This window comes from Siniperca chuatsi, linkage group LG1 (genome assembly GCF_020085105.1).
Source record: "Siniperca chuatsi isolate FFG_IHB_CAS linkage group LG1, ASM2008510v1, whole genome shotgun sequence".
Lineage (NCBI taxonomy): Eukaryota > Metazoa > Chordata > Actinopteri > Centrarchiformes > Sinipercidae > Siniperca > Siniperca chuatsi.
Window position 1 is genome coordinate 1576662 of NC_058042.1, and position 72089 is coordinate 1648750.

The 72089-nt window shown below is 41.6% G+C and overlaps 2 protein-coding genes across 9 annotated transcripts; both read left to right on the forward strand.

The window, feature by feature from the left end:
* The first annotated feature begins 3078 nt into the window (after window positions 1-3078).
* LOC122879264 (C-type lectin BpLec-like) lies at window positions 3079-8586 on the forward strand. 2 transcript variants are annotated; one of them, XM_044203192.1, is made up of 6 exons: window positions 3079-3177; window positions 5154-5289; window positions 5386-5534; window positions 7168-7314; window positions 7600-7726; window positions 8408-8586. In XM_044203192.1, exons 2-6 carry the CDS (start codon window positions 5220-5222, stop codon window positions 8476-8478), a joined length of 564 nt encoding a protein of 187 aa, XP_044059127.1. In that variant the 5' UTR covers window positions 3079-3177; window positions 5154-5219; the 3' UTR covers window positions 8479-8586. The 2 variants fall into 2 exon arrangements, with proteins under 2 accessions (XP_044059127.1, XP_044059118.1); XM_044203183.1 differs by having other exon boundaries at window positions 3082-3177; window positions 5172-5289.
* A 13997-nt stretch (window positions 8587-22583) lies between these two features.
* LOC122879275 (C-type lectin BpLec-like) lies at window positions 22584-29115 on the forward strand. Of its 7 annotated transcripts, none has more exons than XR_006378671.1 (6): window positions 23349-23528; window positions 25517-25634; window positions 25731-26133; window positions 27532-27678; window positions 28343-28469; window positions 28935-29115. XR_006378671.1 is itself a non-coding variant. In XM_044203213.1 (6 exons), the coding sequence occupies exons 2-6, from the start codon at window positions 25565-25567 to the stop codon at window positions 29003-29005; spliced, it is 522 nt and encodes a 173-aa protein (XP_044059148.1). In that variant the 5' UTR covers window positions 23351-23528; window positions 25499-25564; the 3' UTR covers window positions 29006-29115. The 7 variants fall into 7 exon arrangements, 4 of the variants coding, with proteins under 4 accessions (XP_044059168.1, XP_044059148.1, XP_044059139.1 ...); XM_044203213.1 differs by having other exon boundaries at window positions 23351-23528; window positions 25499-25634; window positions 25731-25837; XR_006378672.1 differs by having other exon boundaries at window positions 23361-23528; window positions 25731-25910.
* Window positions 29116-72089: the final 42974 nt, after the last annotated feature.

A 72089-nucleotide genomic window follows, 5' to 3' on the forward strand; every position in this document is an offset into this window, starting at 1 on the left:
CTTTGGCCACGAAACTCGTGAAAAACGCGTAAGGCCCTATACAGAACCAGTGTTTAGTTTGTCCGTTCTGGGCTACTGTAGAAACATGGCGCCGCAACATGGCGACCTCCGTGGAAGGGGACCCGCTCCCTCTGTAGATAAAAACTGTTTATTCTAAGGTAACGAAAACACAACGATTCTTATTTTCTGGTTATTATACACAAATGAAAACATACATACAACAAATATCATATTCCATTACATACATACAACAAATATCATATTCCATTTCTGCTATATAAAAATGCACAACGTTTTTTGTTGGTTTTGACACTACGTTTTTCTCTCACCATTCTGTGTTTGCTCATTAAAATCATAGCACATAAATCTGTTTTATTATGTGACAACACTTTGGTCCAAGTCTGGTTCGATTTTGACACAAACTCAACTTGGTTACGGTCAAGGAAACATCGTAGTTATGTTAAAATTGGGTTAAAACTAACAATAATTTCCATTATCAATTAATCCTCAAATTATTTTGTCGATTCATTGATAAACTGTTTGGTTTATAAAATGCCTGTTTTATCTGACCAACAAAAACCTGGCTCATGGCAGGTGATATGAACCAGACAACTGTTATACTTTTCCTCCCTGAATTGTTATTCTGTCACAAAAGTTAATATTGGTATTTTTTCAGGCGATAAATTAAATGAATCCATTTAGTTTTTGAATATGTGGTTGATTTATCAAAAATAATGTCTGCTAATGTTTTGGTGAATTACTGGTGGCTCTGATGTCTCTGTAGCATTTTGAACATAAGATATAAGTCCTTTTAGAAGATAAACGTTGGAGTTGTAAAAAAATGTTTCTTGTTGCCAAACTGGTTTGATTGAAGGTGAAGTTAAGGTTTGTGTTTTTATTGGTGTTGAGCTAAATCTCAGGAGTAGGTCTAAAAGAACTACACTTCCCAGAGTGCACCAGCAGCAGCAAACTGGCTGCTTATGACCAGATCAGTCATTGTCACTGATTGAAAGCACCTGTAAAAACATGGAGGTTATCATTCATTTAAACAAAGAAACTTCAGAGAGAAGACACTCCAAGTTCACTCTATGGTTCAATCCCAAGACGCCAATGGTCGGTGAAATGTGGTGGGTACGCAAGTTGGAAAAAAAGTTCAACCATTGGCAAATGATGTGGGCTTTGTAGATAATTGGCGGACTTTCTGGGGAAGACTTGGTCTGATAGGGTGCCCTTCCAGTGGACAAAATGTAATAAAGCGCACTCTAGGGTGCCCTTCCAGTGGAGAAATCATTATCCAGTGCACTAACAGGTGCCCTTCCAGTGGACAAAATGCAATACAGAAATAACATGGAACTCACGAAAAAGATGCTGGAAAATTAGTTGGCCTCCACATGCGCCTACGTGCAGGACAATGTGCCCTCATGATGCCTCTATAGCTGAAAATGCCCCAGTTGTATTTTTTTTTGCTTTGCATGTGTTTTTGTTAGTGCCCTTTTTAAAAAACTTTTCTTCACCCCTGCCCCTCAAACAGCACAAGTCAACATGTCTGTAAATGTCTGTGCTGTGATGGGCAGTGGGCGTAAGGGTGTCAGCTTCACATCACATGGAGTACTTTCTCCTGTGTGCACTGACGTAAAGGCAAGCTACTGTAACAAAGAGTTTCCCTACGGGAATCAATAAAGTATTTCTGATTCAGATTTCTGATTCTGATTCTGATGGTGTGCTGACACTCAAACTCTTTTCACATCGCTCTTTGGCAGTAAAACCGTTTGCTGAGAGGTACAGAGAGCCAAAACAGCATTACTTTCACCTCGTTTCCCACAACTTATTAGAATAGACTGATGATCTTTCTGCTGACTGTCATTAAGAAATTAGTTTTTTGTTGGTACAGGTATCCTCCTCACCCTGAAGTGCTTTCACAGCAAACAGACATTTACAGAGTAAATATTGAACAGCTGCTCTGAATCATTCTTAGAAGAAGAAATGAATAATAATGTATTTAAATGCTGTTCAACCGTCACTCTGTTTCTCTTATGACTTTTACCTTTTCTGTCTTTTTCCTTTTGAGTTGATTGAAACAAACCTACAGCTCATGTGTGGTCTCCCCTTTCAGTCCAACCGTGAGCTGTGACTGGGAGAAAGTGATATATTTTGAATTAAATTGTACTAAAAGTACATGAATTGGATTAGAACTCACTGGTCCAGAGTGTCAGTAATTTGTATTGTATCCACCCTGCTACAGCCACTTCCTAATGAATGTAGGGCGGCATGTTAAGGTACGGCCGCATCACACTTCCCTCCTGCAAATATTTATGCCGTCATTTGGTCCATTCACCTCTATGCCCACCTCTACCGCGCACGTGTCAGTTCAAAGTTCACCTACGTCATTTTTCTATTGTGTTTCATCACCATGTTTAGTAGCTAATGTTACACTACCACACTGCAAACTGTAGTGCTGCTCTCTCAGTTTGTCATCGCGCTGATCAATATTCATTTATTACCCACATCAGAACTGTGACATCATGTCCTTTTTTGGGGCTGAATGAACGGTTAATGTGACCGTAGTGGTTCAGCTGCTGGATAAGAGCTCAGGCTTTTACTGTGGCCTCCAAAATCCCCGTTTATAGTGTACAAGAGAAAAATGACATGATTCTTGTCTGTTCTGAACGTTACCTCTTTGTAATTTAAACTATCAAAAAGTGATAATCAGCTACATTTTCAGAGGCATAATCTTGGTAAAAATGTAAGTTGTAAGTTATCTCCCACTTTTATCTTTTGTCTTTTTTATTTGACTTTTCTCTGCTGCTCTGTATATTCTCCTGTTACCACATGAGAAACTTGTCGCAGTGATACTGGGATCTTAAAATGATTCACACAAACATATAGACAACATATAGTTTGTCAAGCTTGAGCGATAACTCAACCAGGTGCCATCCACTGCTGCTGCTTGTTAAGGGGGTTCTCTGGGCTGCAGCACACAGGCCATGTGTGTCAGTGTCATGTGTCTCGTTATATAAGAATGACATTTTTCGTTGGTTTTGACACTACATTTTTCTCTCACCATTCTGTGTTTGCTCATTAAAATCACAGGTATTCAGGGCATCAGCTTTCATATTTAACCGCGTCAAAGATCAGACTGACATCCAGACGGACGAGGAACGAGACGACACACCTGAGGTGAGTCCTGTTACTGTGTCTGTTTCAGGAGAACAGGAACGGACATTTCCAATCAATCGCTTTGTTTGTAGCACCTTTCATATTTTTAGTTAAAAGTTCTTCTGGTTGGATGATTATTAAAACCTTGACTTGTGTTTTAGGAGGGGAAGCTTTTTTGTGGCAATTTTTTTGTTGAGTTTGGAACAGAAAACAAAGTTCCTTGTTTGCCATGTAACGTTATATGCTATATGTAAGAAGTTCTGTTCATGTCGTGTATGTACACGACACAATAACTAACTGACATGCGGGTTAGTGGAATTCAAAGTGATTTACAAGTTAACAATGAGACAAATATAAACCATAAAACAAGTGGAGACTAAAATGCACGAAAAATAGTAATGATAAAAGTGAAGAAATGAAAACTATAAAATAGATCAATAAAAAGATGATAATAAAGTTGATTAAGGACAATAAAAAGAACAAGAAAGAAAAATCTAAAATACCAACTAATTTCCATAAAGCATTCTAATCAAAAGCCAGCCAAAAGAGTTTTAAATTTCAGTTTAAAGATGTCAACACTTTGAGCTGCTCTCAGATCCTCGTCAGGCATTAACACTAAAAGACTCCAGAGGACCTGAGGGGGGAGTCCTGGTTCAAACATGTCACACAAACTGCTGCTGCAAGACCATGAAGTACCATGAAGAATTTTAAAATCAATACAAAAACTGACAGATAACCAATACCGATTGAAGTGGAAAGTAAATTAGATTTTCTTTTGTGTTGAACAAATTATGCTGATTTAAGAGAGTCGATGTTCCATGAAATGTCTCGACAAACCTTGCAATATTCTGGTGTACAGATGAGCAGACACTGTTTGTTAACATTATCTCAAAAGCCTGGAAAAGAAGGCAGGATGGATTATATAATTAGTACTTATTCAGATGTTTCCAGTACTACACTGTAAATGTTTTCGTCAGCACTTTATGAACTTTGTTGTACTCAGTGATGGTCTGAAGATTTGACCTTGAAAAACGCTTTAGCTGTTTTTCTGTTTTTGGAAATGTAAACGCTGCACTCTGGTCCTGGCTGGTATGATTTTATGGTGTCTTGTAAACCCATTCGAGCTGGGCAGAGTTATATGCATGACACAATAATAAAAATGTCATTCATTCATTTATTGTAAAGACTTTAACATAGGTGTAATGTGCTCTCTCCTTCTGGTCCTAGTCAGAAGTCAGCAGCAGAGTTCTGAATCAACTGTAACCGATTCATGACTTTTTGGGGAAGAACAGATATAACAGAGCATTGCACTGGCCAACCTTCTTTTGAAAATATGATAGTCAGTAACTGTAGTCCAAAGAAAAACTCAACAAATCATTTTCTGACATACATACACATCTTCATCATCAGAGAGGGTTTGGGATATATATTTTTCTACTTTTTAATTAAACATGTCTGATTTATTATGCTCTAGGACTGTAAATCAGAAGCATGTTTGTATAATGTCAAAATGTTAAAACAGATACAAACTTAAATAACGAAAAACAAGTCAAGGCTAGTAGATATCTAAGTGTGTATTATTCTCTCTGTGTTGCTCTGAGAGAAAAATTGTTGCAGTTTAGCTTTTTTTACATATATAAAAAGAAGATTTGAGATCCTTAAAGAGGAACTACACCCTCCATTATTAATTAGTTACACTCTGTAATCACAGAGATTCTTGTCGGCATATGGTGTTAATACAGGTGATTTTTCCAACAATACACACATTGTGTAAGAACTAGCAGAATCTGAGGGTGTAGTTACCCTTTAAAGTTTAAATCTGAGTCAGAGGTGTCTTTCTTGCCTGTTGGTTCGGGGTAAGTCCTGGAGAATTTAATTTAGTGGCCAGTTTCTCTGTCTGAGCCTTAGAAGCTTTAACCAACACTTGAGCTGTAACTTTTAAAAAAAATATACATGTTTATTTATATATGTAAAATGCGTCTTTAAAAAAGCATCAGTTGGTCCTGTGTCATTAGGTGATTTTCCAGTTGTTGAGTGCTGTGAGAGTCAGACAGTCCTGAGCCATGTGTCCTGTTGTGGGAACTGCCACCCTTCTTCTGCTGGTCCTGATGTTCATGTCGGCTTCTGCAGCATGTAAGAACCAAACAGTAACAACATAATGTTCAACACAGACAACAGGAACACAATACGGACAACACTTCATTTCCCTTCACTCTTTCTTTGTCACAGGGGATCCTAAGAAGACGTGTGAAACAAAATATCCGGCCATACCATGTAGACACAAGATCAATAATGAAGACTGGTTCCAGATGGGTGACAACCGCTGTGTGAAGGCGGTCAACAATGTGGCTGAGCGCTTGAGCTTTTATGATGCAGAGGTGAAGAAAACAAACACACACATCAGACTTCCAGACAGTAAATGTGACCTCCTCCTGTTCAGACAGTCATGGGGTGAATCTCAGTTCCCTTTATTGCGATGTCAGTGTCTTTACACAGAGGCACGGCTATGGAGGGTCATGTTACCCAGAATTGAAATTAAAAGGAAAAAATTTAATAAATTGTGAATAAATTATCATTGTAATACTCAGGATAATCAGAATTAAATGTTGAAAAGAAAAAGGAAAAAAAATGGAAAATGGTTATTGAAATTCAATTCAGTTCAATTTTATTTATATAGCACATGGAAATTGAAAAGTTTAAATGTTTAAAGGAAGTTTTTCCTTGCCATTGTCGCCAAGTGCTTGCACATGGTGGGATTTGTTGGGTCTTTCTAAATAATATTATCAAGAGTGTGGTCTAGACCTGCTCTATAGGAAAAGTGCAATGAGATCACTTCTGTTATAAATTGGCGCTATATAAATAAAGTTGAACTGAAATGTAAATGTGTAACGGAAGAGGATTCCATTTATATAGTGCTTTATCTTGAATACTCAAAGTGGAGCGGGGAAAGTCACCTCAAACCACCACCAATGTCTAGTGCAAAATATCTGACACAACACAACAAACTATCAAAGGAGTAATTCAAGCTTTGGTTTAGTCTCACCTGGATTATTGCTCAGCAGTTTGGTCCAATACATCGTGAGGTAATATATGAAAATTGCAGCTGGTGCAGAATAAAGCGGCACGAGTAGCTCTATATTGTGGGTTGAGAACAAAAGTTACTAAAATGCATGAAGGTCTCTCTTGGTTTGATGTGAAAAATAGACTGCTGTATTCATTGATGGTTTTCATTAGGAATGTCATGACAAGACAGACTCCATCTATTTTTTAAGAAAAACTATCCTTTAGTACAGATACACACAATTATTCAACGAGGCATGCTGCTGGAGGTTGTTTTACATTGCCAAAATCCAAAACATCAGTTCAACGTACAGTAATATACAGAGCAATGCAAAAATGGAATTCACTCCCAAATCATATTACACAACAACATAATATATATGGTTTTAAAAAAACACCACAAGAGCATTACTTAAAAAGAAAGGTTTGTCATTAATAAGTATTCTTTGGTGTGTAAGGGTTTCATGGGCTTTCTATGTTAAATGATGAGATTTATCTGTCAGATCATGATTTTTGTGTTCATGTTATTTAAAGTGTCAATTGTTATTTTTTTATTTACAGTAGACGTGCATTACAATGTGTTAGGTTAGTGTATTGTGATGAGTAGTGTGAATGTAAATGTATTTGTTTGTATTGTCACCATGTAAATTGTGTGGACTCCAGAAAGAATAGCTCCTGTGATGCAGAAGCTAATGGGGTATTAAAAAACGTCTAGCACCCACCTGGGCTGGGACTGGTGGTCGAACAGAAAAACAGCTTCTGTGTTGGACTTAGAGATTGTTTCTAACGATGGTCTCCTCAGAGCAGAGATAAGGGAATTTGAACGGCCTTCATGATGGTGGACCAGATCAATCCCCGGGTCGAGCGAGGAAAGATCAAACCAGGGAATTGGGATGCACCCATGGTGAAGTGTCGGTGAAGACTAATTCTTCTTATTTCTGTTGATTTCAGGAAACCTGTAACAGCTACAGACATCGCAACTTTATGGGTCATCTGGTGTCAATCCACAATGATCTGGAGCTGCACCAAGCGGCGTGCACCATGTATAGAGTTAACCCTAGAAAAGATCATTACTGGATCGGACTCAAACTGCTGGAGGTAAGCAGTAAATGTTTCTATTCAATCATTAATATGCGCCCAGTCTGTGCCTCTAATGGGTTTACAATTGAGCCACAGAGGTAAGCATGTGTTTCTCAGAAAAATAAACAGTTATCTTTGGAAAACCCGAAAGGTGGTTTGACAACACTTACCACAGTTCTGAAGGTATTTCCAAGACCCTCAAAGATTCTTTTAATCATCATTTTTCATCTGAAAAACATACCTTGTGAATGACATGAAAGTAGTCACCCTCTGATATTTATTTATTCTTATTTTTATTCGTAGATGACCACTCGTGGTCGTTTTCAATATGTTTGGACCGATGGAACTGATAATAAATTCACTAGATGGGGCTTTGGCCAGCCAGACTTCAATTTGCTCAAAGAAGAATGCATTGAGATGAACCACAAGGGTAAGTAAACAAAAGGCTGAGGAGGAGAGGTTATCATTTAATAGAAAGGAATTGAAGATAAGAGATGATGTTTAAAAGTGACATATGTTTATAATGCAAGTTTTATTGAACACAATAATAATAATATGTCTGTGATGCAGCAGATGGTTTCTCACTGAGTATGTAGGCAATGCATGGATTATGTAAGGGAGGAGTAGACAGCACATCATTATAATCAGAGTCCTGGGTTTCCTCAATATGACAAGAGACACAGGTTCAAGGGAAGGACAAAGCCAGCCCAGTCGCCAGAATAAAATGTAGCCACTGTACGTTTCTGCAAACCACAAATACGTTGAATCTCTACGTTTTAATGCATCTAATACGTATCATATCAACATTTCAACAATATGCAGCATTGAAACGTAGAGATTCAATGTTTCAAACGTAGAAATTCAACATTTGAAAACTAGAGATTCAACGTATCCGTGGTTTCCATAAACGTATAGTGGCTAGGGAGAACCTGGGAGTACATCATGTTTATCGTGTATTTTTACAGTGTGGTATTACTACTTTTACTTAAGGTCTGAGTACTTCATCCACCGCTGATTTTCCTCCACACACCTGAGAAAAATCAGAAGGGGGACATTACCATTAACCCTTAAAACCCCACTCACACTGAACCACGTTTTTCCTTTTTTCCAGAGTGGACACTGTGGAACGACGAGCGGTGTGGTCAGCAGAGGTCCTACATGTGTGCAGTGAGGATCGCTTAGTTCAGAGTGAACACGAAGAGCTGCTGCAGTTGGACCAGTCAGCTTCACTGTAACCACTGCAAACACAAGCTTTGACATTTACTGCAATAAATGTTCATCATCAGCAAACATGTTGTTTTATTTCTGTTTGTAGCCATCGTAGATCCATCTGTCCTAATAGTCTACTTGCCAGCAATGTGAACCTGGAAATGTTTGAGTATCCCAAAGTTTTATGTTTGAAATGTACAGTATTCATCCCCAGCATTTAGAAACAGCTGGAGGCAAGCTTGCATATGTTGGGTAATTAGCATAATTAGCATTGATTAGCATAATCACCTATATGGATAAAAGTTCAGCAACTTCTTGGAAGATTTGGACAATATTGTAGTGGTTTTGGGGGGTTATTGAGGATCTTGAATCCATTTTTGACATTTTCAAAATGTCAATTTAAACTAGAAGTGGCCATGTTTCAACTCCCAGTGGGCCGATTTTTATGAAGTTTCAGTCAATTTAGAAGTTTTAGTGGACGCTGAATCGATTGGATCGGACAGATAACTTATGTATTTCAAATCATTGAAATATCTTCAGCTCGGTTATAAATTGTAGGATATTTATGAACACAAATATCCAAACGATGCAGAAAATGTACATTTTAATTCACAAGGAAACACAGGCAAGTACTATACCAAACTAGAATAATATGACTATGGCTGAACAATATCCTCAAAAAAGAGAGAAGGAAGTATAATACAGATAAAAAATGTCATGACATCAACACAAAACATAGAGATTCATAATATGAGAAACCAGAGGAAACACACACTGATGAAACAGAACACAATGAAGCAGGAATAATAATGGAAAATATACAGAAAATACAGTTTGTAATACAGTAGTCTCGTTTCTATTTAGTAATGATAACCTTGGCTAACAACAAAACTAAGTTGAGATTCTCATCTGCAGGACTGAATTCACTGCATCCATATTTAACAGTTCGGAAATAAAGTGAATAAACAGAAGTCATTGATTTACAAAAACCTTGGTAAAAAAGGACAAAACTGAAAAAAATAAATACAGGCTCATACAGGATTCTGTCAATATTCTCTTCAGATTTCTTCAGGAAGTGTTTCACAGAGTATAATCTTTTATGATTACTTCATGTAAATGCTGTACATTTGATTAATTTCCAGTTAAGTGAACTAAAATTTTCTAGTTAAAATTTTGAGACAAAAACTCACTGCAGATGCCATGAATCAGTTCTTTATTTCATGCTGTGCGGGACGAATACACCTCAGAGATGAAGTGCAGTTTCTCTCCAAGGCTAAGAAGGAGTTTTCGTACAGAGAGAAAAACAAGTCCAAGGACAGGCAGGTGGTTTACAGGAAACAACTCCCTCATGAAGCACGATATCTCTTTCTCTAGTGACAGAACCTCCTTTCTTCCACAGAATTACACAGAATATGTTCTGTAGATAAGAACTCTCCCATGAGACGAACCAGACTTAGTTCACTCAGAGGACTCCTCTTCCTCTCAGTATACATCACACAGCATATAGACAATTCAGCCTAATATTTTCTCTAAAGAATGCTTACTTACCGAGCCGGAGTGAAACAGCCATGATTAATCAAACAAGATGGCATAATCTGCTAAGAGATGAAGCATAATAGTGCATGACATGAAACATTTTTGAGGTTATGAGATTAGAATTGGCAGTATACTAAGAATAAATATTGTATTTATTTATGTTTTACTTTTTAGCAATTTATAGCTTTGGCCAGCAATGGCTAGAGGGCGAAATGCCCTGCATGCGATGTATAGCTATGCTGGCAATGGCAAATGGATAGCAGTGATGTTAATGGGCATAGAAAACAGAAATTCATTAATGAATAGATTTGGCCAGAGGGGTCAGCAGTAACCTGAGAATTAGTAATTAGGAGTGCAGCCGAATAAAAGGTGAGACAACACAAACCACCAACCACCAGTTATATGCAATAGCTTACCATTGCTGTTAAGGCCTTAGGGATCTTTGAGCTTTGATGATTGCAGTGGCATCAGGGCGCACGTAAGAAGCATAAGCAGAGGATGTCCAGTGGCCCGGTTGTTGAAGGGAAGCTGTTGATAGACCTCGCATGGCAGCAGAGGTTGCGGCAACTATTCTAAATGAATGACCTGAATAATGCTTTGGGGGTATGTTACATCTCCAAGTGCCTGCTCTAAATGATGCGCACTAACCTTTTAGTGCGCCAGCCCGCATGCTGCCTGTTGCCGTAGCTCCGTCTCGTCGTCCTACTTTTTCCAACTTTTAACTTTCCCTTTTTCTTCCAAACTTGAGTAACTTGTGTGTAAGTGTAGTTTAAACTACGCTCTTTACGAAAATGAGAGTAGAAAGTGTTTTTGTACTTTTTTTCGCCGTGGAACTTCTTCTGCTGCTACTCGGTCAGGCCGCCGCTGCAGATCAGCTGTTTGGCCGCATTGTTTACACCAGGGAACAGCTGATCGCGCTGAACCCGAGCGGCATGGCGCCCAGGACAACCTATGTCCCCACTGAGATCTGGAGGAGGACACACCGAGGATGCAGAGGTGGAACGAAGCGGCGAGGGAAGAGAGAGGGGTGCAGACAAAAGAGACTTAAGAACAAGAGATTTAAGCCATGTCTGCCTTCTCTCGTCATGGGCAACGTGAGATCGCTGGCGAATAAAATGGACAAGCTAACAGCGTTAGCCCGGAGTCAAACGGAGTTTTGTGAGTGTAGTTTGATGTGCTTCTCAGAGACATGGCTACACCAGGATATCCCGGACCATAACGTTTCCATCAACGGCTTTCAGATTGTTCGGGCCGACAGGGATCACACCGAGAGTGGTAAGTGGAAAGGCGGTGGGTTGCTGTTGTGGTCAACAACAGATGGCGTAACCCTGGTCACGTTACTATCAAGCAGAGTATCTGTAGCCCGGACATTGAACTGTTAGCAGTGGGACTCCGGCCATATTATCTGCCACGTGAATTCTCACATGCCATTGTTGTGGCTGTTTACATCCCCTCCTCTGCTAACCCGGCATCGGCGTGCAATGCCATTCACACCACCATAGCACATCTACAGACTCAACACCCGCGTGCTCTCATATTAATCTCGGGTGACTTCAACCATGTCAGCGTTTCAACAACTTCAACTTAATTGCACCCAGTATGTGAGTTGTCCTACTAGAGAGGAGAGGACACTGGACCTGCTGTATGCTAACGTTAAGGATGCATACAGCTCTTCTCCCCTCCCCCCTCTGGGTAGGTCAGACCACAACCTGGTTTACCTTAAACCCTGCTGTAGAAAAGGTTTCAGTCGTAGTCATCTGGAAACTGTTTTCAGAATCAAGACGTTTCGGCTCCCATCCGGAAGTCATTCTCAATTGTGAAAAAATTGTCCAAATTTCCAGTTCCCGTCCAATTTTTTCACAATTGAGAATGACTTCCGGATGGGAGCCGAAACGTCTTGATTCTGAAAACAGTGTCCAGATGACTACGACTGAAACCTTTTCTACGATAGAACACTCCTGGACAAATGAGGGACTACACCGTCTTAAACCCTGCTGTGTGCCTCTGGTTAAAAGGCAGCCCGCGACCACAAGAACAGTGAGGAGATGGTCAGGGGAGGCCTATGAGACACTGCAGGAATGCTTTGAGGTGACAAACTGGGATGCACTCTGTGAGCCTCATGGAGAGGACATTGACGGGCTCACTGAGTGCATCACTGGCTACATTAACTTCTGTGTGGACTGCAATGTCCCAACCAAGATGGTCCATTGTTATCCAAATAACAAACCGTGGGTAACAAAGGACATCAAGGACATTCTGAATGCCAAGAGGAGGGCCTTTACTGATGGCAATAGGGAGGAGGTGAGGGCTATCCAGGCTGACCTGAATGTGAAAATCACGGAAACCAAGGAGAAGTACAGGAGGAAGCTGGAGCGGAAACTCCAGCAGAACAACATGAGGGAGGTCTGGAGCGACATGAAGACCATCACTGGCTTCAGACCGACTGGCAGCAGAGAAGTTGAAGGCAGCTTGGACAGGGCCAACGAACTTAATCTGTTCTTTAACAGATTCGACACACCGGCTCCTGCTCATCCCCCCTCTAACTCAGCTGCTGCTGGCCCTCAAGCTCCTCTGAGTACTCTGCTCCCCCCTCCCCATCAGGCTAACTGTGGTAGTTTTGGTGTTATCACTTCCTGTTTTATTTTGGTAGTATTCTTCTTCCCTTGTGTGTCTTGTGTTTTTACTTCCTGTCTGTGTTTTCCCTCCAGTTTTGATTGTTGGCACCTGTGTCTCGTTATCTCACCTCCCCTAGGGTATTTAGTCTTGGTCTTTTCTTTGTTCTGTGTTGGATCATTGTTGTACACATGGTGTTGTTCCTGCCAAGCGTATCTAGTTAGTTTGTATTGGATTCTTTGTTCTCCTGTGGACCTTGTTTGGATTCTGGATTCTGGATTCTTGGATTTTGGATTTTTGGATTTTGCCTGCTCCCCTGTGAACTGTGTTCCCACCTTGGACTCACTCCCCTGCTTTCACCTCTGCTAGCCGGTAACTTATCTGCCTTTTGTCTGCCTGTACTTGCCTGCATACCACCCCACAATAAACACGGAAGTTCCGGCTACTTCACCTTGAGACTGCTTCCTCGTCATCTGCTTTTGGGTCCACATACCTCCATACAGCACCCCGCTACGACACTAACGGCCCTCTCCAGACCGACTACTCCCCCCCTCCCCCACCTGTAACTTCTGCTGTGTGCCTGACTGCTGACCAGGTGAGAGGAGAGCTGATGAAGCTCCACTCAAACAAGGCTGCAGGTGCTAAAAGCCTGTGCCCCCCAGCTATGTGGTGTCCTTCAACATGTCTTCAACCTGAGCCTGAGTCTTCAAAGGGTCCCCATTCTGTGGAAGACATCTTGCCTCGTTCCTGTGCCGAAGACGCCTCGTCCCAGTGGCTCCAAGGACTACAGACCGGTGGCACTCACCTCCCACATAATGAAGACCCTGGAGGCTAGTGCTGGAACAGCTGCGGCCCATGGTCAGACCGCTCCTGGACCCCCTTCAGTTCGCCTACCAGCCCCGGCTGGGAGTGGAGGACGCCATAATCTTCCTTCTTAACCGCATCCACATCCACCTGGACAAGCCGGCAAGCACGGTGAGGATCATGTTTTTTGACTTCTCCAGTGCTTTCAACACCATCCGGCCAGCCCTGTTGCGTGAGAAGCTGGCAGCAATGCAGGTGGAGGCCCCCCCTGGATTGTGGACTACCTGACTGGCAGACCACAGCACGTGCAGCACTGTGTATCGGACAGCGTGGTCAGCAACACTGGGGCCCCTCAGGGGACTGATCTACACCACGGACTTCAGCTACCACACAGAGTCCTGCCACCTTCAGAAGTTTTCTGATGACTCTGCTGTGGTGGGATGTATCAGCGGTGGTGATGAGACGGAGTACAGGGCTGTGGTGGGTAACTTTGTTTCATGGTGTGAGCAGAACCATCTGCAGCTCAATGCGACAAAGTCTAAGGAGCTGATTGTGGATCTACGGAGGGCCAAGACACCAGCGACCCCGGTTTCCATCCAGGGGGTCAGTGTGGACATTGTGGAGGACTACAAGTACCTGGGAGTACACTTAGATAACAAACTGGACTGGACCAAGAACACTCATTCTGTTTACAGGAAGGGCCAGAGCCGTCTCTATTTTCTGAGGAGGCTGAGGTCCTTCAACATCTGCCGGACAATGCTGAAGATGTTTTATGAGTCAGACTCAATAAACTGACCCGTAATGCCAGTGACATTGTGGGGGTGGAGCTGGACTCTCTGGCGGTGGTGTCAGAGAGGAGGATGCTGGCCAAACTACACGCCATCTTGGACAGCGTCTCCCACCCGCTCCATGACGTGCTGGTCAAGCAAAGGAGCACCTTCAGCGGAAGACTCATCCCACCAAAAAGCACCACAGAGCGCCACAGGACGTCATTCCTGCCTGTAGCCATCAAACTATTTAACTCCTCCCTCTAAGGGTTAGTCTGTATGACCCTAGGTCACTAAACTGGACATTGATCATTACATCTCCACCATAATTGAATAATTGTGCAATATTCTGTGTACTACTCCCATGCAATATTAGTTTTCCCATGTTAGTTTTTCATATTATTCCTATTATTATTATTATTGATATTATATACCTCTATTACTCTTGACAGTACATGCACCTCTGCTTATTACTTATTACTTATTTGGTTACATTGTATAATTATACTGTACTATCATCATCAACCGGTAAACCCACTTGGTACTCGACACTTAGTTTATCTCATACTTATACCGACCTGATACTTAATTTATTTTCTGACCTGTTTTTTATAGTGTATCATATTGTTTGCTAGTACTTTCTCCTGTGTGCACTGACGTTAAGGCAAGCTACTGTAACAAAGAGTTTCCCTACGGGGATCAAAGTATTTCTGATTCTGAAACCAAGATTTTTGACAAGGGATTATTGTCCGGGGTTAGAAAGAGGGGGGCATAACGGTCGGAGACAGATCTGTTTTTTAAATATTTACACATGGATTTAAAAGGACAGAGAGATGAGAATCAGTGCGAGCAATGATAACAGCGCAAGCACCTCCAGCTTAAGTGTGTTTGAGGAAAAGACTAAAGAAATCTGGGTGAAAATTTAAATCCGAAAAGGAAAAGTCTTTAGCTGGATCGAATGAAGTAAAAACCCATAATAGGTTAATAGGCTGGAACTATCTAAGAGTGAGTCAACGTAGGGAGAAAAACAACCATGTCTCAAGACTGAAAGAATTTTATGCAAGATAGAGAGTGTATTGTATTATCAATGTTAGAGGGGGAAACTTTATAAATACCTTTAAATAACAATTTAATGGCTGGATGGAAAATAGGCTGGGGGAAAGAAGGACCAAAACATCTAGCACTGAACTGGATACCCGCAAGCAGGCCTCTTCTATACTGTGGCTTGTAGTGCCGCACATCCATGCAATGACAAATAAATGCGCAAACAGCACTGATTGTAACAGGTTTTTAGAGGCAAATTTCAGAAAAACACAGAACAAGGCAAAAGTTTTTCAAGCAAAATCATAGAATTTTAGGGTAGATGCGGCTAGACCCTTTCTCATTTAAAACCTGGCAGATTCTAGATATAACTGCAGGGGAAGCTGATTTAATGCAAGGCTAATGATTCTGGAGGGGGAACTGCTGTAGGCATTGGGCTGGCTTCTGGGCAAAGGCTCTTAAATACCTAGAAGTTGAAATGGGATAAAAAATCAGCAATGATGTTAGCATTACCTGGCACTTGACAGGTTATGATTATGAAATTGTGCGTGATGCATCTCATGAAAGGCATGATTCATTCTTCATTGTCGCACTGCACTGAGATGCGTTTGAGTTGCCAGAACTTTCCCCACAAGTAACATGCTACTGCGATGGGATAGATTTCATGAAGTGCAGAAGAGGACTCGAGCTTGGGAAAGGGATAAGGCTGGCATTTGCTGGCGAACCACTGCCCTTGAAAGTACCCTCCAAAACCCAAAGAGGGCACTGCATCTGTGAAAAACTTTAGAGAATCGGAGGAATGAACTAGATCATCATAGAAGAAAGTTACGGCATTCCACTAACTTCACCTAATGTAATGACGTCATGCAGACTGGGCGCGAACAAAGCCATGTCCAGCAGTCTGAAGATGAATGAGCGTCCCTTGGGAACAACGTGCATCGCGAAATTTAGATGACCGAGAAGAGAAAGCATTTGCTGTTTTGTCGCTTCTGTTGATTCACTGAAAGACTGGGTGAATTCGTGAATACACTCCAATTTCTCAACTGGGAGAGAAGCTTTCATCTCTACTGTGTCTAGTGTAATGGCCAGGAACTCGAGGCAGATAGCCAGACCATTAGTTGTTTTCGTCAGAGTGAGGGACGCCTAAATGATTGAACAGGTGTTTCAATTTGGACAGTGAGGAGCCAGATTTGTCATGTGAAGGGTCAATCAGAAGAAAGTCGTCGAGAAGGTGGAGAAGAGAGGGAACTCAGGCTTTCAGAAACTTGATTAAAAATGGAAGGACAGCCTAATGTGAGGCGGACTGCAAAATACAGTTTGGATTCCAATTTTAAGCCGAAGAGATGCCACTCCAAAGGATGTATTGGAAGTATTTTGAAGGCATCTGTGATATCACCTTTGGAGAGCCATGCGCCCTTGTCAGCTAGCTTAATGAGCTTGATAGCATTGTCAACGGTGGAATTATGGAGAGAAAAAGGCTCCGGTGAAACAAGACTGTTAACGCTGAGAATTGGCCCGGAGTTTTCTGAGATTTTCTGACTAGTTGAATGGGCCAATTAAATACCCTTTATCAAGCTGCTTTTTCAGAAGCTGAGACACTATGACTGGTTCTTTGAGAGTGGATTGCAGGTTTTTTGACACGTACGAGGAGGACAGGGACGAGACAACCCCTACCCAAAACCCTTGGGAAAAACCAGTGAGCAAATGATCAACAAATACGGAATCAAGATGAGAAGACAGTTCTGATGCGAGAGCTGGGACATGTATTGGAGTAAAGAGGTGCATTTTCAATAAGTCAAGTGGATGTTTGATGTAAAGAGCTGCTTTGCTGGAGAAACCTTTGTGGTATTGGTAAAAAACGTTTTTCCCAATTCCACAAGTTAAGGTCACCGATCAGAGCCAAATATGTATCCAGTTCTTGTCCAACACATTGCAATAAATGCCAAAAGCAACTTCAAATTCACCTATTGCCATGTCTCTTGACAATCTGGGATCGGCAGATTTAATCACCGGTGGAAATTTTGTTTTCACACTTTCGGGATGGGAGGATTAGGCCGATGAGGTTAATATCTTTTCCTTTTTTGACCTTAAGCTAGGAGAGATGTTAGCTCCAGAAGGAACAAATGGCCTACCTAGCATTGGAGCAGAGACAGCAGTAGCCAGGGAATGTTGTGGCACGGCTAGGGCGCTTGTGGTGGAAGTAGATGGTTGAGGTACTGCTGCTGGGGCTGGTACATGAATTGGAGCTATCTAGCAGAGTTTCAGGAGCAGGACCACACCTCAGCCACTGGACTTCCATAAATACCTACCTAACCCATCTCCTCTTCTTCGCTCTCTTATTCTTCACCAGAACCAACACCACGCAACATCGCCTCGAGCACACTCAGAAAAGTGAGCTAACATTACTAACGACACTCCACCTCTCATCAGTTTTTTCTACACCAGCAACAGCAGCCTACATCATCCAGGGCAATTTACACTGGGTTGTCAGTTCCTCCTGTCATCCAACTCCAGCAATCACATAAGACAGCCTTAGCAGGGGAACCTGGCATTGGGAAGCCAGCGTCCCCTGCCGCCTACTCCCAGCAACCGCAGCAGCTCCCTCGAGGTGGGGCTCCTGGCACCGGGATGCCAGAACTATCTGGGAAATCGTCATTGGAATCATCACCATCTATCTTGGGCAAACTCCAACTAATCAGATCAACGAACCATAAGGTAGACAAACCGGGAGAGGAGCAAAAACAGCTTTCCATCAAGAATAGCTTCAGTGCCGCTCTTCCTTCAAAGAAGAAATACTCTCCACCTCTGATATAACTGATGGTAGCAGCATATACGCTAACCTCTTTAGCTTTCTGGTTTTCAACAGTCACTCCTCACATTTATTGTCACGCTCACCTAGCGTTAGGGCACTTCCGTAGGTCATGCCGTAGCTGCCAGTACTTCCTCATAGGACGCTGATCGGTGCAAACCAACTGTGGCGCATAGTGCATAGCTTGAAGCCCGGCAAGAGGGATTATCATGATTTCATGATCTCGCAAGTCCAGCTGCCTAGCAAGGTTAAGCAACCACGGCAGCTTGCTCTAACTGGGGCTCCTGGCACTGGGATGCCATCACAGCCCAGCTGTGCACTTCCAACAACCACAGCAGCGGACTTCAGTAGGGCCTTCGGCACTGGGATGTCAGTATCTTCCATCTCCCACTCTCACTCTTCACTAGTCCCAGCAGCTCATGTCAGCAAGAGCCTTCAGCACCAGGATGCCAGCACCCCCCACCACCTACTTCCAGCAACCACAGCAGTTCGCTCTAGCAGGGCCTCCAGAGCTTGAAGTGAAAGCCAGCTCACTTCCTCTGCTCTCTTCGAAATGTACCCCATAGCAGCTTCAGCCATTCTGTGGGGCCACGAATGGTCTCGCAAGTCCATCCTCATGTACCTCACAGCCATCAACATAATAAACAAAGCTCGCTCCAACACCCCATCCATCATGCCGTTCATGCGCTGCTTAACCTGGCACTCCGTTACTCACCAATACGTTCTTTGCAGAGCACATGTTCTCGGTCATTCCAACGCCATCGCTGACTCTCTCTCTCGTTTCTCATTCCAGAAGTTCAGAAGCTTGGCCCCCCAATGCAGATACACATCACAACACCGGTTCCTCCACATTCGACCCTGACGTTCAACATTTAAATCCTACCCTTGTACACCTGATCATCAATTCCCAGATCTCAGTCATCAACAGCTTAGCACCCTTTACCCTCTCAATTTACTGGTCAGCTTGGAAGATTTTCTGCCACTTTCACAACCAGAACAATACAACCTTCCCGTTGTTTGATCTTGTCACCTTGTCCTGTGATGGCTATCAAAACACACAACATCAAAGTTTACCGTAGCACTATCAGCTTCTTCTCCAAACCTCTAACTGGCAGCCCTGGCCCGACCTCTAACCATCCTCAGATAACCTTACTTCTCAGAGGACTTCAACGTCAAGAGCCAGCTCAAATTCTGCGCCGCCTTACAGCCGATTTGCTGTCAGTCTGCATCCACACCATCCGCTCCGGACACAGCATCCCTCATGCTGCTCGAACCTTAGAAGCCATGTTTCTGCTGGCTTTCTTTGGTTTCCTCAGATGCTCCGAATTCACCTCCTCTACCCTTCACTTCGACCCATGCTGTCACGCCTGGGTCTGACATCATGAGAAAAGGTGACAGCCCAAGGAATAGCAGCAAAGCAATACATAGACTCACCATAAAGGACTTGCATGGTGACAGATGCGCACAATTGTTGTATGAACGTACTGAAGGCAGAGAGAGAATCATATTTAAACTGACGGTAGTAAGATGATAGGTTTGACAATGCTGGTGTGTCACAGTGCTATTGGATAGATGAGACCAGCTGATGGAACAGCTGATACCCCAATTTGACAGCCCCGAATGATGACAGCAGGAAATATGAGTGAGCAATGCGTGAAAGGAGTGAATGGCAGGAAGGTATAAGAATTAAATTAGCCTAAGCATGCAGAGTATAGTCTTCCTGACAGAACGTTCACTAGAGCTTCATTAATTGGAAAGTTTTGTTGTTACTAAAAGACAAGATTTTGTGGATACTTGATATAGCCAAATTTCTCTCTATTTTCTATTATCTTGTATTCTATTACTCTATTTTTAACAACAGTAAAATTTAGAAGAAAATCCCACCAACAGAACTGTATTCACTGCAGCCGTTTATTTTATTTCTGAAAAATGTGTTGAAAATGTGTTTATATAAATAAAACTGCAAATATCCAACAAAATGGCAACACTTTACTTTCAGTCCCCCAGTTAGCATTCATAAACAGTACATAAACATTTAGTGGTTTATAACACACTGTAATATAAGCAGATTTTAGGGTTTATTAATGTATTTGTCAACAACTATAACTCCTCCTGTGGACACTCATAAATGGAGGCTGCAGTATGAACAGATAATGAATGACAATATAATAAAACACAGTTGTAATAATAATAAAATATGTCTTCATAGGAGAAGTTAGAAGTGTTGACAAATACTGTACATAATACAATAATAAAAAGAACACTTATATCTGCTTAAATAAACAATGTATTAAATGTTTATATGCTTAGAAATAATACATAGGCGGTTTGTAAGGGAAGTTACACATACTACACAAATAATCATGTTTAAAAACTTTTATTTCACATGAAAACATGTTAATTTTCATTTTGTTTGATCATTCTGAATCTTGTACATAGTAAGCTTTGGCTGAGTGAGCCTTAGCCTGATAGCTTAACTAAGGTACTGTTGATGTAACAGAAAGTTGTATGGAAAGTGTTTGACCACCACTGCAAGAAAGTATAACAACCAGTCAGGTAGTGAAACTTGGAGGGAGACAGGTGCTCTTGATAGAAGTGGTGTCGTCCCAGAGGAATGTTACCAAATGTGTTAACTGTTCTGAGGGCCAAGGCTGATGGCGTGTAGGAGGGCAGCCACAGCAGCCGACACGGGAACAAACCAGATAAGAATGTTTACTGGAAGAAGCAATCTTGACCAGACCGAAGACCATTCCAAGGTATAAAGGGAGTGAACGGCTTCTCATCTGGGTCCACTAACCTTTTGTCTTGTGTACCATGCTCTGAGCATTAATAAAGTGTGACAGTACTGTATAGTAGTTTCAAGTCCTGCATACAGTGACTTTACAACCTGCTGCTCTCTGCTGGCTCCAGAGCCAAACATCCACAGAGTCGCACAGTGGAAATGTTTTTTCTTCCAAAAATGATCAAATGAATGATCAAATGCTTCTTGATAGGTGCATAAACCTCTGTGTTTTGGTCTCTGACCTTCAAACTCATGGATCTGTTAATCAAACTGGACTTCCTGTCGCTCATTTGAGCTGCGACTTGCAACATGACATCACTTCCTCTCACACATTTCACTAATCAGAACAAACAGTTGGGACCCAGACATTAGCATGCAACGGTCTGTACAAGTTGATAGTTTATCTGTAATTTACAGAAGACAATCGATTCAATTCAATTTTATTCATATTGCACCAATTCATAACAGAAGTTCTCTCATTGCCCTTTTTCTATAGAACAGGTCTAGACTATACTCTTTATAATATTATTTACAGAGACCCAACAATTCACACCATGAGCAAGCACTTGGTGACAGTGGCAAGAAAAAACTTTCTTTATGAGGCAGAAACCTTGAGCAGAACCTATAGGCTCAGGGAGCAGGGGGGAAAGAGAACATACAGTTGAACAATGCAAATTCTAAATCGAATTTTAAAATAATAGTAATGTTAGGTAGCGGTAATAATATTAATATTAAAGTTCCAGTGTGGAGAATGTAGAGGCATCTAGTGGTGAAATTGCAGTTTGCAACCATTCGAATACGGCTCGCCTTTGGCCCGCTCGAAACTCGTGAAAAACGCGTAAGGCCCTATATAGAACCAGTGTTTGGTTTGTCTGTTCTGGGCTACTGTAGAAACATCGCGGCACAACATGGCGACCTCCGTGGAAGGGGACCCGCTCCCTCTGTAGATAAAAACTGCTTATTCTAAGGTAACAAAAACACATGCGCCTACGTGCAGGACAATGTGCCCTCATGATGCCTCTATAGCTGAAAATGCCCCAGTTGTATTTTTTTTTGCTTTGCATCTGTTTTTGCAGATAGCTGGTGCCCTTTTTAAAAAACTTTTCTTCACCCCTGCCCCTCAAACAGCACAAGTCAACATGTCTCTAAATGTCTGTGCTATGATGGGCAGTGGGTGTAAGGGTGTCAGCTTCACATCACATGGATGGTGTGCTGACACTCAAACACTTTTCACATCGCTCTTTGGCAGTAAAACTGTTTGCTGAGAGGTACAGAGAGCCAAAACAGCATTACTTTCACCTCGTTTCCCAGAACTTATTAGAAAAGACTGATTATCTTTCTGCTGACTGTCATTAAGAAATTAGTTTTTTGTTGGTACAGGTATCCTCCTCACCCTGAAGTGCTTTCACAGCAAACAGACATTTACAGAGTAAATATTGAACAGCTGCTCTGAATCATTCTTAGAAGAAGAAATGAATAATAATGTATTTAAATGCTGTTCAACCGTCACTCTGTTTCTCTTATGACTTTTACCTTTTCTGTCTTTTTCCTTTTGAGTTGATTGAAACAAACCTACAGCTCATGTGCGGTCTCCCCTTTCAGTCCAACCATGAGCTGTGACTGGGAGAAAGTGATATATTTTGAATTAAATTGTACTAGAAGTACATGAATTGGATTAGAACTCACTGGTCCAGAGTGTCAGTAATTTGTATTTTATCCACCCTGCTACAGCCACTTCCTAATGAATGTAGGGCGGCATGTTAAGGTACGGCCGCATCACACTTCCCTCCTGCAAATATTTATGCCGTCATTTGGTCCATTCACCTCTATGCCCACCTCTACCGCGCACGTGTCAGTTCAAAGTTGTCCTACGTTCAGTCATTTTTCTATTGTGTTTCATCACCATGTTTAGTAGCTAATGTTACACTACCACACTGCAAACTGTAGTGCTGCTCTCTCAGTTTGTCATCGCGCTGATCAATATTCATTTATTACCCACATCAGAACTGTGACATCATGTCCTTTTTTGGGGCTGAATGAACGGTTAATGTGACCGTAGTGGTTCAGCTGCTGGATAAGAGCTCAGGCTTTTACTGTGGCCTCCAAAATCCCCGTTTATAGTGTACAAGAGAAAAATGACATGATTCTTGTCTGTTCTGAACGTTACCTCTTTGTAATTTAAACTATCAAAAAGTGATAATCAGCTACATTTTCAGAGGCATAATCTTGGTAAAAATGTAAGTTGTAAGTTATCTCCCACTTTTATCTTTTGTCTTTTTTATTTGACTTGTCTTTGCTGCTCTGTATATTCTCCTGTTACCACATGAGAAACTTGTCGCAGTGATACTGGGATCTTAAAATGATTCACACAAACATATAGACAACATATAGTTTGTCAAGCTTGAGCGATAACTCAACCAGGTGCCATCCACTGCTGCTGCTTGTTAAGGGGGTTCTCTGGGCTGCAGCACACAGGCCATGTGTGTCAGTGTCATGTGTCTCGTTATATAAGAATGACATTTTTCGTTGGTTTTGACACTACATTTTTCTCTCACCATTCTGTGTTTGCTCATTAAAATCACAGGTATTCAGGGCATCAGCTTTCATATTTAACCGCGTCAAAGATCAGACTGACATCCAGACGGACGAGGAACGAGACGACACACCTGAGGTGAGTCCTGTTACTGTGTCTGTTTCAGGAGAACAGGAACGGACATTTCCAATCAATCGCTTTGTTTGTAGCACCTTTCATATTTTTAGTTAAAAGTTCTTCTGGTTGGATGATTATTAAAACCTTGACTTGTGTTTTAGGAGGGGAAGCTTTTTTGTGGCAATTTTTTTGTTGAGTTTGGAACAGAAAACAAAGTTCCTTGTTTGCCATGTAACGTTATATGCTATATGTAAGAAGTTCTGTTCATGTCGTGTATGTACACGACACAATAACTAACTGACATGCGGGTTAGTGGAATTCAAAGTGATTTACATGTTAACAATGAGACAGTAAAAACAGGTGGAGACTAAAATGCACGAAAAAAGTAATGATAAAAGTGAAGAAATGAAAACTATAAAATAGATCAATAAAAAGATGATAATAAAGTTGATGAAGGACAATAAAAAGAACAAGAAAGAAAAATCTAAAATACCAACTAATTTCCATAAAGCATTCTAATCAAAAGCCAGCCAAAAGAGTTTTAAATTTCAGTTTAAAGATGTCAACACTTTGAGCCGCTCTCAGATCCTCGTCAGGCATTAACACTAAAAGACTCCAGAGGACCTGAGGGGGGAGTCCTGGTTCAAACATGTCACACAAACTGCTGCTGCAAGACCATGAAGTACGTGATTTTTACATTTTAAAATCAATACAAAAACTGACAGATAACCAATGCCGATTGAAGTGGAAAGTAAGTTCCATTTTCTTTTGTGTTGAACAAATTATGCTGATTTAAGAGAGTCGATGTTCCATGAAATGTCTCAACAAACCTTGCAATATTCTGGTGTACAGATGAGCAGACACTGTTTGTTAACATTGTCTCAAAAGCCTGGAAAAGAAGGCAGGATGGATTATTTAATTAGTACTTATTCAGATGTTTCCAGTACTACATTGTAAATGTTTTCATCAGCACTTTATGAACTTTGTTGTACTCAGTGATGGTCTGAAGATTTGACCTTGAAAAACGCTTTAGCTGTTTTTCTGTTTTTGGAAATGTAAACGCTGCACTCTGGTCCTGGCTGGTATGATTTTATGGTGTCTTGTAAACCCATTCGAGCTGGGCAGAGTTATATGCATGACACAATAATAAAAATGTCATTCATTCATTTATTGTAAAGACTTTAAAATAGGTGTAATGTGCTCTCTCCTTCTGGTCCAAGTCAGAAGTCAGCAGCAGAGTTCTGAATCAACTGTAACCGATTCATGACTTTTTGGGGAAGAACAGATATAACAGAGCATTGCACTGGCCAACCTTCTTTTGAAAATATGATAGTCGGTAACTGTAGTCCAAAGAAAAACTCAACAAATCATTTTCTGACATACATTAATGGAGCAACATCTTCATCATCAGAGAGGGTTTGGGATATATATTTTTCTACTTTTTAATTAAACATGTCTGATTTATTATGCTCTAGGACTGTAAATCAAAAGCATGTTTGTATAATGTCAAAATGTTAAAAATGATACAAACTAAAATGACGAAAAACCAAAGTCAAGGCTAGCAGATATCTAAGTGTGTATTATTCTCTCTGTGTTGCTCTGAGAGAAACATTGTTGCAGTTTAGCTTTTTTTAAAAAGCAGATTTGAGATCCTTAAAGAGGAACTACACCCTCCATTATTATTTAGTTGCGCTCTGTAATCACAGAGATTCTTGTCGCCATATGGTGTTAATACAGGTGATTTTTCCAACAATACACACATTGTGTAAGAACTAGCAGAATCTGAGGGTGTAGTTACCCTTTAAAGTTCAAATCTGAGTCAGAGGTGTCTTTCTTGCCTGTTGGTTCGGGGTAAGTCCTGGAGAATTTAATTTAGTGGCCAGTTTCTCTCTCTGAGCCTTAGAAGCTTTAACCAACACTTGAGCTGTAATTTTCTAAAAAATATACATGTTTATTTATATATGTAAAATACATCTTTAAAAAAGCATCAGTTGGTGCTGTGTCATTAGGTGATTTTCCAGTTGTTGAGTGCTGCGAGAGTCAGAGAGTCCTGAGCCATGCGTCCTGTTGTGGGAACTGCCACCCTTCTTCTGCTGGTCCTGATGTTCATGTCGGCTTCTGCAACATGTAAGAACCAAACAGTCACAACATAATGTTCAACACAGACAACAGGAACACAATACGGACAACACTTCATTTCCCTTCACTCTTTCTTTGTCACAGGGGATCCTAAGCAGACGTGTGAAACAAAATATCCGGCCATACCATGTAGACACAAGATCAATAATGAAAACTGGTTCCAGATGGGTGACAACCGCTGTGTGAAGGCGGTCAGCAATGAGCGCTTGAACTTTGATGATGCAGAGCTGAAGAAAACAAACACACACATCAGACTTACAGACAGTAAATGTGACCTCCTTCTGTTCAGACAGTCATGGGGTGAATCTCAGTTCCTTTATTGCATCTACGCACGAGGAAAGAGGATTTGATGAACACATTTTTAGTGGAATGAGACGTCCTTTCTCAAGAATAATCTGAGGCGACGTCAGTTTCTTTACACAGACGCACGGCTATGGAGGGTCATGTTACCCAGAATTGAAATTAAAAGGAAAAAATTAAATAAATGGTGAATAAATTATCATTATAATACTCAGGATAATCAGAATTAAATGTTGAAAAGAAAAAGGAAAAAAAACGGAAAATGGTTATTGAAATTCAATTCAGTTCAATTTTATTTATATAGCACATGGAAATTGAAAAGTTTAAATGTTTAAAAGGAAGTTTTTCCTTGCCACTGTCGCCAAGTGCTTGCACATGGTGGGATTTGTTGGGTCTCTGTAAATAATATTATAAAGAGTTCGGTCTAGACCTGCTCTATAGAAAAAGTGCAATGAGATAACTTCTGTTATGAATTGGCACTATATAAATAAAGTTGAACTGAAATGTAAATGTGTAACGGAAGAGGATTCCATGTATATAGTGCTTTATCTTGAATACTTAAAGTGCTGACAGTGGAGCGGGGAAAGTCACCTCAAACCACCACCAATGTCTAGTGCAAAATATCAGACCCAACAAACTATCAAAGGAGTAATTCAAGCTTTGGTTTAGTCTCACCTGGATTATTGCTCAGCAGTTTGGTCCAATACATCATGAGGTAATATATGAAAATTGCAGCTGGTGCAGAATAAAGCGGCACGAGTAGCTCTATATTGTGGGTTGAGAACAAAAGTTACTAAAATGCATGAAGGTCTTTCTTGGTTTGATGTGATAAATAGACTGCTGTATTCATTGATGGTTTTCATTAGGAATGTCGTAACAAGAAAGACTCCATCTGTTTTTTAATAAAAACTATCCTTTAGTACAGAATCCAAAACATCAGTTCAACGTACAGTAATATACAGAGCAATGCAAAAATGGAATTCACTCCCAAATCATATTACACAACAACATAATATTTATGGTTTTAAAAAAACACCACAAGAGTATTACTTAAAAAGAAACGTTAGTCATTAATAAGTATTCTTTGGTGTGTAAGGGTTTCATGGGCTTTCTGAGTTAAATGATGAGTTTTATCTGTTCATAATTTTTTTGATCGTGTTATTTAAATTGCGTCAATTGTTATTTTTTTATTTACAGTAGACGTGCATTACAATGTGTTATGTTGGTGTATTGTGATGAGTAGTGTGAATGTAAATGTTTGTTTGTATTGTCACCATGTAAATTGCGTGGACCCCAGCAAGAATAGCTCCTGTGATGCAGAAGCTAATGGGGTATTAAAAAACGTCTAGCACCCACCTGGACTGGGACTGGTGGTCGAACAGAAAAACAGCTTCTGTGTTGGACTTAGAGATTGTTTCTAACGATGGTCTCTTCAGAGCAGAGATAAGGGAATTTGAACGGCCTTCATGATGGTGGACCAGATCAATCCCCGGGTCGAGCGAGGAAAGATCAAACCAGGGAATTGGGATGCACCCATGGTGAAGTGTCAGTGAAGACTAATTCTTCTTATTTCTGTTGATTTCAGAAAACCTGTAACAAGTACAGCCATGGCAACTATAAGGGTCATCTGGTGTCAATCCACAACAATGTGGAGCTGCACCAAGCGGTGTGCACCATGTATAGAGATCACCCTGGAAAAGATCATTACTGGATCGGACTCCACATGAAGATTGTAAGCATTGAATGTTTCTGTTCAATCATTAATATGCGCCCAGTCTGTGCCTCTAATGGGTTTACAATTGAGCCACAGAGGTAAGCATGCGTTTCTCTGAAAAATAAACACACAGTGATCTTTGAAAAACCCGAAAGGTGGTTTGACAACACTTACCACAGTTCTGAAGGTATTTCCAAGACCCTCAAAGATTCTTTTAACCATGTGATGAAAAAATATTCCATCTGCTGCACAATTAAATAGATTTTAAACCAGTTTTTCCAAGTTGCAACTTTCCTGATCCAAACAAAGATAGTAGCCAGAAATGACATATGTCTTCTCTTAATGCACCCAACACAGGGCAAATATCTGTTTACGAATGGATAGAGCATCAGTGTAGAAACATGTTGATGACACATTGCCAAAAGATTTATTGATAGTAATGAAAAAAGGGTAATAATAATGGGTTTTGTAGCACCTATAATTATTCTTTTTCTTACTTCTAGTTGGGGGATAATTATGCTCTATGTTTTGGAACTATAACTTTGCCTCACATCTCATCCTACTCTTCGAGGGCCTAACTGGGGCTATCGTAATCATAATTTTTCATCTGAATAACATGCCTTGTGAATGACAGCAAAGTAGTCACCCTCTGATATATGTTTATTCTTATTTTTATTCGTAGGAACACATTTTTTATGGTTATGCATATGTTTGGACCGATGGAACTGATAATTCATTCACCAGCTGGGCTTATCGCCAGCCAGACAGGTTTTTGAGCAGAGAAGAATGCGTTGAGATGAACTACTGGGGTAAGTAAACAAAAGGCTGAGGAGGAGAGGTTATCATTTAATAGAAAGGAATTGAAGATAAGAGATGATGTTTAAAAGTGATCTGTGTTTATAATGTAAGTTTTATTGAACAAAATAATAATAATGTCTGTGATGCAGCAGACGGTTTCTCACTGAGTATGTAGGCAATGCATGGATTACATAAGGAGGACTAGGCAGTACATCATTATAATCAGAGTCCTGGGTTTCCTCAATATGACAAGAGACACAGGTTCAAGGGAAGGACAAAGCCAGCCCAGTCGCCAGAATAAAATGTAGCCACTGTACGTTACAGCGTGGTATTGCTACTTTTACTTATGTAAAAGGTCTGAGTACTTCATCCACTGCTGATTTTCCTCCATACACCTGAGAAACATCAGAAGGGGGACATTACCATTAACCCTTAAAACCCCACTGACACTGAACCACGTTTTTCCTGTTTTCCAGACTGGACTCTGTGGAACGACGAGCGGTGTGGTCAGCAGAGGTCCTACATGTGTGCAGTGTGGATCGGTTAGTTCAGAGTGAACACGAAGAGCTGCTGCAGTTGGACCAGTCAGCTTCACTGTAACCACTGCAAACACAAGCTTTGACATTTACTGCAATAAATGTTCATCATCAGCAAAAATGTTGTTATATTTCTGTTTGTAGCCATCGTAGATCCATCTGTCCTTATAATCTACTTGCCAGCAATGTGAACCTGGAAATGTTTGAGTATCCCAAAGTTTTATGTTTGAAATGTACAGTATTCATCCCCAGCATTTAGAAACAGCTGGAGGCAAACTTGCATATGTTGGGTAATTAGCATAATTAGCATTGATTAGCATAATCACCTATATGGATAAAAGTTCAGCAACTTCTTGGAAGATTTGGACAATATTGTAGTGGTTTTGGGGGGTTATTGAGGATCTTGAATCCATTTTTGACATTTTCAAAATGTCAATTCATACTAGAAGTGGCCATGTTTCAACTCCCAGTGGGCTGATTTTTATGAAGTTTCAGTCAATTTAGAAGTTTTAGTGGACGCTGAATTGATTGGATCGGACAGATAATTTATGTATTTCAAATCATTGAAATATCTTCAGCTCGGTTATAAATTGTAGGATATTTATGAACACAAATATCCAAACGATGCAGAAAATGTGCATTTTAATTCACAGACCATTACACTCTGAGGTGACTCACAAAGGAAACACAGGCATGTACAATTAAATTAAATTCAATTCAATTTTATTTATATAGCTCCAAGTACTATACCAAAATAGAATAATATGACTATGGCTGAAAAATATCCTCAAAAAAAGAGAGAAGGGAGTATAATACAGATATAAAATGTCATGACATCAATACAAAACATAGAGCTTCATAATATGAGAAACCAGAGGAAACACACACTGATGAAACAGAACACAATGAAGCAGGAATAATAATGAAAAATATACAGAGAATACAGTTTGTAATACAGTAGTCTCGTTTCTATTTAGTAATGATAACCTTGGCTAACAACAAAACTAAGTTGAGATTCTCATCTGCAGGACTGAATTCACTGCATCCATATTTAACAGTTCGGAAATAAAGTGAATAAACAGAAGTCATTAATTTACAAAAACCTTGATTAAAAAAGGACAAGACTGAAAAAGTAAATACAGGCTCATTCAGGATTCTGTCAATATTCTCTTCAGATTTCTTCAGGAAGTGTTTTACTGAGTATAATCTTTTATGATTACTTCATGTAAATGCTGTACATTTGATTAATTTCCAGTTAAGTGAACTCAAATTTTCTAGTTTAAATTTTGAGACAAAAACTCACTGCAGATGCCATGAATCTGTTCTTTATTTCACGCTGTGCGGGAGGAACACACCTCAGAGATGAAGTGCAGTTTCTCTCCAAGGCTAAGAAAGAGTTTTCGTACAGAGAGAAAAACAAGTCCAAGGACAGGCAGGTGGTTTACAGGAAACAACTCCCTCATGAAGCACGATATCTCTTTCTCTAGTGACAGAAAGTCCTTTCTTCCACAGAATTACGCAGAATATGTTCTGTAGATCTGAACTCTCACATGAGACGAACCAGACTTAGTTCACTCAGAAGACTCCTCTTCCTCTCAGTATACATCACACAGCATATAGTCAATTCAGCCTAATATTGCGGCTAGACCCTTTCTGATTTAAAACCTGGCAGATTCTAGATATAACTGCAGGGGAAGCTGATTTAATGCAAGGCTAATGATTCTGGAGGGGGAACTGCTGTAGGTGTTGGGCTGGCTTCTGGGCAAAGGCTCTTAAATACCTAGAAGTTGAAACGGGATAAAGAATCAGCAATGACGTTAGCATGACCTGGCACTTGACAGGCTGTGATTATGAAATTGTGCGCGATGCATCTCATGAAAGGCATGATTCATTCTTCATTGTCGCACTGCACTGAGATGCGTTTGAGTTGCCAGAACTTTCCCCACAAGTAACATGCTACTGCGATAGGATAGATTTCATGAAATGCAGAGGAGGACTCGAGCTTGGGAAAGGGATAAGGCCATTTGCTGGTGAACCACTGCCCTTGAAAGTACCCTCCAAAACCCAAAGAGGGCACTGCATCTGTGAAAAACTTTAGAGAATCGGAGGAATGAACTAGATCATCATAGAAGAAAGTTATGGCATTCCACTGGTTCAACAAACGAGACTAACTTCATATAATGTAATGACGTCATGCAGACTGGGCGCGAACAAAGCCATGTCCAGCAGTCTGGAGATGAACGAGCGACCCTGGGGAACAACGTGCATCGCAAAATTTAGATGACCGAGAAGAGAAAGCATTTGTTGTTTTGTCACTTCTGTTGATTCAGTAAAAGACTGGGTGAATTTGCGAATGCACTCCAATTTCTCAACTGGGAGAGAAGCTTTTATCTCTACTGTGTCTAGTGTAATGGCCAGGAACTCAAGGCAGGTAGCCAGACCAGTAGTTGTTTTCGTCAGAGTGAAGGACGTCTAAATGATTGAACAGGTGTTTCAATTTGGACAGTGAGGAGCCAGATTTGTCATGTGAAGGGTCAATCAGAAGAAAGTCGTTGAGAAGGTGGAGAAGAGAGGGAACTCGGGCTTTCAGAAACTTGATTAAAAATGGAAGGACAGCCTAATGTGAGGCGGACTGCAAATTACAGTTTGGATTCCAATTTTAAGCTGAAGAGATGCCACTCCAAAGGATGTATTGGAACTATTTTGAAGGCATCTGTGATATCACCTTTGGAGAGCCATGCGCCCTTGTCAGCTAGCTTAATGAGCTTGATAGCATTGTCAACGGTGGAATAATGGAGAGAAAAAGGCTCCGGTGAAACAAGACTGTTAACGCTAGGATTTGGCCTGAGAGAGAGATAAACAATACTTTCTGCCACTTTTTAATTGAAGGATGATGGATGGTGACCTTTGACCTTTGATTAACCCCCCCCCCCCGGATGTCTCTCCCACCCCCCGGAAGTGCGTCACCCAGGAAGTGCGTCACGTCGGAAGTGCGTCATGCCGGAAGTGCGTCATGCCGGAAGTGCGTGGCCTTATGCGTGGACCAATGAGCGTGAGGCAGGCGTGGTTAGCAGGAGCCAATGAGCGTGAAGCATGCGTGGTGAGCAGGAGCGAAAGGGAGTAAAGTAGGCGTGGGAATGAAAAACCCTGTAAATTAAATAATATGATTAAATCATTCAATCATTTAAGTGAAATCAATAGTATAAAAATAATTGACAAATTTACCATCTGTAAAATCTAATCTTTCAGGAGCAAAAGACACGTCCTTCTCTGTTGTCTGTCCGGTGCAGAGTGAGGTGTGAATGAATTGGAAAGATGTGGGAGGGTAGGCGGAGTTTGCGTGAACCAAAGGGAGGGTTAGCCAATGGGAAAATAGGTTAGGAGGAGCTTGCGTGAGGCGATGATTCTGTGAAAATGTGAAATAAAAAAGAAATGATTAAAGTTTTGAAGCTGAATAAATGTCCAGATATCCGTTGATGAATGTCTACATGCAGCATCTCTTGCAACTCCTGTGCAGATTGTGTGAAGATCAAGGAATGAGGGTGTCAGATCTTCCTTTGTAATACTATCGCCCTAAAGACAGTTTGAAATCGGCTTGTGAATCTCCTCACACACACAGAGAATGAAAAAAACCACACAGCTGCCTAAGGCAATTATCAATCATCTATACACCCTGTATCCCTAAAAGGATCAATCTTCCCTGCTCTTTCTGACGACACAGCTGCCTAAGGCAATTCTCAATCATCTATACATCCTGTGTCCCTAAAAGGATCAATGTTTCCTGCTCTTTCTGAAGGCCCTTTGTATGAAGACAGATCAAGAAATGTCTCTTTTATGGTCTTAAGGTATATTTAAAAAAGATTATACTTTAAAGTTTCACAATATCATAATAGGAAATTACAATAAGTGGCTCTTTCTGACCATACAGCAGTCTAAGGCATTTCTCAAACATCTATACATCCTGTGTCCCTAAAAGGATCAATGTTTCCTGCTCTTTCTGAAGGCCCTTTGTATGAAGACAGATCAAGAAATGTCTCTTTTATGGTCTTAAGACATATTTAAAAAAGATTATACTTTAAAGTTTCACAATATCATAATAGGAAATTACAATAAGTGTCTTTAACACTGAGCCTGATGTCAAATGTCAAAGTACATTTGTATGTTTCTGTGTGAAGCCCCGTGTTGGAGCTCTGGATAATAAACATCTCAAATGACAAGAAAGTAAATTAAATGTTAAATCTCAGAGGCTAATCTCTGCATCAAACACACACACACACACACACACACACACACACACGGGAATCAGAGAAGATCATCTTGCTAACCTTGAACAGTTAGAGAATGAATCATCACCAAATGAAACAATCAGAATAAATAATGTCCAACTCGAACAAAGTCCCACTTTATCAGACCCTCAGACGCCTCCAAACTACATCGATCTCAGCATACCCAGTCCTCCCGTGCAGCAAGGAGGTGCTCATATTTCCCACAACCACGCGCGTTGTGCGGCGAAACCGATTTGCAAATTATCAAATCAGACAGTTGTTAAACTTTCCACCCCTCTTAACGCAGATGGAATAGTGGATTACAGCATTTTTACAATACAGCTCTCACGGCATGCCGATGCGTTACTACAAAATGCATTAGCATACGTGACTCCTCGGGGCGCGTACAGTTAGAGCTGCGTGGGGAAAATCTCCCTAGTAACGTCTCGGTCGTCTTATCTAATGACGAGCTCCCCAGCCTAGCCGACTTTGAAAGGCTCTTACTCCGTGTTGTGCAGTCTAACTGGGCCGTTATGGCCGATGGTCAGCTAGAACTTGTTGTAGAAGTGATCCAGAACCCTAGGGGTGGGGGGAAACGAGTTCTTGGGAAAATGCTAGACAGTGAAATCATTAAAAAAAAAAAGACGTTTTCTGTACATTGTCCACAACAGAGAGAATCAACTATGTTTTGCCATCTGTCTGGCTCATCTGTTAGATCCTGATATCAGCGATAGAGAAGCCCTCGAACGCGGTAGACAGATTCAAATTGATGTAGGGTTAGACGAGCAGACAGCTGTATCCTTTAGCGACATCCCAAAATTTGAAACCGCGTTGGACTGTACAATTGTAGTGTTTTACAGAACCGAGGAAGACAGAGCTCTCCGCAAATTCTTGACAAATAGCCCAAGACGGAGTAAAACCCTGATTTTGTTTCTCTTCCAAAATCACTACTATGCAGTTAAAAATCTCAAAGCCTTTCTAGGTTCGCCTTATGTTTGTGAGCACTGCTTTACAGGTTTTAACACCGTGTTAGGCCATACTTGCGAAGCTCGTTGCACCGTATGCTTTGACCCCGGTTGTACACAGAGGCCGTGTCAACCTGTTGTGTGTGACCAATGCAACAGAACGTGTCGCTCGCCTTTCTGTTTGGCCAAACACAAAGAACCTACAGAGAGATCGAGAAGTCAAACATATGCCAGCGCTTGTGCTTTGTACAAAAAATGTACCAAATGTGCAAGGCTGTACTACTGTGCTATAAACGGCAACGGTAAACAACACAAATGTCAGACTGCGAAATGTAAAATTTGCGACGAGAAATTGAACTCTGACTCTGAGACTGAGGTTCATCAGTGCTACATCCAACCGATACCCCCTGAAACAAAACACAATGAAAAAGTGGTGTTTTATGATTTTGAAACATACGTTGACAAGAACGGCGTTCACGTTCCGTTTTTAGTGTGTACACGAACCTTAGATGGTAAAACATGGAGCTCTCAGGGTGCAGATTGTGCCAAAGAGTTTCTACTGCATTTCAGACGGCCTTTGTACAAAAACGCAGTGTTTATAGCACACAATGCCAAAGGGTTTGACAGCTACCTCCTTATCAAAGCCATGGTCGAACAGGAATTAAAGCCCTCTTTGATTATGCAAGGATCAAAAGTAATTTGTATCACCGATAACGATTACAAACAAAGATACATCGACTCTCTATCCTTTTTAACCATGCGTTTAGCTAATTTCCCGAAAGCGCTCGGTTTCAATGATAAAGTAAAGGGGCACTTTCCTCATGGTTTCAGCTCAGAGACCCATTTGAGTTATACAGGCGAGTACCCTCCCCCTCAGGCTTACGGTATTGAAACCATGACAACGGAGCAACTAACAAACTTTTACAGCTGGTATGCGACGGTACCCCCCCTCTCCGGACGACTACAGGCGTCAGTTCAAGACATTTTCAAACGCCGGTATCCAGTGGTTAGAGTGGTTGTCACACACCACCGGCATCCCTATCCAACATGCTTTAAATAAGGGGGAAAAACAGCTGGGGCTCTTTTTTGTAGACGGGTATGCTGAGATCGCTGGGGTGAAATATGCCTATGAGTTTCTAGGATGTTTCTATCACGGCTGTTCAATTTGCTATCAAGCGCACGACACCTGTCCTCCGACGGGTCGCCCCTTCGGAGAGTTGCACACGCGCTGCGAGGAGAAATTACGTGAGTTAGAAGCCACGCACAAGGTAAAACTCATCATCATGCGTGAGCACACGTGGACGATGCTGAAAAAATCTCATCACGGGCTGAAGGAGTTTCTCAAACAATATAAGGCTCCACAGCCGTTGTCACCCCGCGAAGCTTTGTACGGAGGGCGTACCTCTGCTATAAAGTTGAGACACACCGCTGCATCGAACGAGACAATCTCTTATGTAGATGTGACATCTCTCTATCCGTACTGAACTTCCCTATCCTCTCGGGCACCCTGAAATAATCTATAAAGATTTCCAAGAACCTCAAAGCTACTTTGGGCTAATCAGGGCAAGGGTCTACCCGCCGAGAGAGCTGTACTTTCCAGTCCTGCCCTATAGAACGACGGTGGGTAAGCTTGTGTTTACCCTTTGCCGAGCATGCGCCGAGCTCAATTTGCAGGAGGGTCCGTGTCGGCATAGCGATGATGACAGGGCGTTGACAGGTGTCTGGGTCACTCCTGAATTTAACAAGGCTTTGGAGATGGGCTATCGGATAGCTGAAATAACTGAGGTATGGCACTTTGATAGACGCAGTGATTCTATTTTTGTTGACTATATGCACACATTTCTGAAAGGTAAACAGGAAGCTTCGGGTTACCCTTCCGACGCTGTAGATCAGGAAAGCAGAGAAAAGTACATCAGCGACTATCATGCAAACCAGGGGATTTTGCTGGAGGCGGATAAAATCAGACCAAACCCTGCTAAAAGACAAGTGTCTAAATTATGTCTGAACTCCTTTTGGGGTAAGTTTGCGCAGAGAAGCAACCAAACACAAACCAAACTAGTCACAGACCCGGAAGAATTCTTTAACCTCATGTTTTCTGAAAAATATAAAGTCAACTACTTCTCCTTCGTCAGTGACAAAGTGGCTTTGGTTCAGTGGTCTTACGGAGACCGCTGTATCCCGCTACCAAACAAGGTAGATAATGTTTTTATAGCCGCTTTCACCACAGCCTACGGACGTCTGACTTTGTACAGATATTTGGAACAGCTGCAAGACAGAGTCCTTTACTGCGACACAGACAGCCTCATCTATGTCACAAAAGAGGGAGAGACACTGCTCAAGCTGGGTAATTACCTGGGAGATTTGACGGATGAGTTAGGGGGAGATAGCATCAAAGAATTTGTGGCGGCGGGTCCAAAAAGTTATGCTTTCCAAACTCAAAACAACAAGGTTGTTTTACGCATAAAAGGCATTACGCAGACGCACCAATGCTGTGAAATTGTCAACTTTGATAGCGTCAAAGACCTGGTTCAGGATTATGTGCAAAACTCTGATGAGAGGGGAGTCCTTGAAATCCCTCAACACAATATTGTGCGAGATAAGAAAGGCTTCCTTCTAAAAAACACGTCATTCCAAAAAAAGTTCAGAGTTGTGTATGATAAAAGACGGCTGCTGAGTCTAGGACATACACTGCCTTTTGGTTATTGAGGAGAAAATGTTTTCATCCGAAGAAATTGATTTTGACCCCAGACTGAAAGTGCCTTTTTCTTGTCTGGTCACAGGACCGAGTGGCTGTGGCAAGACTTATTTTGTAAAGTCTGTTTTGGAAAACTGTAATCATGTGATGGATATACTGCCTGATTACATTGTATGGATTTTTACATCATTTCAACCGTTGTATGCTGAACTGCAAAAGAAGAATAAAAAGATTAAATTTGTTGAAGGCCTGCCTCATTCTTTTGATGATGAAAAACTGTTTCCCTCTGACCAAAATCATTTGAAAAATTTGGACGACGTCATTTTTCAGGCCTCTGACCATCCCGATGTAGTCAAAATTTTTACACAATACCGACATCACAAGAACATGTCCGTCATGATGCTGACTCAAAATCTTTTCCATCAAGGTAAGCACAACCGCACCATCAGTTTAAACAGTAATTATCTGGTACTGTTTAAAAACCCTCGAGACAGATTACAGCTGAATATATTGGCTCAACAAATGTTTCCCGGACGAAAAGCCTTTTCATTAGAAAGTTTTGAAGATGCTACCAAAGATCCTCACGGGTATTTAATCATCGATCTCACACCCGGCTGCCCAGAACAATACAGACTAAGGACGGGAATACTCCCCCATCAGTGGCCCGTCGTCTATCTATCTAAATCCAAGTCCTGATCCAGTATGTCAGCGCGCTTAAAAAGAAATGCGCCTTTGCTACGCGCTTTATGTCACGCCACGCCTCGGAAACGTAAAGATATTCTCAACCATTGTTCATCTGACTTTCTGCAGTCTCTGTGCGAGCTCTCCTTAAACCTCTTAAAAGGAAACATTCCCCTGACATCGGCTCAATATAAAAAACTCAGAAAACAAAAGAAAATTATCAAGTTGCTGGCCAATAAAAAAAACAGTCTAAAAACCAAACACCAGGCTCTGAGAAAACAGTCTGGCGGTTTTTTCTTACCTTTACTGTCAGCGGTGGTGCCGATATTTGGAGAGTTGCTGGGAGGGCTTATTAGAAGATAAATAATGAGTCAAAAGATGTTTTTGATTTCACTGCAACAGTTAAACCGTCTGAGTCAGTTGGTAGCTTCTGCTCCCGGCGCCGGGGAAACGATGAGACGTACGGCAGAAAATGATTTGGATGTAAAAATGAGGGATGTGTTAAATGAAAAGGGTTTGAACGCTCATGATAAAATTAAAAAATACAACGCTCTGCTGCAAAGATACCTGACATTACTCAAACAAGATGAGAAAGATGACCGTCGTATCACTTTGACTCTAACCCAAGAATCGGGGGAACAAGAAAATCAGCGAGAAGACAAGCAAGTAACGCTGGATGAAACTGCTAGCGAGGTGCTGCAAAACCTACCTGTTCGCTACCGTAACAATGCAGAGTACATTATGAAGAAATTAACCAAGAGCGGATGGGCTCCTTCAGGAGAGTTTGTCCATAAAGGAGAGATTGTGAAAGGCTCACACCTGCTAGACCTGATTAAAAATCTCTCCGTCACGCATAAAAAATCCAGAGAACCCAAGGGATGGATGGGGTTTCTAAATACTTTAAGGAAGTTCAACATCCCTTCATCCTTGATGAGTAACCCCCGTGCTCGCGAGCAATATCATAAACTTCAGAAGGGAGGACCGCTTTGGGACGACGACGATGAGGGGTCACCCCTAGCGTTGAAGAAGGGAAAGAAAAAAAAAAAAGACGCCCTTAGCACCACGCTGGGACTATGAGATGGAAACATCACCTCCGCAGTTAAGATCAGGAAAACGAAAGAAACATATACCTTTATCACCTAGCTGGCTTTATTTGAATAAAAAATGATTCAAACGAATTTAACAGTCTCCAGATCCATCTTTATTTATATAAAGTTGTAACAATCTTTAAACATTTGTAAAGAACAGACGGTGTGGTGAAAAGATCTGGCTCTTTGCCAAAGTCATACAACTTTGATACAACTTTGATATTTTTTCACAAACTTTGATACCATAACATCATTCTTCATCACATCATCTTGATACAAAGACAGCACATTTTCAAAAGATAAACCGCAGGCTCTGTGGCATAAATAATAAACACAATGCTGACCGCACACTGTAGAACGTGTTGAAGCTGACTGTTGTGGTATAAAATAGATTCGCAATGGTTTTCTAAAAATTGCAAGATGCTTTTAGGATAATGTGAAAAATCTGGGGAGAATCCGAAAGAATAAAAAAAACTGCCTTTTTTGCCTTCCTCAAGAGTGAGGGCCAACCAGTGCTCTCCTGGTTCGTGTGCAGGGTGCGTGTTGACTATAAAAAAGGCTGGAAATCTAAAGGACTGACGCAGTAAAGGTAACTGATCAGCGGCCCACACTCCGCAAAAAGCATCTCCTAGTAAATGACGTAGTAATCCGTCCAATTGGTGATTGTTCATATTGTCTCAGTAATAGTCCACAAGCACCTGTCGTTTGGAATTAATCTCCAAAATAGACTCGTAACAAGCATAAACGATGAGAGTGGTAGTATGGGGCAGCGGCTCTCTGAATCTCATTTCCAGTCTTAAACTTCCGTTGGAAACGCACGACAATGCATCAGCATCTTCGCAGGCGTTGAGATTAAAAACAAACAAAGAGTAGCCCTGCTGAAATTCCTCCCGGTCAATGCTTAAAGGTAAATCTTTCAAGTGTCTCCCCGTAGCGGTAAACATATTATAAAACTCTCTGACAGATAACCCCTGATTAAATTGAGGTTGGAAAGCTTTGTGCACCTGTCTCCCATCCTGACACAGAGCCATGTATTCAACGTTGTTGTGAATGAAATTGAAGGGTGACAGATCTCTTTTTCCTGTGAAGGCTTCATGGTTCACCATGGCTATCACTAGATATTTAGGCATCGTCCCCAGGAAGAGGTTTTCCTGGTTACATATTCTGGAATTCTCTGGGATGGAGTAGGTTTTTACGTTCACGCGTGATAATGGGTAAAGAGCATTGCCCCTCATTAAAGCTGACGCGTGGCCTAAACGCACGGCGGGGGAAACGGTGACTTTCTTGATAAACAACGAGGCCCCCGGTATTTTTAAACGGAAAGTGCTGGCGGCGTTGCCCATGAGACAGAAGGCGTCATTAGCTCTGGTCAGCTGAATTCTCAAATCCACAGAGTTCAAGAGAAGCCTCTCGCAGAAAAATATGTCTGCGTGAAGAGGACCTAGTAGGTGAAGTTCTTTAGATTCTGAGGTAAACCGGGCTCTCTGATTTAATCCCCTATTTGGCCCGTTATTAGGTACTATAGAGTCCATAGCACCGGCCGTGTCTTTGTAAAATAGCCCTGCAGTGAACTGACTTTTTAACGTATCGTCTGAATAGTTGAGGAGGGTCTCTATCATCGCTCTGTAAGGGTGAGTTGCGCTGGATTGTGAAATTAACCTATCCCCCAGAATAACGTCACATTGGTTAAAAATTGTGTTCAGAGGATAATTGATGAGGCCTACCGCGGCATCGGCGGGTAGGTTTGAGCCGTCAGCGTTGGTAATTTTCACACGAAGATGAATCAAAGTATCATTCAGATCCATGTATTTTTCCCCATCTCCGGGGATAAAAAATTCAATAGGACCTCCGTCGGTAATGGATGCCAAAGGCAGGACTTCTGTGTAGAGCTTTTCATCGATAGACAGTTGCGTCATAGGTGCTGAAAATAAATCCAGCTCACCCATAGTGCATTCGGCTGATTTGTGATGTAAAAGCGCCATATTTGTTTTCTAAAATATATCTCCGGAGCTCGCAACAGCGTGCTTTCCTTTGGACTTACTTCTCCCTACTGATTTTCTCTTTTTTGACCTACGCACTTTTACTCGCTGCCCCGGAGGTCTCTTCCTCAGTCGTCTGGCTAAAACCATCATACCGCCGGATCCTTCTTGAGCCCCGTTGTCCGATCGACCCCCTATTCTACTAACAGCGTGGCTTATCACCTCCGAGGCAATGCTTTTTGCGGCTGATTTAAGATGAGGCTTAGCAATGGCAAATCCTTTTTTCATCAACGGCGATACAAAACGAAATATTTTAGAAAAAATCAAACCGATTCCTCTCCCGTACATAACAGGCGCCCCATAAAAACCGGGGAGAGCGCCCCCTACTTGATTCTCATAATAACTCACAAAACGGTGAGGATCGTGTCTCTGATGCATCATTTTGTTTTTGTCACAGATTTTTTTTGGAAGGTCTAAAATGGAGTTTCACGATAGTCTTCCCAAAGGTAAAATTTATAGGTTTATTTTGATCCGTCTTTATCTCAATGTGGATGTTTTCGATGTGCTGCTTGACCACCGGTAGGTAGCAGGGTGGATTAAAATACTGCGTGATGACGTCCCCGTACGTTCCTTCTATAGCGATCGTTCTCAAGAGCGGAGCGTAAGCGTCACCAACCAGCTGATGTCGTACCACAAATAAAATCCTCCCTTTATATCAGCCGGATATGGAGACATCCTTTCATTGAAAATAACCCATTCTCCCGGGTTAACCCCCATGATGTAAGCCCGGTAAAATCGTAAATGATATTGACCTCCTGCCTGAAATTCAAATCTCTTTTGAATGGAGCTAAACCTTAAATAAATATCAGAGTTAATTTTTCTAAGAAAGGCGTTCAGCTCTGTCTTGAGCTGTTCCAGATCGTGAAAATAACCAGCCCTAAAACCCTGACGGGTGAACACCTCGCTCTTTGAAGCATCATCATCATCATCTTTTGGTTTATTCCTCCATTCAAAATAAGCATCCTCCCTAGAAATGTTAAACCAGGTGTGGGGGTATGAAATCTCTGTCAGAGCTACCTCCCACGGGCCTTCTAAATCAATATGCTGCGCTAAATCGACGTGGTAGCTGGAGCTCGTGTTATTTTTAAATACATTGCGACTGGCGTTGGAGGGTAGGACAACGTAGAACCCTTCTCCTGTGATTTGGTCCATGTTTTAATGATTCAGATTCGACGTACCTATTTGATTTTATACATTTTTCAGGTCGCTTGCCTTGACCCAGCTGTTGAATTTCTCAGGCCAGTTTTTCCAACGCACCAGCATTTGTTTTTTACCCCTGACAACACGCTCGTCCAGAATTTCTTCAACTTGAAACGCTTTGTCTTTACCGACCTTGACTTTTTGCAACTCTGCTTCGTAAAACGAGCCTTGGATAGGTTCTCCGTCATAATCTTTGTTTGTACACAGGGGGTTGGCGAGGTATACTTTCGGTTACTGTGAACAATTCATCGGTAAAACTCTGTTGATATTTTTTATCAAACACTCCTCTCAGTTTGGATATTCTCACCAAATCCCCATCCTTAAAATTCATCTTTAATTTGTTTTTGTCGCGTATGGGAAATGTTCCGTACAGGTTTTCAAACACTCGAGAGACGTTTTCTGACGTCACCTGCATAGGCGTCATTTTTATACTTTTATGATAACTGTTATTGTAGCTGTCAAGCAATTCCTGTAAGACGTCCACGTACCTACGGCTGTTTGAAGCTGTAAAATACCTCCACATTCGTGTTTTCAACGTGCGGTTAAATCTTTCAATAACAGACACTTTCAGTTCACTGGCTGTTGCAAAATGATTAATTCCTCGTTTCTTCATCAACCCCTCAAAGCTTTTGTAAAAGAACTCTTTGCCCGCGTCCGTTTGTTACTTTTCAGGGATCCGACTTTCTCTTAAGATAGAGTCAAAGGCCTTAGAGACCTCAGCCCCTGTTTTTGTCTTCAAAGCTCTGGCATAAGCCCGTTTTGAAAATACATCGATGACCGTGAGTAAATAATTGTACCCGTCATTGTGTTCAGTTAAGGCCTGCATATCACAAAGGTCTGCCTGGAACTGATTTAGAGGTCGCGGTACAAACACTCTGACAAAATGTATCCTGGCCGGTTTATGCAGAGTATACGAGTCCTGTTCCGATAAAAAATCTTTGACCCGTTCTACGTTGACTTTTTTCCCCAATTCATCCTGCACGGCACTGCGTAGTCGTTCCACTCCCCCAAAAGTACCAGGATGTGAGGGCTTATAATACACTTTTTTCATGACACGTTTTTCAGTCATGTTTCTGGTTGCCCTCTCTAGGGTTTTTGAAAACAAACAATGAGATACAAGCTTCTTTAAATCGTTTTTTATTGATTATAAACACACACAGCATTTCTCAAAGTACAGAAGGTTAACTTCAACACATTGATTCCATACATTTGGTAAATATCATCGTGTAATGTTCTCAATTCATTCCAGGTATTCAGATACATGTTGTTTTGTACACAATAACTCATAACGTCTACAAATAAAGTGTAAAGAGTAAACAGATGAGACATTTTCATGCAAGAATCTTTAGTCATCTCTTTTATAATTTTACAAAAGGTATCAGATACAGAGCATTTGTTTACCGTTAGCAATGTGTCACTTACTAACTGTTCCCAATTTTCAACATTTCGAACATCCAAAATCTTTTCTAGTCTTGCGACTTCGTCTCTAAAGTAAAAAACATTGTCATCCGCAACATGGGTGACTCTGTTTTTAATCACCTGATCTAAAACAATGATTAACTGGTTAACGATTACACGTTCCTCTACATAATTTTGAAATTTTCTGCAAAAGTTACCCATTTTTTATTTATTTATTTTTTTTAATTACTCAATCCCCTTCCAAACGTCCGCCACATTGTTCATCAGTTCAATCTTTTTCTCGTCTTGACCGATCAGAGCGTCGTACATCTTCTCCAATTTCTCTCTGATGCGTCTTGTCTTTTTGAGGTTATGAAGAAAGGCCTCGGAAGCGCCATGGACTCTGTATGCAGACACGTGGATATGGCATGCCTGAAGCGCCCGTTGAATGGCTTTGATGAAACGATCCGTCCAAAGCCGCTTCGTCAACTCGTTATAGTGCTGATGGAAGAAATATTCTGGCATCTCAAACAGACATTCGTGCTGTAGCTGGCTCGGGTGATCAATTTGACAGCCGTTAAAGATTTCAGATCTGTACACGGTCAGAACCTTGCTCAACAGGCGAACCACCACGGCTCTCACCGTGTTCAGAAATAGGTCAGAGAGCACCCCGTCAGGTTTGTCCTCTTCCTTGGGAGAGGGGGGTGGTGAGGCGCTTGGAGTTGAGGATACCGAAGAAGAAGAATAGGGCCAGTCAGGGGAGGGAGATGGTGATGGAGGAGGCAGAATCCAGTCAGGGGTCCCCTGCAGTGAAGGTGGGGGTGTCGTATCAAGGGTAGGGCTCCCAACACGCGGTGGTGCTGCTACTTCAGGAGCTGTATCAAACTCCTGCGACGCTGTTGCAGGGTTCTCCTCTGGGATCTCATCCATGGGACTCCGCGGGGTAGACTGACGGCGAGGTGGTGAAGGGGTCGTCGCATTCCCACCCTCCTCCTCCTTTTCTGCTTTTTCAATCATCATTTTCATCCACACCTTGAGGGGCAGACGTAATGACGTCTGGAACACACCGCATTCGGTATTGAAATATTCCAAGACAAATTCGTCCGAGTGTTCATCTCCTTCGACCACCTGACGGCTTGTGCGGTAGAACCATCTGCCAGAACCCGAGCTTTTCGTCTCCCAAATGCTGCAGGTTACAATTTTTTTCTGGGCGAGTGCCGGTGGAAATTCCTGTTTAACCCGCACAAACGTTTGCGTCTGTTTGTTTTTTGTCGCAGGTTCCTTTCCTTCATTTGCTCTGAGGTTGTTTGACACCACCAGATTCAGCACAGACCAGTCCACTAACGTAAGCGTTGCTTTTGGAGTGAGGGGTCCAAACGTTTCTCCTTTCTCCAGCTGGTAAAAACAAAGTTCGTTGACTTCATAATTGAACGCATATCCCCACACGCCTCCATTTTCTAAATCCCATTCCTCCTGAAGCGTGCTGGGGGGAGCTGTCTGGATCCGAGCCAAATACAACACCTGTTTCTTGGGTGCGCCCCCTAGTGTCGCATTTTGATAATGCGTCACAGGCGTCTGGCTGATCATCTTCAACTGTGTCATCTTGTTTGATGGTTCAGACCGGAAATATTCATTTTATTTTTTCGCCGCAAGCTCCTCCTAACCTATTTTCCCATTGGCTAACCCTCCCTTTGGTTCACGCAAACTCCGCCTACCCTCCCACATCTTTCCAATTCATTCACACCTCACTCTGCACCGGACAGACAACAGAGAAGGACGTGTCTTTTGCTCCTGAAAGATTAGATTTTACAGATGGTAAATTTGTCAATTATTTTTATACTTTTGATACTATTGATTTCACTTAAATGATTGAATGATTTAATCATATTATTTAATTTACAGGGTTTTTCATTCCCACGCCTACTTTACTCCCATTCGCTCCTGCTCACCACGCATGCTTCACGCTCATTGGCTCCTGCTAACCACGCCTGCCTCACGCTCATTGGTCCACGCAAAGGCCACGCACTTCCGGCATGACGCACTTCCGACGTGACGCACTTCCTGGGTGACGCACTTCCGGGGTGGGAGAGACATCCGGGGGTTAATCAAAGGTCAAAGGTCACCATCCATCATCCTTCAATTAAAAAGTGGCAGAAAGTATTGTTTATCTCTCTCTGGCCTGGATTGAGGAGCAAAAAGATTAAATATGATTCTTTTCTTTCCGGAGGATTTTCTTGTTGCTTCTCCCATGGGACTGGAGCAAAACACGGGGAATGGCAAAGAGTTGAATGGGCCAATTGAATACCCTTTATCAAGCTGCTTTTTCAGAAGCTGAGACACTATGACTCTCTTCGTTCTTTGAGAGTGGATTGCAGGTTTTTTGACACGTACGAGGAGGACAGGGACGAGGCAACCCCTACCCGAAACCCTTGAGAAAGACCAGTGAGTAAATGATCAACAAATACGGAATCAGGATGAGAAGACAGTTCTGATGCGAGAGCTGGGACATGTATTGGAGTAAAGGGGTGGATCTTCAATAAGTCAAGTGGATGTTTGATGTAAAGTGCTGCTTTGCTGGAGAAACCTTTGTGGTATATGTAAAAAATGTTTTTCCCATACCTCAAGTTAAGGTCACCGATCAGAACCAAATATGTATCCAGCTCTTGTCTATCACATTAATAAATGCCAAAATCAACTTCAAATTCACCTATTGCCATGTCTCTTGACAATCTGGGATCAGCAGATTTAATCACGGCTGTGACATTTTCACCGATGGAAAGTTTGTTTTCACACTTTCCTGATGGGAGGATTAGGCTGATGAGGTTAATATCTTTTCCTTTTTTGCCCTGAAGCTAGGAGAAATGTTATCTCTAGAAGGAACATTTGGCCTACCTAGCATGGGAGCTGAGACAGCAGAAGCCAGGGAATGTTGTGGCACGGCTAGGGCGCTTGTGGTGGAAGTAGATGGTTGAGGTAATGGTGCCGGGGCTGGTACATGAACTGGAGCTATCTAGCAGAGTTTCAGGAGCAGGACCACACCTCAACCACTGCACTTCCATAAATAACTACCTAACCCATCTCCTCTTCTTCGCTCTTGTATTCTGCACCAGAACCAACACCACGCAACATCGCCTCGAGCACACTCAGAAACGTGAGCTAACATTACTAACGACACTCCACCTCTCATCAGTTTTTTCTACACCAGCAACAGCAGCCTACATCATCCAGGGCAATTTACACTGGGTTGTCAGTTCCTCCTGTCATCCAACTCCAGCAATCACATAAGCCAGTCTTAGCAGGGGAACCTGGCATTGGGATGCCAGCGTCCCCTGCCGCCCACTCCCAGCAACCGCAGCAGCTTCCTCGAGGTGGGGCCAGAACTATCTGGGAAATCGTCATTGGAATCATCACCATCTATCTCGGGCAAACTCCAACTGATCAGATCAACGAACCATAAGGTAGACAAACCGGGAGAGGAGCAAAAACAGCTTTCCATCAAGAAAAGCTTCAGTGCCGTTGCTCTTCCTTCAAAGAAGAAATACTCTCCACCTCTGATATAACTGATGCTAGCAGCAAATACGCTAACCTCTTTAGCTTTCTGGTTTTCAACAGTCACTCCTCACATTTGTTGTCACGCTCACCTAGCGTTAGGGCACGCCCGTAGGTCATGCCGTAGTTACTTCCTCATAGGACGCTGATCGGTGCAAACCAACTGTGGCGCATAGTGCATAGCTTGAAGCCCGGCAAGAGGGATTATCGTGATTTCATGATCTCGCAAGTCCAGCTGTCTAGCAAGGTTAAGCAACCACAGCAGCTTGCTCCAACTGGGGCTCCTGGCACCGGGATGCCATCACAGCCCAGCCGTGCACTTCCAACAACCACAGCAGCGGGCTTCAGTAGGGCCTTCGGCACTGGGATGCCAGTATCTTCCATCTCCCACTCCCACTCCTCACTAGTCCCAGAAGCTCATGTCAGCAAGAGCCTTCAGCACCAGGATGCCAGCAACCTCCGCCACCTACTTCCAGTAACCACAGCAGTTCGCTCCAGCAGGGGAACCTGCCAGCGGGATGCCAGTGCCCCCTGCCGCCTATGTCCAGCAATCACAGCAGCCAACCTAAGCAGAGGAACCTGGCACCGGGATGCCAGTGGAACGGGATCACCTTCCTCTACGACGTACAACTGACTCACCCACACGACATCCATCTGTACACTGACAACGCTCCTTCTGTGGGTTTTGGGGGTTTCTACAATGGAAGATGGTTCGCAGCAGCATGGCCTCCAGAGCTTGCAAGTGAAAGCCAGCTCACTTCCTCTGCTCTTTTCAAAATGTACCCCATAGCAGCTTCAGCCATTCTGTGGGGCCACAAATGGTCCCGCAAGTCCATCCTCATGTACCCCAACAACCTCACAGCCGTCAACATAATAAACAAAGTTCGCTCCAACACCCCATCAATCATGCCGTTCATGCACTGCTTAACCTGGCACTCCGTTACTCACCAATACGTTCTTCCAGAGCACATGTTCTCGGTCATTCCAACGCCATCGCTGACTCTCTCTCTCGTTTCTCATTCCAGAAGTTCAGAAGCTTGTCCCTCAAATGCAGATACACATCGCAACACCGGTTCCTCCATATTCGACCCTGACGTTCAACATGTAAATCCTACCCTTGTACACCTGATCGTCAACTCCCAGCACTCAGTCATCAACAGCATGACACCCTCTACATTCTCATCTTGCTGGTCAGCCTGGAAGCGTTTCCGTCACTTTCACAACCAGAACAATATAACCTTCCCGTTGTTTGATCTTGTCACCTTGTCACCTGTTTCGTTACTTATGCCCACACCGTGATGGCTATCAAAACACACACCATCAAAGTTTACCGTAGCGGTATCAGCTTCTTCTCCAAACCTCTAACTGGCAGCCCTGGCCCGGCCTCTAACCATCCTCAGATAACCTTACTTCTCAGAGGACTTCAACGTCCAGAGCCAGCTCAAAATCCACACCGCCTTACAGCCGACTTGCTGTCAGTCTGCATCCACACCATCTGCTCTGGACACAGCATCCCTCATGCTGCTCGAACCTTAGAAGCCATGTTTCTGCTGCCTTTCTTTGGTTTCATCAGATGCTCCGAATTCACCTCCTCTACGCTTCACTTCGACCCATGTTGTCACGCCTCCATTTCAGACTTATCACAATTCTCAGACGACACCATAGTATTCTACCTAAAACGAACCAAAACCAATCAATCCGGCCATCCTACGCCCATCTTCTACTTTGAAGGTCCAATCACCACGGAACCCTTTCGAGACACTTGCAAACTACTTGCAATTCTGGAAATCCCAGAGAATAACCACATCAGAACCTCTCTTCGTCTCCGAGTCTGGACAAGTGGCTACTCGATTCTCGTTCCACCAGCACTTCCACTACGTACTCTCCTTGTCCAACATTTCTCCCATTCATTACTCTGGTCACTCCTTCAGGATAGGAGCTGCTACCTCGGCCTCCCGCAATGGCATTCCTGAGCACTTAATACAGATCGTGGGCCGTTGTTCCTCCCAAGTATATCACCGCTACATTCGTTCAGATCTCAGATCTGCTCAATCTTGTCTAAAATAAGTGGAGGCTTTTGGGGGTCTGTCGGTGCTACAGTGGATTCCCCACTGAAGCTTCGCCCACGCATAGTAGCCAACCAAGCGAACAGTGAGTCAAGCCTCCCACACAATCTTGTTTCATCAATAAATCATTTAAACGTGTCCCGTTGATGGTGTGGTCCTTGCTAGTGAATCAGCGGGATTTGAGAGGCAGTGAGCGTTGCCGAAGAAGATGATGAGGCTGGTGTTTCGCAAACCACGTTGTTAGCCAAAGATTGTAGCTGCGAGAGCTCCAGACCCTGAGCTCGAGTAATGCCTTGAGCTTTTAATATCTCCATGATCTCTACACTTGCCTCTTCTTGACGAGAAGCAGTGCTGCGCCGAGAAGGCGATGGGGACGCAATCATTTCGAAATTGGCATCGATCAGATCCAGCTCTGGGTCTGACATCATGAAGAAAGGTGACAGCCCGAGGAATAGCAGCAAAGTAATACTAAATAATAATAATAAAACACAGTTGTAATAATATAATAAAATATGTCTTCATAGGAAAAGTTAGAAGTGTTGACAAATACTGAACATTAATAATTAGAAAACACTTAAAATGTCCTAATATCTGCTTACATAAACCATGTATTAAATATTTATATGCTTAGAAATAATACATAGGGGGTTTGTAAGGGAAGTTACACATACTATACAACTAATCATGTTCAAATACTTTTACTTCACATATAATCATGTTAATTTTCATTTTGTTTGATCATTCTGAATCTTGTACAAAGTAAACTTTGGCTGAGTGAGCCTTAGCCTGATAGCGTAACTAAGGTACTGTTGATGTAACCGAAAGGTGTATGGAAAGTGTTTGACCACCACTGCAAGAAAGTATAACAACCAGTCAGGTAGTGAAACTTGGAGGGAGACAGGTGCTCTTGATAGAAGTGGTGTCGTCCTAGAGGAATGTTTCCAAATGTGTTAGCTATTCTGAAGGCCAAGGCTGATGGCGTGTAGGAGGGCAGCCACCAGCACCGACACGGGAACAAACCAGATAAGAATGTTTACTGGAAGTGTCAGGTTCAAGATACCTAGAACATTTAAATCATATACAAGGAAAGAAAGACAAAGGCATTAACTTAAGTTTTACTCGAGGAGAGTAAGCATAGATGCATTCAGTTACATCTCCTACTCACTCTGAAGTGCATCCATGCAGCCTCCTCTTTTTTATTCAGTTTAGGAGATTCCCTGTTACATAGTTTTCTAAAGGGTGGGGGAAGTATATACTGCTACAATAAGAAAAGAAAACAAAGTGATGTTGTCAGGTCTATCTCGTGAGAGCGGCCTTGATGGCAGCCACAACTCATGAGACCATCTGGTGCGGTGTCAGCCTGCCCTGTCGGTATGGCAGGGTGCATTCCTGTTAATCTCACAGACACAAGTTTAATAACACACATATACACACAGCATTGCTGTGTACTTTAAAACTACTAAGAACAAAACATAAATGGGATAACTTATGTACATTTTTATTCTAACATTCCCTCCTGTTTATCACATTTTGTTCTCAAATTCTCATATCACTCAATCAGTCTCTTCGCTAGATTTTCGACTGCAAGATCATTTTTATGAGTCTGGCAAAATGTTTACACTCAGAGTGTGTGTTAGGTTACTTACAGGGGCGACTCATAGTCACCTGGATCAGGGAACAAATCAGGCCAATATTCTGATTCGTCATCTGTGTCTTGATCGTCATCTTGGTTTTGTTGCAGGAGTGGATACATCTGGGTTAAGCGGTCCTCCATAGGTGCAATTGCTGTGGTGATGAGACGAGTAGACAAAGAACGCAGGCACGGAATACAACAGCATCCACATAAGGTCAATATTGCAGCAAAGACTGCTAGAGATATTAGAATTGAGGACACCAGGGTTCGGTATTTCCCAAAAGCATCCAACCAAGAATCCCACATAGTGGCGTCTACACCAGATTGATCTTTCATCTTACCATTCAGAGTTTTCAACCCTTCTATGGCCTTGGTGAGACTGCCATCCGCTGCAGTGTTGTTAGGAATGAAGGTGCAGCATTGCTCTCTGAACATAGCACACACACCTCCTTTCTCTGCAAGCAACATGTCAAGAGCTATGCGGTTCTGGAATGCCATCAGTGACGTAGAGGAAAGCTGTCCATGAACAGCCTCAAACCCACTCTGTGTCCAATTGCCCAATTTCTGTACGTTATAATGGATGTAATTGATTCGGTCTACGTTTTTGTTAATCGTGCACCACCAACAGAACAGGGACTCAAACCCTGCAGCCACCTGATCTGCTATCTTGTACTCGTCTGGTACGCCGCGAGGAACTCCTATAGCGTCTATATATGTAGGATCGGTTTCAGAGCGCCAGGAGGAGCGTTTCTGTCTCCACTCACTGGGCATTGTACTGGTTATTTGTGTATACAGAGCGTCAGCTGATATGGGGTACACATTTACTGGTAGCAATAGGGTTACCAATGCACACAATCCTGTATTACCTTTAGGCAATTTGTCAAATAATCTCTCATCCCCACACCACCACCATATGTCAGCCCGAGACACTGGGGTGAAGGGTGTAAAAACAGGAAATGTAACTGGACATGCTATCTCTGCAAGGCTACCTAAACGAGGTCCCCTACCGGTCAGGTTAATACATGAGAAGTTTCCTGGTGCTACATGTTTAGAGAATAGAGGTTTGATTCTTACGCCTTTTGTTAATGGAAAGATACCGTCCCAATAACTGCAATTTGGTCCTGGAACTGTCTTGCTCATGACAGTCAACAGGCATTCAGCTGGAATAGGTGCAGGAACTATTTGTAGTAAGGGGCGGGGGCCCATACACACAACACAGTCGGCTTTAGTTGCATTTGCTGCCTGTTCTACCATTAACAGCCAATTATTGTTTTTCCCTGAGACTCCAGTGGTTACTTGAAACCACTCGTCAGTGTCAGGTCTTTTATTGAGGATCTTTATCTTTACTTTAGTTGTGGACCTAGGCCCCAACGTCAGTCCTGGCACAGGTTGCAAATCTGAGTCTGTTGCGGCAGTGGGTGTTTCTGTAATGTTAGGCCACAGTGCCACATAATTGCATGGGTCTGTATGACTTGGCCAATAGGCACACAGAGCTAAAATGTAACAAGGTGGATTTGGATAGTTAGGCATTGATGGGGGTTTTTCCAATAATGGATTGACTGTGGTATTAAATCTTAAAACTAAGGAGGGTGAGTTTCCAAGTTTTATCTTTTCTAGAGTTAACACATGTGACCAATATTGTGCCCATGGTCGCCAGCCATAGGAATCGGACCTCCAGGTTTTATCAGTGGTGGCGAAAACCCATCCCCAGTCTATACCTGTTTGTTTAAAACCCACTGAGTTTAAATAGAATGTCCAATCATACCACTCGCTTCCTACATAACCGCCCAACTGAAAGGAGTTCATAGGGATGATTACTGTGCTGATAAAGGTAGTGGTATTGTAGCAAATATAGGTCCTAGACGTCGTTTCTCCGGTCGCATTACATGGATTTTGCAAAGTCGTCAGAACGCTAATGGGCTGATAATATCCTACTCCGCGTTTTACTCTAGCATATGGTTGGGTGATACCTTGGGATGAAGTGGGCGGAACATGAGTGCTATTTAGGGAAGTTCCAGGAGCTTCCCATAAGTACCAGGTAAAAAGAAAAATTAATATGAATACAATTGTCACTCCCCAGCACCTAATTGCATCGCTTATCCATCTAGTCGCCATCTTCCCCGAGAGTGTCCTCTAATGAGTCTGGTGTCTTGGAAATACTTCACTGACTTTCGAGTCTACTCAGGTTCTACACACCTGAGTCCACTCTATTATCAGACTGTGAGTCACTTTTCTCTGCGGAACTGTCGGAGGAGATGACCTTTTTGCAATGAGTAAGATGTACCCACGTGGATCTTTCAGCTATTTTTATGGCTGTGGGAGTGTTCAACAATACCTGATAAGGCCCTTCCCACTTGGGAGAGTGCCAATGTTTTCTCTTAATGCTTCGTATCAGCACCCAATCGCCTGGTCCCACTAATTGGATCTCCTGTTGAGAAACAGAAGGATTTTCATCAGCTTGTTTTCCTTTTTGTTTTTCTAACATCTTTCTCATATAGTCTGCTAAGTTGGTTTCTTCACTCAGCTCCCATTGATTTTTAAACTGTGGCAGCCTGTATGGTCTACCAAACAACATTTCATATGGAGTTAAACCTGAAGTTGCTGTTATGTTGATGTACATTTTCACTAAATCTATGCACTGAGTCCAAGGTCTCCTTGTTTCTTCAATACATTTCTTTAAACGGTTTTTTATAGTGCCATTCATTCGTTCCACTAATCCTGCACTTTGAGGGTGATATGCGCAATGGTTTTTTAGATTAATGTGAAACATTATTCCTATCTTTTTGATCAATTGGTTTACAAAATGTGCTCCATTATCACTATAAAGTTTTTCCGGAATTCCATAACGGGGTATTATGTCTTTACATAACGCTTTTGCCACTGTTACTGCGTCTGGGTGTTTGGTTGGAAACAGCTCTACCCATTTAGAGAAGGCATCTATTATGACCAGACAATACTTTTTTCCTTCACTCTGATTTAACTCTATAAAATCCATATGTATTACTTGAAACGGATACTGTGGTGAGGGGAAACACCCTCTTCTAGGTCTTAAGTTTCCCTGAGAATTGTGCTTAGCACAGATCAAGCATGCTCTACAAAAATGTTTTGAATAAGAGTTAAATCCATAGGTTGTGTAATGTTGTTTTATCTGTCCCACCATCCCTCCTGTTGAGACATGTGTAACACCATGGCTCAATATTGCAGCCCATTTGTATAGGTTGTGTGGAAGGATTGTTTTTTTCTCTGGTCATACATAGATTGCATTTTGTAGTTGTGCTCCGTGTTTTACCCACAAATCCTTTTCTTTCTGTGGTGCTTGTTGTTGCATGTCTTGGAGTGTTGTATCAGTCATAACAGTGTCCGAGGTCAGCATAAGCACTTTTATCTGTCCCTCGGCTGCTTGTTTAGCTGTTTTGTCTGCAAATGCATTCCCTAGTGATACTTGATCTGTCCCTGAGGTATGAGCTGCGCATTTACAAACTGCGAGGTGTTTTGGTAACACTACTGCCTTGAGCAGGTTAGATAAGAGGTCTGCATGTGTTACTGGTTTCCCTGTGGATGTGATCATTCCTCTATTTTGCCAATACTGTGCAAAAGTATGGACTGTAGCAAAAGCATATTGACTATCTGTATAGATAGTAGCGTCTTTATTCTTCATTAATTTACATGCCTCTGTTAGAGCCACTATCTCTGCAGCTTTGGCAGAGTAGTGTGAGGATAATTGTTCAGCTTTTAATATTTTATCTTTGGTCACTACAGCATAACCTGTTTGTGTTTTTCCTAGATAATTTTTTTTTTGAAGAGCCATCAACATAAATTGTTTCTCCTGTTGTTAAAGGTTGATCAGTAAGATCAGGTCTGCTTTTTGCCGTTTGTTCAGCAAGTTCCTGGCAGTCATGTGCATGTCCATCATCAGGAAGTGGCAGAAGTGTAGCTGGATTGAGGGTTGTGCATCGCTCAATAGTTAAATGAGATTGTGAAAGCAACACAGCCATACATGACAGATGTCTCGCTGGAGACAGAAAAGTCATGTTTGTCTGCAGCAGCAGCGCTGAAACTGCATGTGGTATTTTCAACACCAGTGGGTGAAATAACACAATAGCAGCGCTAGTTTCTACTGCCATAGAAGCAGCCACCAGCGCTCTAACACAGTGTGGCTGGGCACATGCTACGCTGTCTAATTTAGAGGAGAAATAGGCTATAGGTTTCATCTTATCGCCATGCTGTTGTGTCAAAACAGAAGTCATAAATTTCCCTTTGCAGTCTACCATTTGCACAAATGTTTTGCTGTAGTCAGGTAATGCTAAAGCTGCACTGGAAACGAGAGTTTGTTTTAAAGTACAGAACGCATTTTCTGCTTCTTCTGTCCATTTCAATGGAGTAGTCATTTTAATGTTTTCATCATACATTAATTTCTGGAGTGGAGCAGTTATTTCAGCATAATTAGATACCCAACACCTGCAGTAATTCGTTAACCCTAAGAGTGAAATCATTTGGTTTTTTTTGTGTGTGGTTTTGGAGCCTTTAAGATTGTTGTCTTTCTGTCTTCAATTATTGTTCTTCCTCCTGAGCTAAGATTATGACCTAAATATTTTATTTGTGTTTTACACAGTTGCAACTTATTTTTACTTGCTTTGTGGCCTTGCTCAGCTAAATGTGTCAACAGTGCTATGGAGTCTTTTTTACAAATGTCTTCGTCTGGAGAAGCTAAAAGTATGTCATCTACATACAACAAAACTTGACTGTTTCCTGGGGGTTGGAACTTAGCCATGCTAGCACTCATCACTTGTGAGTATATTGTGGGACTTTCACAATATCCTTGGGGCAATCTGGTATATGTATAACGTTGACCTTCGTAAGTAAAAATAAGTTGCAACTGTGTAAAACACAAATAAAATATTTAGGTCATAATCTTAGCTCAGGAGGAAGAACAATAATTGAAGACAGAAAGACAACAATCTTAAAGGCTCCAAAACCACACACAAAAAAACCAAATGATTTCACTCTTAGGGTTAACGAATTACACAGATGACGAATCAGAATATTGGCCTGATTTGTTCCCTGATCCAGGTGACTATGAGTCGCCCCTGTAAGTAACCTAACACACACTCTGAGTGTAAACATTTTGCCAGACTCATAAAAATGATCTTGCAGTCGAAAATCTAGCGAAGAGACTGATTGAGTGATATGAGAATTTGAGAACAAAATGTGATAAACAGGAGGGAATGTTAGAATAAAAATGTACATAAGTTATCCCATTTATGTTTTGTTCTTAGTAGCCTTTAAAGTACACAGCAATGCTGTGTGTATATGTGTGTTATTAAACTTGTGTCTGTGAGATTAACAGGAATGCACCCTGCCATACCGACAGGGCAGGCTGACACCGCACCAGATGGTCTCATGAGTTGTGGCTGCCATCAAGGCCGCTCTCACGAGATAGACCTGACAACATCACTTTGTTTTCTTTTCTTATTGTAGCAGTATATACTTCCCCCACCCTTTAGAAAACTATGTAACAGGGAATCTCCTAAACTGAATAAAAAAGAGGAGGCTGCATGGATGCACTTCAGAGTGAGTAGGAGATGTAACTGAATGCATCTATGCTTACTCTCCTCGAGTAAAACTTAAGTTAATGCCTTTGTCTTTCTTTCCTTGTATATGATTTAAATGTTCTAGGTATCTTGAACCTGACATTAACTTGGTCCTTCGAGCCGGATCCCTCAACCAGACTGGCTCAGATTCTTCCACATGAGTCAATTTGCCATCTGCTGCTCGTACTGCAATACTGCTATTACTAGATTTAGCCCTAGGGAAACTTTCCTTACAAGTTGTTCTGCATGCTCCTGTGTCACAAAGAAAATCAATTGGTTTTCCATTTACACATAAAGTCACCATCGGTTTCTCAAAATGTACTGCAAGCAAGTCCTGGTAATTTATTAGAACTTCATCATGATCATTGACGTCATCTAATCTTGGTGTCTGAGTAGCATTAGCTTCTAGTCATGCTTGTTGTTTATTCTCAGGACAATCTACAGCAAAGTGTCCATCTTTCCCACAGTTCCAACACCCTGCTTCTCTCTGTCTGTTTCTCTGTCCAAAACCTCCTCTGCCTCTGCCTCCTCTCTGTCCTTTTCTATGAAATCTACGCCCTCTATTGTTTCTTCCCCTCTCTCTATTCTGGTCATGGTAAAACACTTCCTCAGTCTCTTCTTCACCAAAAAACGTTCCTACTGTCTTTTTCTTTTTTTCTTTAGCAACTTTTTCCGCGTGCAAAGCATGATTAATGTACTCATCAAGGGTACCAGTAGACAGTCCAATGTAGTGCCTCTGCACCCAGCTTCTGATTGCGTCTTTTGAGCCTGCATGTAAAGTATTTTTCAACTGTTGTCGGTAAGCTCCTTGGTCATTATTGTCGTCAATTAGTCCCGAATGGATTTTAAACACTGTAGTCATGCGGTGTCTATAGTCATCAAAAGTTTCATCGTCTTTTTGTCTTGCTCTGCCTATTTCAGTGTAATTTGCTTTTTGTTTAAACCTGGCTGTGGCTCTGGTTGCCAGACCGTTTACTTCTACTGCCATTTGTTGGCTGTCCCATGGAAGAGGAGCATCACCTGCTGTGTTCAGAGGATTCCAATCTCCTCTAACATTATGCCAATCTGGTCCCAGAGCACACATCCAGATTTGTTGGACTTCTTGTCCATTTAGATGATAGGATTTTTGCACATTTTCCATGTCAATTACAAATTGCGTGACATCTTCTTTGTATGGAGTTATGCCCTCTAAGGCTTTTTTAACATCATTCATGTTCCAAGTTCTATAAACAAGGATTGTTGGTGGTTGGCCTTCATTCGTGTTTGGATTAGCTACTTGTATCATAGGATACTCATCTGCTACTTTTGTGTCAACGGTTGGAGGATTAGTTGGGGAAAAAACTGTTCCCAATTTCTTAGACCATCCGAGGCCTGCAGTACCTCGGGTTGATCTTAGTGTTCTGGGAGGTGTGGTATTATACTCAGGGGGTCCCTCTTGGGGAATATCAGGGTATAGTGGAGCTGTAGGAGGAGGTCCCCCTGAGGCACCTTCCTCATTTCTCTGTTCTGCCCTTCTTCCTACCGGCCCTGTCTCATCATCTTCCTGTCTGTGAAACATTACTTGGTTTTTTTCATTTTTTTCATCCACTTCTTCTATTTTTTCCCTCTTTTTTCTGTCTCTTTCTCCAGCTTCACGTTTTTCAGCTACTTTTATCCAATATTTGGTTTCCTCATAACCTGACTTTTTCATCTTTTTAGGATCTTTGTTAGTGTTGTTTTGTATTGTTTCCTGTAGTAGCTTAATTGTTTTGACGTTTAGTTTACCATTAAACCCTTAATCTTTTACCCATTTATCCAAATATTTTATTTTATCAGGATCCTGTTTTTCTATATACTTCCAATCTTTACACTGTAAATCCTCCCTAGTTTTGGGCTTACTCTGACTCTTGCCCATACTGGAGCTGTTTTTTATGTATTTTGGTCCAACGCTGGGTTAACACCTAGGGTGTTCTAAACGTTGGGATGTTATCAGTGGGGCAATAATTAAAATACCTTTCCAGGTAATTCTCACTTCAACTCTTTCGAGTGGAGAATTCTTGCCTTTGCTTCCTGTAAGGTTTATTGCTTTCTTTCCCACTGCTTTGGTATGAGAAAAAAAATACCAAATGGTATTTCTGTCTCCGTTCACTCACACAATCATTCACACTTTTATTTACTTATTTACAGACGTCTTTTTCGCACACTTTTGAGGCCTACTAATTTACCATGGAGTTTTAACTTTTAGTCTCACTAAAAGGGGATTCCACCGTCCCACCCAAATTATTCTCTTGCCTGATAGGATCTAGAATCCTCAGGGCTTTTCTTTTGACGCGCTAAACAGCCGCAGTCACAAAGGATTTCCTCTTGACGCGCTAACAGCAGCAGTCACAAAGGTTTCCCTTTTGACGCGCTAGCAGCCGCAGTCACAAAGGATCTCCTCTTGACGCGCTAAACAGCCGCAGTCACAAAGGTTTCCCTTTTGACGCGCTAACAGCCGCAGTCACACAGGTTTTTAACTTAAAACCTACTCACGGAATTTAAGTCAGCAACAGGACTCCGCCGTCCTCAGCCTTTCGTCTAACTCCTCCAGATTCCGTCAATCCTCGGTTTCCAGCCAACGAGGAGGAAATCCAGTTCCTCTCAAAAGGATCTTAGGAGCCCACCTAGGGGGCCGCTGTGCACAGTCTTCCCTGGAATCCTCCGTGTCCACTGGAAACTCTGGATATGTTGGAATCCGGCTCGAAGGACCAAGTTAATGTCAGGTTCAAGATACCTAGAACATTTAAATCATATACAAGGAAAGAAAGACAAAGGCATTAACTTAAGTTTTACTCGAGAAGAGTAAGCATAGATGCATTCAGTTACATCTCCTACTCACTCTGAAGTGCATCCATGCAGCCTCCTCTTTTTTATTCAGTTTAGGAGATTCCCTGTTACATAGTTTTCTAAAGGGTGGGGGAAGTATATACTGCTACAATAAGAAAAGAAAACAAAGTGATGTTGTCAGGTCTATCTCGTGAGAGCGGCCTTGATGGCAGCCACAACTCATGAGACCATCTGGTGCGGTGTCAGCCTGCCCTGTTGGTATGGCAGGGTGCATTCCTGTTAATCTCACAGACACAAGTTTAATAACACACATATACACACAGCATTGCTGTGTACTTTAAAGGCTACTAAGAACAAAACATAAATGGGATAACTTATGTACATTTTTATTCTAACAGGAAGAAGCAACCTTGACCAGACCGAAGACCATTCCAAGGTATAAAGGGAGTGAACGGCTTCTCATCGGGGTCCACTAACCTTTTGTCTTGTGTACCATGCTCTGAGCATTAATAAAGTGTGACAATACTGTAAGAGGTTTGTGTCTCATTCCTCTTTGTCAGAGTGGAACTTAATGGACTTAAAGTGTTACAGACAAAGCCAAACTAAATGAGATGTTACACTGAAAAAGTGCAATCTGTGTCAATGTACTTTTTACATTTCTTCAGTAAAGTGTTTCACAGAAGAACATCAATAGAATAAATTAAATGTAAATTATTTCACTTAATTTAAAAAAATAACATTTGCCAGTTGATTTTTAAGCTGCAGGTGTGTTTAGTAGTCTGACAAAGCATCACAGTAGTAAGTCACGTGTTACTGTGATCAGTGTGACACAAATAAAGCAGTTCAACTATGTCCCATACAACACCAAAGGTTTGTTGCAAAGGGGGTTTGTTAGATTAGTTCAGGGAATGCACTGCTGTCCTTCCAGATGCTGTCAGCAGGTGGTGCTAAAGGTGTGCTGTCCTGCACACAGTGACTTTACAACCTGCTGCTCTCTGCTGGCTCCAGAGCCAAACATCCTCAGAGTTGCACAGTGGAAATGTTTTTCATCCAAAAATGATCAAATTAATATTTAGTGGTTCTGACAGAGAATTTTACTCAAGTTAAACTTCACAAACTTTATTTAACCAGGAAAGTGATTTCTGTCACAGTCGTGTCCTGTCCAAGATAGAAATGACAAAACATGTAATACACAGTTATAAAACAAAATACTTATTTGATTTATTTGATCTCCTTCATTGTGTTTATTGTCATGGGGACAAGTAAATAGCATGAACCAATGCCACATACCACAGTATTTATAGCCTATTAGCTACTTTGCCATGGTTGTCTCGAGAAAGACCTTTAAAATACAAACAAAACAGCACAAAATACAAACAATGATACAATACAATTACCATAAAACCAAACTGAAGATTCAACATGTTCACATTGAGAAAAACATTCAAAGCAGACAATTTATGAATTTGAAATTAGTTTGTCTCACTGTATAATTCTTAACATTTTATGGGTTTAACAACAGTAATCCAAGTCTTGTCTAGAGCAGCCTCTCTGGTAACATATAATTACCCTTTCCTTTTATTGGAATCAGTTTACAAGTTTTTGAAGTACTTAATTAGCACACCTTGATGGAGATAATAAAAAACGAGCAGTAGAATGTAAAAGAAAAGCTGCATACAGCTGAAGGCGTTGTTGGCTGTGAAGAGCTGTTTCTGTTTGAGGCAGATCTTCATCTCAGTGCAGACGGAGGGCACTGGTGCTGACAGCAAGAGGACCTCTTCATCTTTGCAATTTTTAAGCACCAAAGAAGCCACAAGATGGCGCTCCAACATCACAGTGATACAGAGAAGTGATCAGCAGAGCACGGCTTTCACTTCACATCACTTGACATCATAGTGTAGGATCAGCTGTTTTAATTATTTATTTTGGAGATAGTTATACAATATTTAAAATAATACATACTTTATGTTTACTGGTACAATATTTACAAGTTCATTGCAACCTGTAAAAGTGTCGTGATTGACGCTTTGCAGGTGTAATTGGCACAAGGGTTAAAATCAAGCTACCTAAGGCCGCGTTCAATCAGAAAGCTGGAAAATGCTTCTTGATAGTTGTATAAACCTCTGTGCAGTGTTTTAGTGTCTGATAAACCTTCAAACTCATGGATCTGTCAATCGAACTGGACTTCCCTCTGCACATTTTACCAAATTTGCAACATTTGAGCTATGATTTGCGACATGACATCGCTTTGTCGAAACATACAACTACAGAGAAATAAAGTTATTTTGAACCAGGTACATCTGTCTTTAATCTTTTTTTTTTCCTTTACTAACTTCACTGTGAACAGGCAAGATATTTATAGCCACCACGTTAACGTAAATATATATAATGTACAGTGAAGCAGTGTTTGATCCTCGTGTCAGAGGTCAGTCTCTCACAGTGAAGTCACACACAGAATTTAATAAGAGTCAGAAAAAGCAAAGCCAGTGGAAATTATTACAGAGACCCATCACGGCTCCCGTTGTCGTGGTAACAGGACTGTATAGTACACACAACACTGAGCTCCCACTACTGAGTATGAACTGGACTCGGTGCAGTCTCTGGGTCAAGTCTCTGACCTTCTCCCCCCTCTCCAGAGTCCAGCCGGCGGTGTGTTTCCTGCACTCTGAGCTCATCCCACTGGGGGCTAGTTACTGGGACGTTACGCAACGTTCACACTGTGTCAGACTGGAGGGGGGAAGAAGATGACGACCTCAGCCAGAAGTTCGCAGAGCATCCTGCACGAAAGGAGGAGAGCCGACAAGCTGGTTTTTGTAGAAGGAGAGTAGTCTGGTTCCAGACGTCTGAATCACTGTTGACAGCTCGGAGTCTTTCTGTGATTCATATAGAAACAAATGAGCCAATCAGAGTTTTGTAGGCAGGATTAACAATGTTTTAGTGAGCAGTTAGTAGTGTGCCTGCCACCCAGCCACTTTGCTGTTCTGTATTTTGACTGGGTGGCAGCAGGGCGCGACTCGGGTTCTGACACCTGGGGCACGTTCAACCTGCAAACGGTGTGCACCGTTTTCCTACAGTTTACAGGTTGAACGACATATTTCCTCGAAACAGTGTGCAACGGGCTTTGAGGTACGTTTTCTCTTGTTTGGTGGGTGTGTCAGAGGTGTTACCAAATCAACAGCGACGTGTATATAAACCCCGCCGTATTCATAAGGCAATGCGCTTGCATACACCACAGGGTGTTCAAGGCACCACCATTTTCGTTTAAATAAACGTTTGTCAGGGCTGAACGCGGCCCTGGTTCCATTTTGGATTTAAGTGTCTAAGTGATGTCTCCACAACTATTGGATGGATTGCCATCAGACAGGTAGAACTGGTAAAATGATTTGTTGTTACGTCGGAGGGAATTAATTACCAACAAGCCTGTACCAGCTACTACGAGGCCGCTTCATATACTGATTGCCAACAACACGGAACAACAAGTGCTCCAAATGAAACAACAGAATATGTGGTTTGTCCATGGCATTGAGAACGACACATAGAAGTCTTTTCTGATCTGACTCCCCGATCAGCAGAACAACATCAGTCTGCGTCTTCTAAACAGGGTTCGAAAAGCTACGGGGAGCTCGGCTCCCCTGATCGAGACATGAGCTCCCCAGAAAGCATATGTGAGGAATTTAGAGGGAGCTCTACAATATCATAAATTATGGTGCCAGTTTTTATTCTGTATACATTTATATTTTCCTGTATATTTAGGTTCCTGATGTAAATAATAAGCAAACAGTAAAGCGCTTGTCAATGTGCTTGTTTATCCGTGCATAACAATTTCTGATAATTTGTGTCCAATAAACACAATGCTGTCTATTCCTGCTGTGGCCATCCAGACGTGGCGGCGCATGTTCACAATTGTCATGGGATGCAAACTCGGTCTGGTCTGTTCAACAAAGTAACGCAAACCATTTTCTGTCCACTGTGCGTTAGCATTTTTATTGTTTTAAAACAAAACGATTTTTAAAAAAAATTGCAACGGTGAATATTTGTTCTGTCTCTTTGTTGTCCCAGGCTAAATATTCTCTGTAAGAACTGAAATGTACTGACAGTATATTTTTGCATGTAGGCGGGCTCATTCAGTACAGTACCCTCCCTACCCCCACCCCCGAAAAATACGGCTCCCCCGGAAGCCACGGTGTAATTCAAACACTGTTTCCAAACTGTTACAAATCACAGTTGGAAAATAAATCTGTTTTATGATGTAACAACACTTTGGTTTGTTCGGTTTGGTTCGGTTTAGGCACAAACTCGACTTTGTGGTTGATTTATCAAAAACAATGTCTGCTTGAAAATTGGCTCCAATCTTTTGGTGAATTAGTGGTGGCTCTAACGTGTCCGTAGCATTTTGAACATATATAAATTATTTGGAAGATAAATTTCGGACTCTTGAGTTGAAATCAAATCTTTCCTGTTGGCATATTAGTTTGTTTAAAGGTAAATATAAGGTTCATGTTTTTGTTGGACAGTTAACATTGTGTAACCTTTGAGTAATTTTGGCTCCTTACAGTATGTGTTCTATCACTCAACACCTCAATGAGAAGTCATGTATATACATATTGTAGCCTATATATACAGAAATATACAAGTGAAAACAGTACAGCTGTCCCGAATACCATTTTTTGGGCTTCGGCGGGGGGAAGCGGAGCATGACTTTTTTATTTTAATTTGTATCCGTCCGAGAGACCGACGCAGTTTGGAGTTTTTGTTTTGTTATTTACGGTTTTATTTTGTACTATTTTCCCTCCCTCTTATGTCTGGTAGTTTTGCTTCCTGTCTTTGATTACTGTCATTGTTTTCACCTGTGTCTGTTAGTTGCACCTGTGTCTCGTTGTCTCCCCTCACTGGGTGTATTTAAGTCTGTGTCCTTCCTTTGTTCAGTGTCAGATCGTCGCTGTACCATGTGCGTTTGGTCCCACCAGTTCTGCGGTTAATCCTCAGTCCTGCATTCTTCCTGTGCCTCTGTGTTCTCCCTGTGGGTTACCTTTGTTGGACTATTGTTATTTTTGACTTCTCATGGATTACTCGCTGGACATTTACCTGAACTTCTCAGCCGCTCTCAGTTGTTTTGTCTTCCTTCATATTAGGTAAATAAAGTCATCTTTTGTGTATTGTCTGCACTTGGGTCCACCTCCTGAACTGAATGCAACAAGTGGGCTGTGTGTGTGTGTGTGTGTGTGTGTGTGTGTGTGTGTGTGTGTATCAGTGTCCAGCAAGAGACAGAGGTGTAGGTGTGTGCGTGCGAATATCTGAATCCCAAATGGAAAATCGAATATTCGGTTCCAGCCCTAGAAAACCGAGGCAGAGTAGTGTACATGTATATTAAACTTGTAAATATACTTCTTTTTTTTTAATCTGGCTTTTAATTTTGAGTAAAGTTAGTTTTTACATTATTTTTATCCTTTTATTGTATTTACTATAAAGCTGATGTTGCTCTGAGACCGTATAGTTGATGTTTCTGTTCTCTGCTGGTGAAGAGGTGCAACATTCAGGGAACTCAGATAAAACAGCTCCTGTATCACTCTGCTCGCTGTGGTTGCCATGGTCACACAGCAAGGGTGAGCAGCAAATTGGAAAAAAGTTCAACCTTCATCAACTCAGACCTCAGAGGCAAATTGCTGTGCGAGTTCACAAAGTGCTGCCACATTGTAAACACACAAAATCACTTTTTACATCATTCGTTGAGCCACATTTTTTCAGATTCTGACAACTTTATTCTTGTTGGGTTTTCCTGGTTTGTTCTTGTGCAGCTCTATACTGACATACTTTGAAACTGAGCAAAAAGTTGCTGTGCAGAAAAACTAACAGTAGTTGTTGTGGGGCTCCTTCCCCACTGGGCCCTGCGGGGTCCCTCAGGGGAGACTGACAGCCTGACTGTGGAAGATTAATCCTGGGTGGCTGACCTGCTCCAGCCTGCATCCAGATTAGAGTGAGAGGTGAAAGTGGTCAGCGAGGAGACTCTAAATATTCCAGGTTCCTGAGTGTTGAAGGTGAATGATGAAATGGGATAATCAGGGCTGTAGATGTGTTACTCTTTTTATAAGCTCCACTTATTGTTGTTCCAATGCAAAGGTTCTATAGTAACGATGGTTCAAAAGGGGTCAGTTGTAGTTGTGAACCTACTGTGAGTCATCACCATCTCTGCAGCACTACGGAGGTTTTTAGCCTTTTAGCTCCTAGTTTTGGTTTTGCGGCACATTTCCTGTCTGGTTCCAGGAGCAGCAGCTGTTTTCATTAAACACGCTCTGATAAAGCCGCTGAACTCGCGCTGCTCAGCAGCAGACGCAGTCAGAGAGCAGCTGCTGAACATAGCGGAGCATCTAGCAGCTAAAGAGCCAGATGTTTCCCTCAGCAGCTGCTGGAGACCAAACACAGAGCTGACAGAGAGAAGACTGGACTGACGTCCATCAGGTGGAAATGATCATGTTGCTCTGTGTCTGCTGGATGTGGAAGTAGGCAGCTGTTTGATAACACAATGAGCCATAAAAACTTACAAACTTACAAACCACAAAAATATTTTTTGTTGAGTAATATCCAGGTGGATCTCCAAATGGACACCTGGTAACCAAATGACATTATGGGTCTTTAGAGGTAAATAATACTATTTTTTTTATTTCAACAATACCACACAAATTACTCATTAAAAAAAACCTTTGTTCTACTTTTTTGGTTATCTCTTAGTTACCTAAAACCTCTCCAAAAGTGGCCAAATGGTCTTACCATTATTCAGATTATTTGTATGTAACTTATGTAATTATACCAACAATAATAATTTGGGTAGAAGAACAGATTCACACCAAACAACTGTGAACACTCTAAATTCACGAATACAAAGGAATACAATGGCAGGCTGGAAAATCGTTTATAGTACTATATAAATCATATATCGGTCATATCGGTCAATCATATCGGTGTAAAAGTGCTTTATTTTGTCTGTGACATGCTAAAGAATGCAATTGAAAACCGCTGAAACTCTTCCTGTTTACGCCAAGCCCCCAGGTAGTGACATAGTGGCCAAACCGTGGAATTACAACTTCCGGTGACGCACACTGGCCCCACAAGGCTTTTCCCCATAGACTTACATTGTGAAAGAAGCGGCTGTAAAACAGTGGATAATTTTTTTGGGAGCATCACAACCCCCGCAAAATGACTCATTTCACTACCCGAATTAGATCCATTCGGTCTGATAACATTTGGAAAGTCTAGAAGAGCCGCATGATTAAATCATTTTATCCCGGTTCAAGTTAGCGGAGGGCTAAAGTGGAAGTTAGCCTGCTCGAGCCCACCCTGTGAGTTGGGGTTAAAGGAAACGCTTTGGCCTGTGGGGATGCACAATGCGGAAGCTATAGGAAGATCTGGGTAATTTTATACCGGAAAGTCGAATATTTTTGGCTTCATGTGCCACTGAGCAGCTTTCATAGGAATGAATGGAGCCCCGCCTCCGACGCTGTAGCCGGTTCTCTTTATACATCAATGGTTTACGCAGACACAGTAAAACAGGCCCTCTCACTGAACCCCAACATGCTATACATCATTTGAATCGGAATCAAAGACTTGTCAGTCAGAATACAAATCGTCTGCTATTGGCTCGATGTGTATGACGAAGACGCACAATTGACTAGCGTGTTTTACTGACAGCCAGTGAAGCGCTGGTGTACTTCACTGACACTGTTTAGCCAACACGGATTGCAGAATCATGGGGGAGGGCATGGTTTGTTCCAGAGTCGAACGATCACAGAGAGAGAAAGCTTTCACATGTGGTAATCCGTCATCAAGCTTTACAATTGGTAAACCGGACACAAATGATGTCTGCTTCAGAGACTTGCAAAGTCAACAGGGGTGTTTTATCAATGATTTCCAGAGTTAACACGTTTGTGTGACTACATGCAGTAGCTAGTTTTGTTTGTTGGACCCTTGCCTTGATCTGGATACCAAGATTACCATGCTGCCTGTTGTTCTTGGACTTCCAGGCGACGTTGAAGGTAGGGAACTCCCATCTTGTCTTGGTCTGTTTTCTGTGCACTCTTTGCATACAAGTTGTCAGTTCTTGCTGCGTCGCTGTGATCCTAGAACGACCCGCTTTGATAAAATCTCGGGACTCTCCTTTCAAATGATGTGTAACACGACCAGATTTCTTGAAATTTCCACTCTATTAATGAGTAATGAACAATAATTCCATGTTTTACGGTCTGCATGCGGGAACCAACAGCGAAAACCTTAACGCACAGCATTGTTAAATAACAGAAGGAACAGTCAAGTGAAATCATATCGACACTGTCTCTGGAGACTGAAGAATTTTTCTAATCATCTTTATTGAAACCATTACTGTGACCTCCTTCCTCGCATGCCGTCCTCGTCCAACACTTCTCAGAGTAAGAGAAGTTTGCTGAAAATGCAAATTAATGCAGTGTGTCTTATTAAAATGCATCTGGTTAAAAACAAAGGAAATATTCAGTGAGTGCTAATGCGCAGCATTATAATTTAAAAACTTCCCTTTGTAGTTTGTGTTTCATCAGGACCGGGTGTGATGAAATGATTGTGACACTTTATTAGCGATTCATGTGAAGATAAGAGAGGAAACCGTATGCAGATGGTTCAGTTTCATTACAGGAACGGCAGTTTAACAGCTCCACTGTCCTGCTGCAGTGCAACAATAAGATGAACAGCAGACTCTGCATGAAAAGCTGAATGTTAAACTTTCAGTCCTATAAAACCACAATTTAGATTATTTTTCATTTCATTTCTTCAGCAATGTTTATTTACACTCTCTAATAACATATATATATATATATATATACTGTATATATATACTGTATATATATATAGCAGATTTTACTGTTACTAGTGGTGTCCACCTTTCCTGTGCAGGATTCAAATGACCTTCAAATGCACACAGGATTCACAGGAAACGCTGCAGTATGTTCTTCAACATAAGTGTTTGCATGTTCATCTCATTGTTAGGAGCATCTCTGTTCCATCACAGCTGTATTAAGTTCCTGCTCATGCAAGCCAATGATTTTCCTACTGCTGTTGTCACAATCAAAGTATTTAGTGCTTTACAAAAGACAAAAAGGCGTGACGGTGAGATATAAAAGAAACACGCCTTCACTCTCTAGAAATCTAAATTTAAAGACTCCATTTTAAAAATCTGACAGTTCATGAAGCAGATTATTGTAAAAACATAATGACTTAATATCATGAGAATAATATAAGATATGGAGTTTATATTCAAGGTAACTTTATCTGTCAAGCTTCATTAAAGCAGCAAAGAGCTGTTAAGCAACACCACTGTACTGCTCCACCTTATTATTCCAAACTATTTATTAAACTATTATGTGCTGGTCATCACAATGGCATGTCAGCAACCAACCCTGTCTTATATTTATATTCTACTAAACTGCAGCAGCTAATGTGTTTTGCGAGAAACCCAAAGCCACCCAAACTCCGTTTTGTGTCAGCAAAATGAGGAAACTATTTTTAATGAACATATCTGCCAAGTTGCATATGTTCTTCATAAATGTTCATATAGAATGGATCAGTCAAACGTTCACTGACAAAATATTTAATTAGTTTTCCTACACTATCTGCTCATAGCCACTGAAGCATGATTAACATTTTTTATAGTTCTGTTTAGGTGCTCACAGCTCTTGGTGTTGTTGTAATACAGAAAATGTCAACAGTTACTTGAAGCAGGAAACATGATGTGTTTGCTTAAAGTTTGTGAAAGACGGGTTAAAAGCTAATAAAGTAAAGTGTTTTTGTGGCCACAGACGGGACGTGACCTTCACTCTCTGTGTCAAAGTCCTGAACTTTGTACAACAACAGTGTTGCACAATGTGCTTCTTAACCTGCGCCTTTTGACTTGTTGATGATGTCACTGATGGTGGTGTCTGCATGTGTCTGACACAAAAGTGTGTTAAAATCATGTGTGGTCACAACGTTGGTGAAACAATAAAGTCATTGAAGCTCAGTGTGTGTTCATCCTCTTTCTACCAAAACATGACAGCATATTAGATGTTTGTGTATCGTTAGGCAAAAACATACTAATCTGTTTTTTATTCACATTGTTTGTATGCACAGTTTATGTGAAGTTCAAACTGTCCAGAGAGTGGATCCTTCTAAGACTTTATAACTGAAGTTGAGTCTAAAAACTGAACACGCTCCCGACTCCAGAAGCTGATCATCAAGAAGAGAAAAGCTGTTCCTGATAAGAGGAGAAATATTCAGCCGGATGGTTTGAGTCTCCAGACTCAATAATTCATGCTTACAGAGGAGCGCTGAATTATTGAACTGAGCTGTTAGTCCGATGACGACTCGCACGCTCTTATTCTGAGAGCATGAAGCTTCAGTTGCCTCTGATCTTCTACAAGCCCGGCTTTGATTTATCAGAGCAGCTGATCTGTGAAACAGGCCCTGATGTATGTTATCAGCTGGGCTTCACCACGATCATCTTGTAATTCATTTATTTATTTAGTTAGTTATTTAGTTAAATAACAAAAATCTCTTACATCTTATTAGCCCTAACAGGTTACTAAACAGCAGGATAATAAACCTTTTTCACAGCAGACAGTTTGGCTTCTCATAGCAGGAAAAGCACAGGTGGAATGAACAGCGGTGGAATGTAACTGAGTACATTCACTCAAGGACTGTACTTAAGTGCAAATTCGAGGTACTTGTACTTTGTTCGAGTATTTACATGTTAGGCTGCTTTATACTTCTACTCCACCACATCGCAGAGCCAAATATTGTACATTTTACTCCACTACATTTATCTGACAGCTTTAGTTACTAAAGCTGCAAAATAGTTACTGCAAAATCAATTCATTCCAATTGAATCCAGCCAGGATCAGTGGATTCGCTTGTGGGCGTTCAAGTTCAACTTGGTGAAGTTGGACACGTGAATTCACGCCGTTGACCAATAACAAGCCGTCCTGACAGAGCTGACCTTCGAGTTAACGGAGAGCCGCAGAGTCCAACATGGAGGACGCTATCGTAGCTCATCAGCTGTGTGTCACCATCCAGTTGTACTGAAGCTCCTCTGTCAGAGTAGAAACTGCTCCACAACAGAGACCCGGTTCACTGTGTGAACTTAAGTTCCTTAATTTTAACATTTTAACAAGACAATTACTGAATTGGCCCAGTATTATGTTAAAAATATATCAATAATACAGGACTTTAGTCTCTAGACTCTCTAGACTTAGAGAAGCTTTAATCTTCACTTGGTCTCGACCAATGAAATGCTGTCTTTACAGGCCTCAGCTGAACGCCGAGTCCTGACTGAGACCGGGAGAGTGGATCACACCAATCAACGATTTGTTAGTTTATAAAGCTGAATGGTTTGGGACTAAAATACATTTCTGATCTGCTGCTTAGTTATGAACCGTCCACACTGTTAATTGTGGTGAAAGTAGAATTCACAAGGACCCTACTCAGTTTTTTTATTTAATTCCTTTCCTTAACTTAATCTACAAAGCAACATGTTAGATTGCAACACCAACTTCAGTATTTTCTTTTGCACAAAACTAATGAGTCTTCATTAGTGTCATGTTTTCCAGTGGTGGAAGAAGTACTCAGATCTTTTACTTAAGTAAAAGCACAAAAGTATTAGTATAAAATATAACTCAAAGTACCAAAAGTAAAAGTATTTCTTATGCTGAATGGCCCATTTCAAAATAATATATATTATATTATTGGATTATAATTATTGATGCATTCATGTGTTCATCACTTTAATGTTGCAGCTGGTGAAGGTGGGATTTTAAATGCTTTATATACTGCTGGGCAGCTTGTGAATTTACCCTGGAAATTAATAGATGATAATAACAAAACTTTATAATTATATTTTGTGTTATTAATCTGAATCTCCAAAGTAATATATAAAGTTATCAAATAAATGTAGTCTGTCAACCTTCTCCTCCATATGTTGGATCATGTGTCGTAGAAAACGTTTGTCTGCTTCAGGTTCTTTAATAAAAGTCAAAATCACGTCTTGTGAATACAAGGTTTTTATTTGTGTACATGCAGAGAGAAAATCTCACAGCAAAATGTGTGGCCTTTGAGTTGTCTCAGTCTGACAACATGAAATCATCTGTCTTTATACTGAGTCTTCTCATAACAATGTCTCCTTTCTCATACCTGCTTTTGGACACAGACTTCAGTCTGAACCTAGTTCAAGGTTGAAGATAACAGTACGTACGTGTCTTCTCACAGCAGAGCAATCACATTTTCCCACTCCGTAAAGTTCTACTCTTTAAAAAAAGATGTTACAGTATTAACTGCTGAGTCACAATTCATTCCTCGACACATGTTTTGAACTTCAGCCCGGACTTCAGCAGACCTCTGCTGGATTCCTGCAGCTGCTGGTATCTCCTCTGCAGATCTGACCCCTGTGACCTGCCGTACTGCGATCGCTCCACTCGACCCGCCTGAACTCGGTGCTGGTATGTAAGTCTGCAGAGACAGACGCTGCTGGGTCAGATAAACCCTTCAAAACCCAGAGTTACTGCCAGGTGTTCAGTCAGACAGGAGGAACAGTCGCGTTCATTTCTTTTAATCTGTAGAGACGACATTATTCGTCAATTATTATTTCTCTTTTTATTTGGATATTACATGGCAAAGGATTATCATTACAGCATTATAGAAAAGTAAAAGCTCTGAACATCTGATAATATATAGAAACGCAAAAACAGACCTGATCTGTGAGGGGTGAACCATCAAATGCTGATGATGTTTAATAAAAACGGTCGCACTTTATTTTACGGTACACTAATAAGATCTAATAAGCCGTACTTTTTTTAATCACTTTAGACCAAAAAAAATAATATGTTCTCTATTAGACAGTAGACAAACACAGTTATACCTTAATTAGACACCATACACCTAAATTATGCTGTAATTAGAAACCACATATAATGCTGTATTAGACCCAAATACGTAGACACAGTGGCGGCTGGTGGAAAATGTTCTAGGTAGGGCTGTGCCACATCCAGTCAATTTCAGCAAACATCTGAGTATGATTTAATGCAAACAAGGGAAGGTATCAAAAAGGAATTCCTACTTTGCAGTTAAAATATGT

Coding starts and splice junctions, on each gene's coding strand:
- LOC122879275 (XM_044203213.1), top strand. CDS start 25,565: ATGCGTCCTGTTGTGGGAACTGCCACCCTTCTTCTGCTGGTCCTGATG. Junction 25,838..27,531: donor ACAACCGCTGTGTGAAGGCG/GTCAGCAATGAG, acceptor TGTTGATTTCAG/AAAACCTGTAACAAGTACAG. Junction 27,679..28,342: donor TCGGACTCCACATGAAGATT/GTAAGCATTGAA, acceptor TTTTATTCGTAG/GAACACATTTTTTATGGTTA.
- LOC122879264 (XM_044203192.1), top strand. CDS start 5,220: ATGTGTCCTGTTGTGGGAACTGCCACCCTTCTTCTGCTGGTCCTGATG. Junction 5,535..7,167: donor TGAGCTTTTATGATGCAGAG/GTGAAGAAAACA, acceptor TGTTGATTTCAG/GAAACCTGTAACAGCTACAG. Junction 7,315..7,599: donor TCGGACTCAAACTGCTGGAG/GTAAGCAGTAAA, acceptor TTTTATTCGTAG/ATGACCACTCGTGGTCGTTT.